General features: G+C 31.3%; 2 protein-coding genes across 8 annotated transcripts in view; both read right to left on the reverse strand.

Annotated features, from left to right (window-relative positions):
* Positions 1-12,315: 12,315 nt before the first annotated feature.
* On the reverse strand, positions 12,316-58,511 carry LOC143079132 (Golgi apparatus protein 1-like). 4 transcript variants are annotated; one of them, XM_076254327.1, is made up of 26 exons: positions 58,070-58,511; positions 54,018-54,050; positions 49,519-49,605; positions 46,192-46,410; positions 45,165-45,413; positions 43,336-43,519; positions 41,497-41,753; positions 38,711-38,832; positions 37,743-37,844; positions 30,654-30,807; positions 29,460-29,606; positions 28,591-28,743; positions 26,726-26,746; positions 23,418-23,528; positions 22,290-22,378; positions 21,588-21,702; positions 20,625-20,717; positions 20,048-20,119; positions 19,106-19,168; positions 18,434-18,554; positions 17,749-17,891; positions 17,370-17,471; positions 16,500-16,667; positions 15,639-15,759; positions 14,921-15,027; positions 12,316-12,676 (listed from the first exon to the last, which is right to left on the reverse strand). In XM_076254327.1, the coding sequence occupies exons 1-26, from the start codon at positions 58,481-58,483 to the stop codon at positions 12,509-12,511; spliced, it is 3,615 nt and encodes a 1,204-aa protein (XP_076110442.1). In that variant the 5' UTR covers positions 58,484-58,511; the 3' UTR covers positions 12,316-12,508. The 4 variants fall into 4 exon arrangements, with proteins under 4 accessions (XP_076110442.1, XP_076110441.1, XP_076110444.1 ...); XM_076254326.1 differs by lacking the exon at positions 30,654-30,807 and adding an exon at positions 32,823-32,982 and having other exon boundaries at positions 58,070-58,510; XM_076254329.1 differs by lacking the exon at positions 26,726-26,746 and having other exon boundaries at positions 58,070-58,510.
* Positions 58,512-69,480: 10,969 nt separating this feature from the next.
* LOC143079133 (repressor of RNA polymerase III transcription MAF1 homolog) overlaps positions 69,481-72,089 on the reverse strand; it is a 12,055-nt gene continuing 9,446 nt past the window's right edge. For all 4 annotated transcript variants that reach the window (XM_076254334.1, XM_076254331.1, XM_076254333.1 and 1 more), the window contains one exon: positions 69,481-71,850. In XM_076254334.1, coding sequence (XP_076110449.1) covers positions 71,829-71,850 — 22 coding nt within the window. In that variant the 3' untranslated portion in view covers positions 69,481-71,828. The remainder of the gene's footprint in view (positions 71,851-72,089) is intronic.

The raw sequence follows: 72,089 nt of genomic DNA on the forward strand, positions 1-72,089 counted from the left end.
CAGATAAAACGGATAATTCTACCATTCTTTAAATTTTTATTGGCATTACTGATATTTTTGCAAACATAGGAAAGCTTGACAAAAATATATGTTTCTCGTTATAAGACATTAATATCAAATATATGCTAGTAAATAGTAAAACAGTATAATTGAAGAGGGCTATTTTAGAAAACAAAAAAGAAGAATATATTTATTTATCCATTAAAACTAATTAAAGGTAGTTTTTTTCTTGATTAAATCTTATATCAAATATGCTAGTCGAAAACTAATGACAGATGGGTATTTTACAAAAAAAAAAGAGTTCATACATGTGTAAAAACACGCCAAAATATGTTATAATATGGAAACTTACCAAGTTTGTGTTCACCGTGACACGACATTAAGTTATGAAAACTTTTCCAACAGAGATGATCGTTTATAATAAGATTTTATATATTTTTATTAGCCGACATAAGTAGAGTTTTAAATAGAGAACTGAAAGGGGCGTGTAATACCCAAACAATTACAAACCCAGATGGAGATTAAGCACTGATTATCCCGTAAAACAGGTAACTGAGTATACTTCATATTGTCGTATTCTGTTGTTCCCATTATAGAATTGTATACCTATTATTCCCCCCTATAATTGTTCCGACAACGATTAATAACGCAGTAATTATAACAATACATAAACAACATGAACCGTTTACATCCTTGGTTAGATCGATTTAATGGCGGATGAGGGTAAGACATCTGTAACACGTGGCAATCATCTTGTTAACTGATTCACCAGTTTAACTAATTAAATTCTAAAGTTTGCATATAAACCTGCTAAATATCATTGCAGGTCATTGATTAATAGATTAATACTCTTTGTGATTCAAACATGCCAGAATTGTTCTGATTTTATATTAAAGGGGCATCAGACAAAAGTACGATTAAAATCAATCACTTCTCATCAACAATAACTGGTTTTTTTTTCTATGATTTTCAAAAGCGTTGTCATCACATATTTTTGTCTCCTAACAGGTGTTCCGCTGGAAATTTAATTATAAACAGTGTTATAATATCTGTTCCTTTTGGAACACATATGTTCTATAACCTTTCTTTCGTAAGGAACGATCGAATACTATACTATTTACCAGTGGAAAAAATATGTCATAATCATTTCGTCCATAATCATGATAATAGACCCAATGATAGAACTCAAATTACTTTTGAAAAATCTTTAGTTCGGTCTTTCTCTGAAATAAATTTTATCAAAACCATCGATTTGTTCATCGCTTACACCATCATGCCACATGAAAAATTGAAAACCCGTCTAAATTAAAAAATTAAACTTGGAGGTAGAATTTTCCGACAGGTTGTCGGCATTCCCATGGAACCAAATGTGCACCTCTCCTGTGCGACATCTTCTTTATTTAGATATAAGTTCTTTCAGACACTTGTAATATGTAAAAAACGACAAGATCATTTAATTTCACACACATGTATACTAGTTTATCATATTATTTCATTAACAATCCAAATGTTTCTGATAGGGTCTCCATATACAGCTTCCTCTACCTCATTTCTCTCAATGTGACTCGGTATTTTTGCATCCATCTTCTGGGCTTTTAGCTGGTGGCGTTTCTGGTGTAGATGGATGAAGACTAGCGATGCGGACACCAGCGTTTTATTGCATTTGTACTATTTCTAGAAAGTGTAAACAGTTTATTGTGCTATGGTAAATTTTTGTATTTTAATCTTTCATTTTTGCGTATGTGCATGTTCTATATGTCCCTTTGTGTTTCTTTGTTATATATTTGTTTGTTTTTATAGTGATTGAGATTATAACACACAATGTTGACTGTTTTACCCCTATTTTGACATTTTTACCTTTTATGTCTGTTAGTTTTGTTTACACATCGTTGTCAATATAAAAGAATTTTATGAGACTGTCGTAAAATTGAGAGGTTTAGCTAGCTAAAAAACCAGGTTTAATCCACCATTTTCTACATAATAAATGTCTGAATCAAGTCAGGAATATAACAGTTGTTATCCAATCTTTTGATGTGTTTGCGCTTTTGATTTTGCCATTTAACAAAGGACTTTCCGTTTGGAATTTTCCTTGGAGTTCGTCACTTTTGTTATTTCACTTTTTTGTAAGTTCAATCAACTGCAAAAAAAAATTCTTTGTATATTTGTCAGATTTGCTATCATCTACAATAAAAATTTTGTAAGCTTCTTGTTTATCATATTTGTATATGTTTTGTTTAAATTTTGCGTCAGTTGTATTGTGTTACTATGATCAATCTGATTAACATGTAGATCTATCGTAACTCGGGTGCTCATTACGAAATCAAATATCTACAAAAATTTGTCAAAGTAAGGTACTATAATTAAATAAAAACTGTCAGACAGGTGTGAAGTTTAACTAGCCATATAAACCAGGTTTTAACCACTATTTGTTTTGGAAAATGCTTGTATCAAGTCATAATATGGTAACTGTTTTCCAATCGTTCAAGTTTGTTGATATATACTAGTAGTCGAACGTTAAATTTTGTTTTTATGCAACATTTATCATTATTGAAGATTTCATGATTTGGAGTTTTGAACAGGCGGAATATATATGAATGGGGACGATTTTTAAGATTAGGAGGTTTGGATCTAGTAACCTCTTGTGGTTTAAATCTTGGAATCAGTTTTGGTGTAGCTAAAGGACATGTGTAGTTTATCTTTGAAATGATCAGGTTTTGTTGTTCTGTTCAGGTGTTTGGTGGAAAATAGTGAAAAAACAGAAATACCGAACTCCGATGACAATTCGAAACGAAAAGTCCTTAATCGAATGACAAAATCAAAAGCTCAACACATCGAACGAATTGATAACAGTTGTCATATTCTTGACTTGATACATGAATTTTTGATGAAGAAAATGATGAATTTAACTTGGGTTTATAGCTAGCTAAACCTCTCACTTGAAACACAGTCGCATAAAATTCCACAGTATTGACAACGATGTCTGAACAAAATAAACAGATCTAATAAGTTAAAATATCACAAATAGGGGTACAGCAGTCAACATTGTGTTATAATCTTAATCACTATAAAAACAAACAAATATGTCGACAAAGAAACGCAATTAGGCATATAGACAAAACACATTAACAAAAATGAAAGACAAGAATACAAAAATTTACCATAGCACAATAGTTAACACAATGACGGGATGTAGAAGTACAGAGGCACTTCATATAGATATCACAAAATATTCCCAAAGACAAATACAAGAATACAATAACACGTTATTAAGATTACAAATAATGTCAGTACCCTGAATCTATACTTCGAGAGATCATCGAGTATTATTTGTGAAGTTAATACGGGATACTTATCAACAAGGTCTTGGTACCTTTCGATGAACTATTTTAGAAAAAGGACGAGACGTTCTTTGGAATACCTCTGGTTCATCAACTTTCTACTCAGACACTGGTGACGTTTTACAAAGTCTGAGTAGCAGCTGCAAGTTCTTGAATACCAAATAAGTTGGGCAATGTATATCCCTTATTGAGGTGAGGTTGGTAATTTACTAATAAGGTGGGGAAATTAAAATTTCAAAATTGAAATCGTCTCGTTTGTCATAGATTCTGGTACTATGATGACCGTGTATGTCAAATTCGAGGTATATATTCCAGTCAAACTAAGTTTGAACCTCAAACTAATTGCAACAGAAAAAGTTTAAGTTCTAATCTATAGCATAAAGCGCCAAATATATACAGAGAAAAAGTGCCATAAAATCTAACTTGAGGAAAACTCAAATTTAATATTTTTAATTCCTCAAGAAAACAAACATTTAAAAGGGAGATAACTCCGCAAAAATAAGTCTTTTTTGTCAGTTTTTGGTTGATTTTCTTAAGATTCATGTTAAATAAGTAACTTTGATGGGATTATAAGTTCGTATTTAACTATATTACATAATCTTCGGCTCATGAAATGTACAAAACCGAAGTGCTATGGGTATTTTGGTTTTTTTTGCACATTTTTCATTAAAGAAATTGAAAAATTATGGCTTTGTGACCATTTTGAAAAAAATAATGTGAATATTTGGTATTGTTTATATCTGTAAATTATATTTGTTCAATATCTAACTTGTTTAAAGAAATTTTAAACCACAAATAGAAGAATACATGCTTAATTAGTTTTATTCAATTTGAGATTCTTTACCTTGACATGCTGCATGAACAATCTAATAAATGGTCAACTTATGAATTATAAAATCTAGGTTGTAGCTTGATAAAAGATATGAAAACACCTTTAGAGTTTTTGTTATACTCTAAAGACGGCTAAAATATCAAGAATCAATAGATATACGTTCTGTTGAATAGAAGCGGCAAAGATATAATTTTGTATTAATTTTAATTGATATTTCTGCCTCTTTTGATGAGTTATCTCCCATATTAATGCAAATCTCCATAGGAATTTTAAAATTATGATTTTTTTAGTTTTTCTCAAGTTAGATTTTATGGAACTTTAACTGTGTTTATTTAGGGTATAATCTCAAGATTAAAACTTAAAAATCTTGTGTTTCAATTACTTCAAGGTTAGGGTCAAATTTATGCTAGATTGACTGGACTAATAATTCTAAAAATTAGGCAGAGGAAGCCGTTTCTGTTGTTTATTTATTTAATTAAATTAATTGATTCGACTATTTATATCCTCTTGTTTTGACAAGTGCCTGAAGGAACTCCGACTCATATAAGATAAGAAAGGGTCGGCAAGGAGAGGCGTACAATTCGTTCCAATAGGGATGCCGACAATTTGTTGAAAAAGTTTTCCTCCATATTCAACAAATATGTTGTCAACAAGAAACTCAAGCATACTGGTCACTTGTTCCTCTGAGTAGACTGTTTTACCTTTATGTTCTATATTAATCAAATATGTCGTATAGTATCCCAAAGTAATGAATTTATAGCGTATGCTACCATTTTTATGTTGAATAGCACTGTGGATTATTTCTTGTAGACGACATTTCAATTTCACATGGGGAATAGTGGTATACGAGGTTGAATAATCAAAGTTTGGATCGTACTAATTTCGGAAGAAAGATCGAGTTTTTAAATTATTCAAAAGTTTCTCAGCATTTATAGAATCCACATATAGTTAATGCCACTACGTGAGTAAACATTTTCACAGTATTTCTGATGTCAGTCTTTAACTGCAGACAGATGTTTTGTTAATATAATGGACAATACTTTCCTCGAACATAGCAGATGAGCCAGCCGTGTACCGTTGTTTAAACGGAATTGTGTGAAGCTTATGTATCCAATACAAACAAGTTTAAAAGTCCTCTGATTTGCTGTTCAATGTAATGTTTATTGAAGCTATGAAGGATTCATGATACGTTATAATCGCATAATTGTCAAAATATATGTTTTTGTACGTGGGATTACCCCAGTGCTCTTTTATTCACAATTACACGACACTCGAAGTAGTAAAATTAAAATTAAAAGACACTTAACATTCCATTACTTTGACAACAATGTGTGAATAAAACATCAAATTCTTTGTGATATTTGTCTAGTAGGTCTTGGAAATTTCCGAGAAATTTCTAGAAATCGAAAGAGACCTTCTTTGACCCCCCATTATTATTTTGCCTATAGATACCAATGACGTCTCTTTTTAATATTGTAAGAGTGTAGATATAGATATTTCATACACGGTTGAAGTAGCAATTTTGCTACTAAAGCACAAACTCAATGACTAAGGATGTAGGACTAAATCATCTCCAAGGAAATGCGAGGTGCCAATTCTACTACGCACGAAAGATTATTGACCCATCAGACCACAGATGTTTCGCCATAAACTGACCTTATCACAAAATAGAGGTGGAAGATACCATAAGCATACTCAAACTCTACAGTCGAAACAAAAATGACTATGCCATGGCCAAGAACGAAAACAGGCCATATATATGTTATATTTGTTATTCTCGTGGGATTTTGTCTATATGTGTTACATTTTAGTGTTATGTCGTTGTTCTCCTCTTATATTTAATGCGTTTCCCTCGGTTTTAGTTTGTTATCCCGATTTTGTTTTTTGTCCATGGATTTATGAGTTTTGAACAGCGGTATACTACTGTTGCCTTTATTTACATACGACAAACAACAGCATATCAAACACACCACAGAAAATTAGAACTGAGCAGCACATACCTTATTAAATACCGGGGTGATCTCAGATGTTTGGAGGGTAAGCAGAACCTGCTCCACATCAGACACACATCGTGTTGCTTACGTTATTACAAATCATGTTATTCGGTAAGTCACAATCGACATAAAGATGACTGGTTTGTGGTTACGACAATTGTCAATATCCATCGTCATTTATGAAACAGAAATACAATAACGTGATGGTGTCCTTAAAACTTTTGATGGAATTATTTCAACTTCACCACTTGGAAAACATGGTTTGTAAGTAGCAATCCTCATTAACGGAAGTCATTGAATGGATCGACTGAAAAAAAACCATATCAACTTCGAGATATACAAAAGTTCTATGGAAAAGATGTGTTCAACATTAAACTTTACTTTTGAATTATGTATTGAGAGGGCATCATCTATATTGCAGAAAGTCAAGTTAAATTAAAATGCTAGCTTCATTTCATTCTGCCAGAGAAGTAAGCTACATATACATAAAGAAACAAGTCGAAAAGAAGAGCACATTTTGTTCCCATGAGAACGTCTCCCAAAAATAGCAAATATGTTGTCAATCAGGAAATTAAGCATCTTGATACTGTCAGTTTCAGAGAAATTGTTGTTTGATGCAGAATGTTATTTTTTTCACAAATAAACTCACCATAGATACCACGCTTGACAATGTGTGTTTGCATCAGACGTAGATGTTTCCCTCCATTAGACAAGATTGCAATTCTTGATAACGAAACAAAGCAAGGCAAATTCCTTCAATTTGTTTAAAAGTTATGAATGCGGAATATTTGTATTAGGGTCGGAAAAGTCAAATAATTTAATACTAATTCAAGAGGACAGAGGCTTACATTGCACATACTCTAAACAGATCTTAGGAAATCTGATTATCTGTATACGTATCTGATTCTTGCCACCTTTGTAGTAGGTAATTTCACAATAACTTGAAAGATTGCTTTTATTGCTAATGACATTTGTGTTGATGTTTCGTTCAGCACTTGGAAAATCCCGACAATATAAATTATATAATATTGTTTGTATGGACACTTATGTAAAAGGTAAAATACCAAAAATACCGAGCTCCAAGGGAAATTCAAAATGGAATGTCCTTTATAAAATGGCAAAATCAAAAGCTCAAACACATCTAACGAATGACAAACAACTGTCATATAAGGCAATTTATGTGGACACTTGTACATTTTTGACTTTGGTGCTAGAAATTATATGTCTCACCCTTTTTTATTCAGCTTCTAGGCCAGACAAAAACAAATTAAAGATAATACATACACCAGTTAGTACTTACCCCTCTGCTTACCCTTCCGGAGCACCTTAGATCACCCCTAGTTTTTTGGTGGGGTTCGTGTTGTTTATTCTTTAGTTTTCTATGTTGTGTCATGTGTGCTGTTGTTTGTTTGTCTTTTTCATTTTTTGCCATGGTGTTGTCAGTTTGTTTTAGATTTATGAGTTTGACTGTCCCTTTGGTATCTTTCGTCCCTCTCTTTTAGTGTTGCAATAGTGTATGATAGTAAAATAATAATAGAACAAACAAGGCAATTGCATTTATTCTTTAACATCACTTACACATAACAAAAGACCAAAATAACACAAATGAGATTACATCAAGACAAATACTCAGTAAGATAAAAACTGTCAAACTAATCGTGTTAAATATTTCATACATAATTTATATACTTAAGAATAAACAAAACAGACCTGTTCATAATAGTATGCATTTTGAATGGTAAAATCTACATTTTCTGGTATAGTTCAAGGTAGTAAAGGATACTCTAATTTTTCTAGGAATATGTTACATTTTACCAATCAACGATGGCATGTATCAATTGTACATATTGTCATGAGGTGGTCTATTGTTAAGGTAACATATAGGATGACGTCAGTAGATTTGAAACTCATTAGCATGCCTCGTTTGTTAATAAATTTATAACTATTCAATTTTTAGTAAATTATCTATAATCTAAGGGTAATATCAAAAAGGACCTCTAGAAATATCAGTCGTTGTTCTTACTGCTCATACAAAAGTAAAATAATAAGCATGAAAAAAACTCAAGAAAAAAGTAATCTAAAACCTTCCCATACAGTTTTAAACTGAAAATATACAAAATACACAGCTTTAACAGAACTAAGTTTTGGCATAACACATATTTGGAAGATTTATCTCTATTACTTACTGGTAATTTATACACATAAAACAGAAAGAGTTATAAAAAGTACAAAATGGGAGTATAGGTTATCTATTGTACATAAATATACTACTATAGGAAGCTTAAACTTGCCAAACAACCTTATTTAACTTACTTTGAAGTTGTCCACATATACTTGTTTGTTATTGAGCATCTGCTTCAACTACTGAAATTGCATCAAATATAGACACTCAATCAACAATAGAACTCCTGTAGAAACTTCAGGAAATGATGAAAATGTATATGCTGTAAAAGTAAAAATTCTTGAGTGAAGAAAGTGAGGGTACCACTCCATTGACATCAAATTCTTAAAGTATCAAGTAAATCTTTTTAGCAAAAAGTTTATGATTAAAATTGATCATAAATTAAATCTAAGATATTCTGAAATGTTTATTACTACATTTTGTACTAGTATTTTTTTTCTGGAAAGATTTTTGAGAAAGTTAATCCCAGGTCTTTTAGCAATAAATAAGGTAATTTGGCAAATATTTATACAAATAAGGTTAGCGATAGACTGAAAACAATCTACTGAATGGTCTTTGTATATAACTGACAAAAATTCATTGATAAAAATCAGTGGAATGGCAGAAAATATGTGCTGCCATCTAGACTATGTTGACATCAGAAATATGAACTTATACTGTAAATTCACGAATTATTGTATGTATTTATTGTTGTGTTTTTGAAAAATGGACATAAATACTAGATTAATTATTGTGATAGTAGGAAAAATGTGCAAACATATATGTGTATCTGATATCAAAATGTGAGTTGTTATTATTGCGAGAATCTCCAAGTTACATTATTCACTAATAAAATCATCACAGCAATTTTTGAATTTACAGTAATCAATATTATAGACCAAAATTATGCAATAACTAAGTTACAGTTAAAAAGGACTGATAAGTTTAGAAATTTCTACATCAATGGGGTTTATATATTTTATTACCACTGTCCCATATAAAAATCTATACAACTCTTTAAGCACTGCAACAGAATTACAATCCATATAATATATAATAAACATGACCTTTCGATAGAAAATAAATCATTTATCCTTCTACATATTGACACAGTAGCTTTTCCTTAATGTTAGGGGTATTTTTACAGGGGTAGAATTTGATAGCAAATACCCTAGAGGAAAATATGTTTAAAAATCTTAATGAATGTTTATATATGAATCCAAGCAGAATTTCTGGATACCAAAAATGTATATTATATCAGTAAAACAGTTTTTCTTTTTAAAGGTGAAAGTATTTACAACAACTCTATAAAAGATTTAGTATATTTATATTCTATAACTAATTGATAACAAAATCTTTATAAACAGTATTTAATAACAAAAATCTTTACAAATGGTATTTAATAATCTCTATGTGTTATAAAATCTCTAAATCCTATCCAATACACATTGAATCAAGAACAGCTTCATTAATCCAATGTTATGAAGAAAAACAAACAATTATATAAACAGGTTAAAACATTGTCAAAGACAAAATTTTAATATAGCAATAAATGAATAGGTTAAAACACATCTATTATGAACCATATACATATAATCAATGAACAAAATACTATTAATAAAGGTAACCGCCTTAAAATATACCAAGTAAATACAATAACTCATCCATTCTGCTACAGGTCACACATACTTACTGTAAATTCAGAAATTATTACAAGGTTTTTATTATTGTGAAAAATGCAATAATTTAAACTCGCATTTTGAAATATTTTATATGAATTAAAAAGGATTTTTTTTCAAAATCCTAAACATTAAAATCGCATAGAAGTCTAAAATGACAAAATTGCAATAATAATAAATGCACGCAATAATTTCTGAATTTACACTATTAGATTTTAGTTATCTCAAACCTTTCACTTCTTCTTCCTTACAATATATACTCCCATCCATCACTCAAACAGCATTAAATAGAGATTTCACATGTTAAACTTTGGTTTTATTCACCACACGCTATGAAAATAAAGTACCTTAAAAATTCTAAAGCAATTTACATAAACAGAATACCTAGTAATCTCTGCTACTACTTGTGACTGGTTTTATAAAGAAGGCAAGTTCCTGTATTTTTTTTCTACACTTATTTTCCAAAGTTTGTTATGGTCTCACAATTACTTTAAATGATATCTCTTAATTGTGTAAGGGCTGTTTCAGAAATAAATATATAAGCCTATTGGCTTGACAATATAAACTGAAAATCTAGCAATTAAAGTAAATCAATGATGTTTCAAAAATGATTAATTTCAGAACATAAAATACCATAACCTTAATATAAGTCCTGAATTCTTTGTCCATACAGACTTTAATCATGATATAAAAAAGTAGTGAAAAAATTACAAAAAATTATGCAACACTCTAAAAATTCAAAATTTGACAAAATAAACAGAATCTGACTAACATTTCTATTTCACAACAACACAAGTATGTCTGAATTTCTACAATACATATATTATGAAGCACTTAAACTATCACAAAACCTTTGAATAAAAGGTTATTTGGTTTTATAACTGTGGTTATAAAGGTTTTGATACATTTTATTTTTTCTCATCCAGAGAAATGCTTGTATTAGTAAATTTTGAGACCTTGACCTATGTGTACTATTCTGGTGGGTTACGGTTATCGAAATTACTAAAGTATAGACTACAATTGGGGGTTCAAAAATAACACCAGTCTGGTGGGTTACAGTAATGGCAAGCACTAGATTATAAAGTATCAGAAATAACACCACTTAAAACCAACTAATTCTTGCCAATGCTAACATCACATTTGTATGGATCACACACATAATACTTCCCATACCACATATCATGAACATCCTTCAAGAGATTCTAAACTTTCATCATTCTCTAGTTATAGACCAATATCATTCCAAAATATCATCCACACATTTTTGGGAAATCAGTTTTCCTAGCAAAACTCTTAGTAATCATCCTATACATTCTTCATTAGTATCAGTACATAGAAATACCAAATATTCACAATGCATCATGTCATACCAAGTATCATTAACATACAACAACTTTTTCGAAACTTATATGGAAAACTCTCTACTAAAAATGTTAATACATGTATTATCTCATACTTCAAAAGATTTAATATCAAAGCAAAGCAATTAGCCTGTTATTAAGATCAGCAAAAGATAATAGAAATAATTCAAAATCTATGAGTGGTGCTTTCGTTAATAATATTTGTTTTAACAATTATTCACATAATTCATATACTTCCATATCAAATTCAGGTCATCCATTTGTTTCTTAAGATAAGTCTTTGTAGCGTTAGCAAAAAGTTATAAGCATAGACTATACAATAAAATAACCAGTCAGCATAATACAATCTGGATATGCTACTCATATAAGACAGACATCATTTTGAAACCAACATACTTTAAGCAAATATAATGGATTACAAATAATTTTTACTTCAGTCAACTGGAAATTTCAATGTATAACTTATAATCCGATTCTGATTTTGTCAAATTTTGTAGTTTATTGGTTTCAAATTAAAATAAAAGAGCACCGTCTTATGCCACAAAAAAATATCATAAACAATATCCCACTAACAAATTAATGCAATACAGAATTTATTTACCCAAGGAAAGACATAAAAAAATAAAATTTAATGAAATTTACATAAAAATACCATGATAATAAATCTATTGGATGTACTGCAATTGAATTGTTATATAATGGAAAGTAGCTAGGTGACAAGATGGAATGTTTTGGCAGAATGAAGGTGATGAAACAATTTCATGAATTGAATTAAAAATAATGAAATAGAAGATTTCATCCAACACAATAATTAAAGCATTTTTATTAAGTATGCAAAGAACAAGGGCAAATATTAAATGTATCCAAGAGCAGATTGGTTAACTTTGTATCAATACAATTTTCAATTCATATAAAAAATATAAAAAAATTGGTTGGTTCTCTTTTTAGTCTTGTGCTTTTCAGAGAACTCCATAAAGTTTGACAGAAATTGCCCTCATCATCAAATTTCAAGTTGAAAAAGAGCTGTAATTTTATATTTGCCTGGTATTTGTTGTCAATGAAGGAAGTGATTAAGCATAGACCCTGCAATTTTTTTTAATTTATTTTCATGGTATTTCTAAATATAGTTTAACAATGGCAACTTTATTTCATTTTATTTTCTTTTGATACACGTTTAGTCACTCGTCCACACGTAATTCCTATTAGAAATATAACACCTATTATTGAACAAATAACTCCAAGGAGATAGGTTTTTGCAGGTGAAGATGTAATTTGTGATACTAATTCATTTACACTTTCAACTGGAGCAACCTAAAATGAAAGAAAATAAATACTTATTAATACACAAATATTGTCTATAAATCAGTATTTGTAATTAAGAAAAAAAATCTGTTTACAATAAATAACAATATTATTTCATACACAGTCAAACAGTTGAAGTCTTCAATCACACACAACAAAATTATTTATTATATTACTTTTTTAATTTAGGTAATACTTGTTCTATTCTGATAGCAGCAAGCATTAAATTTTTTTTTACGGTAAACAATTTTGAATGTTAATTCATACATATGTTAATCCATTACACATGTGCTGATTATAAATATACTGCAATTTATATCATAGTAATGAAGAAACTAGAATAAGATGATTAAGTATTATAGATACATGTGGTTGTAGAATAATTACCAGTAAATCCCAAAAGCAATAGTCAAATTAAAATCTTATTTTAAAGTAATTAACATGACGCTGGATCAGTTAAAAACAAAACCATCAATGATATTGTGGTCAAGTTTTAAAAGAGATATTTAAGCAGTAGTTTCTAGATCATCTGGAAACCAAAGAAAAATCTAATTTTAATGTACCTAATGTGCCCCAACTCATAAAACTGTAAATGTCAGAATCATTAAATTTGAAATGGAGTAGTATTCTAGTTAATGTCCATGATACTATGTTAAAATTTCGGAAGATTTGGTTCAGAGGTATAAAATGTACTTTTATCATCTGATGATGAATGAAATATTAAACCAATTTTCCTTGACAAAAATCTGTAACCGCAACATGAAGCCACTTTTTTGGTCTCCATGATTCATAACACACAATTTTAAAACTGTTGCAAGTAATACTACTACAAAAGTAAACAAGGGGACAATTAAACACGGTTTTATTTTGTTTTACTGATAATTAAATTTCATAGAGAAGAGATGTGTGTAATAACTGATATTTCCAATCACCTATAGTGATAGTAATCTTTACTAAAGGAACAGCAAAATAAAGTTTTCAATCCCATATTTTCCCTAACCATGTGCATACCAGATTTGTTGCTGTTTCTCTAGTAAAGATGAATGGTGTAACTAGGTATTAGTCTACTGAGTAATTACCTAAGAAAGTCAGTTTGAAGCAATGCAAGAAGCATCTTGTACTGCTAATAAACAACTACCCATTTTATGGCTGTATAATGACGGAGTTTACTTATTGCACGTAAGTGTTTAAATATCACATTAAAACATTCCATGTAGGTCTGTATGAATATTAAATTTAAACCTGATCATTGCATTTAGGTCTGTTTGAATATTTCATTAAACCCTCATCATAAAGAGGTTTGATTGTAGTTGTTTTTTTTGGTGTTAACTATGTATTATAGCATTTATATAAAGCTGAGCAAAAGTTTAATAAAAACACTCAAAATACCTTATTATGTTTTCTTAGTGAGCCTGATAGAAAAAATGTTTTACACCTCAAATATGAAAACTGTACACTGTCAAGATTAAAAAATCTTGTTTGAACTCACTCAACCCTTATATTCATGCAAACTGTCGTTACTTTAGTTTCCATCCTTTGAAAATAATGAAGGTCTAACCAAGGTCAACATCCGTTTTTAAAAATTTTTTTAACAACTTTAAAAATTCATCTGGTATTTGATGTGTATTATGATTACAACAGCTACTTGCATGTATAAAAAATCCACTGAATATCTTAATTTCTTATTTGTTTCAATCATTTTTTTCAACATTTTAGTGTTAGAATTTATACAATTGATATTCTTGAGTATATTTTTAATACATAAAATCCAAGATTTCAGCTTTTTAAAACCACCAAATATTAGGCAACATTTAGAGATTGTATGATAACTTTAGGAACTTTATATCAAGTAGGGTATTTTATTGTGTTTTATGACTTACTTTAATAATAACATCATTCCTAGCTTTCCATTAACATATATTAAGGGTTGACAAAATATGAATATCTAGAAAACCTTCTAATTAACAAAAGACATAACTTTCGTGTTTAAAACCTTTTGGTTTTCCGAGAAATCAAGGAAATATTTTGTAATGCCAATATGTCAAAATTTGGTACACAAGTTCAGCAACTTATGAAGTATAAATTATGAAGCAAAATGACAGGTGACAAATCATCAATGATATTTGACAACATTGGGAGGAAAGGCATTTATTAGAAACTAAGCAGAGATCTTAATATGTTGTGCCTGGTTTGGTATTCTGTTGCCTATAAATCGTTTCTTCACATCCCATAATTGTCAATAAAATCACTCACCTGCACTGACATTTCCCATAAATCTTTTCTACGTTTTAACTGTTCATGGCATCTTTTATCCAGTCTATTAGGATGATCTTCATATTCTTGTAAAAGGCATGTCATTTCTAAAAACATTGAAAATGTACAAATTATTATTTTTTAACAGATTAACCAAAAATTCAAAGATAAAACGAAAAATAGTTTCCATATATCAAGAAGCTGTTATTTGTAGTTTCCAAGAAAAACACAAATGACCGACAGTCAGGAGAATTTATTATATTAAACCCCTCCTTCCTCCCTTAGAGATAAATAAATTTATAAATATAGGCAGATTTAACACAATTTCTTATGACAATGTCCTTCAATTAAGTGGCATGAAATTTTTTTCTACAAATTTATGACAAGGTTCATATAACTATAATATATTAATCCCTATAACCACAAAAAAGAAAAGAAAAAAAAAGGTCAAACTCAGAAATATTTGGATCTAATGGTTCAAAAATTGAGTGACCGATTTTTACTTTTGATAAAAAAATAAACTAGAGACGCCAAGGATACTGTGTCACTCCCCTGATATTTTGGTTTACATTTATGCATGAAATAGTGCAACCATTATACTTTTGCTTTTGTTTCAAAGATTTAAGCCAAAAAAACTGCATTTTACCCTTTTATTCTATTTGTAGCCATGTCGGCCATGTTGGTTTGCAAGGTGAGCTAAAACAATAAGAGTACTTACTTCTACCTTCACCAGACTCTACATCTGTACAGAATTTATGTAAATCTTTCTGACAAGCAGTATGTAAAATAGGGTCAATGTTTATATCTATCTCAGATTCCTGGATAATTCTCGCAATTTGCTGTAAAACAAAATTGTAGCATCTCCAGTTTACGTCAAAAATATGCTAAGAAATATTAAGATGACAGAAACACAACTGCAAAACCGAAACAAAATCATGCTATCAACATAAGGACACAAAAAAGACTGGTGACTAAACAATTCGTCAAGTTTTAATTTGCTCCAATTGGGAATATACTTCAGAGACTATTTAAGAGACTAGTTTAGGTTTCTGCAGAAAAAATACCTTAGTCCAAAAAGTCAAATTTATTTTTGTTCTTTCATCTTTTCAACTGTGAGAAGGTCCTTCCATTGCATTTGTAATAATGAGTTGATAAACTGTGTACTATGTGTAATTTACGGTATATTATTTTTTCAACTACAGCCAGAAGATAATTTTAAGTGGAACTTGGAGGCAGATATTGTTATTGTTAAATAATCTATGTAGGACAAGCAAGTTAAAAACGGTAAAAAGTTGCTGCAATATGCAGATGTATTCTCAAAAATATTAACAAATCTAGGCTTTGTTGGCCAAATCTTTTTTTTAACAATATAAGTGATTTAAACGTCCAGTTGATTTTAACAGAGTTATCTCCCTGTAGTGTTATGTATCAACTTAATACTTTTCTTAAGAAAAAGGTCAGCGGATTTAACAAAATATTTGGGAGAAGATGAGAATCTGAGAAGCTACAATATCCTTAATTCCATTTACACAGAACATAATTCTCACCTGTTTACATTTACACAGAACATAATTCTCACCTGTTTACACTCTGTACTTTTTATTAATCGCTCTTTAAATTTGTTCATCAAACATTGTTGTACTTCTCCTTTGCTGTCGTCTTGAGACATTTGGAGAACACTATTAGAATCTCTATCTCCAGCCCCTTGTAATGCCCTCTGATGCTCAGGATCACAGTGTTGTTTTATCTAAAATTATCACAACACTTATTACAGCTACAAAACAATAATCTTACGGGATGGCATGTTCCATAACAGCTATGACAAACATTACTCCCAAAAACCCTTTGTAACTCTTAAACTACAAATGAAAAATCTAAAAAATTTGCAGATTTGCATAATCCCAATCATATTTTCTTATTTTTTCGAAAAAATATTCTATACTGTTTACATCTATAATCTAGACTGATATACATGTAGGAATATAGGAAAACCATATAATTCATATTTGTCACTATTTTAAGAAATTTTCCTTTGATCTTACTGACTGATAATTTCCTTTCTCAGCCCAGTAGAGTGATATGAAAAAATATCGCTAAATACTAGGGGCACACATGCCCATGTAAATGACATTAACAACATCTTTATAAGTAAATCAACAATAAACAGATTATCATTGGTTATCTCAACTCGATTGCTTTTCTCACTTTCACTGTACTAGAAAATCAACCTCGTTGAGATGACAAACAATAATCTATAAATTTCATCTAAGTAAGATATAACTTGAACAGAATTGATATTATGACACAGTAGCTTATTAAATGTTTCCATGGATCAAGGACAATATGTGTTGAGAATAACTGATCAGTTGTTAAATTCTTAAGTACTACTTTTAATTTGTTTCATTCTGACACATCCTTCAAAATTTAAAAGTTTTGATATACAATTTACCTCCCTCTCACAAGCATTAGCCAAGGCAACATCCTCCATATAATTCATTGCTGATTCTTTAATCACATCTCTTATTACATCTGTACATCTACCAGATAAATTCTGAAATAGATAAAAATCAATTTACTGTGGATTCATTAATATTTGGTGGATACCAATTTTGGTGTGGGTTCGTGGGTGCAAGTGAACCACGAATTCAAATGTTCAATGAAATTAAAAAAATTCTATAGGCTCTGTATGCAGAGATTGGCAAAATCATGAAATCTTATATTGACAAAAATGCATTTTTTCCTTAATCTACAAAAAATTAATACATCCAGGCACATTATTTAGATTACCAAAAACCTCAGAATAAATTTCTAATTTAAGCTATTCCTACCTTTTTAACAAATTGTCTTCTTAAACATAAAATAACCTGACCACTCATTTCTTGGTCTGGTGAAGCTCTCTCTATGATGTCAGTACAGAACTTTCTGATATCCATACTGCACTCCTTCCTTAAAGTAGGATTTAGTCTATAATCTAAAATACAAATACCAAATTTTATTAAACTAGTGTTTCTTTTTCATATATTACATGTGAGAATGTACTTTAAAAAATATTGGTATACATGCCGTTTAAGAGCATTAACTCCAATAATGAGTTGACTGACAGTTTCAGCACTACAGTTTTAGTGATCTTTAGTGTTTCTTGTCTTGTTGATCCTATTAAAGTGTCAAACTTTCTATTAAAGTTTTCAAGATAGTGGGTATAAATTCTTAATATTGGTAAAAAAAAAAAAATTTAAGAGCAATAACCCCAATAAGGGGTTGACTGAAGAGATAATATTCAAAAAAGCTTGGCAAGCGGCTCGCTCTGACACATTTACAATCTAAATTCCCTAAAGATGACTATCGCCAAGTTTAGATAAAATTTGGATCTGTAGTTTCAGAGAAGATATTTGTTAACATTTATAATGGATTAGGAAAATAAAGATATATACCAAATGATAAAGAAAAGGGCACTTGGCTCTTTGAACCAGGTGAGCTAATAAAAAATAGTTGGTCTAAGTATAAAATGGATACCTCTATTTTTTGTAATTTGTCTTCTGACCAGTATCTCTCTACAGTTTGCATCAAAGTTAGGATCATGTTTATGACCGACTAAACATGTGACTATATCTGAATCCCCATCGGTACAGTATTGCTGTCAATATAACAAAACAATTGATTCTAATCAGATAATAAATGTAGGAATGGTGCAAAATGGCATTGTAAACCCTCTTACAAAACATATACATGTACCTACTCCAAACATAGCAAAAATTCTTATTTATTTCTGTCCCTTAAGGTATTCATTAGTCCCACTATGCTTTTGTTATTTGGTGATGTTTTTTTTTTTTCATTTTCAGTGCATCTTCGTCTAATATCTAACATCTAAAAGTTACATTTTTAGTACTTGGGACTGCAATTAATTTCTGAAAGTTTTACCATACTACTAATTTACAGATCTATAATTACATTAGATGTATGTTTACGTTAATCCTTAATCAATTGCATTACACATGAAAATTTATCATTCATGATGACACAAGGTTCCACTTACTGTTTGATCAAAATGCACTTCTGGTGAGTTTATAGTCCAAGTAAAGGGAAACAACCCTAACTTGATTATTGGTTTTCAGCTTACATTAATCTGAAATCATCACTTTGTGTAACACTTAAATCAGGGAAAGTACAAATGAAAATTTTCAATACCTTTATCATCCCCTTACAAACATGGTGCAGTTTATAATCAGCATCCAATTTTACTTCTTCTTTCTGAAAACAAACAAACAAGCAAATATATTATCAATTAAAAAAATCAAACTTATCAAAATTTACCAATCTAATTGTATATTTTTATTGGTCGTGGATATGAGTTCTCAATTACATCTTAATCAATCAATTTGGCTAGTTTAAATTTCATAATCATTTTTCAAAAAGTTTCTGTTGACAAAATATAGAGTTATCTCCCTTTATTGTTATGTACCACCTTAATCAGAATGTGGACACCTTCTATTGTTTACCATGCGAACTAGAGAAGTGAACACTGATGCCCCTGCCTACAGCAACAGAAAGATCATGACTTTGTTTGGTGATCTTAAAACATTCAACTACATTTTTTTCTTCAAAAAGTGATATTTTATTTATTAACTAGAAACCAAGGCATTTTTAATTTTCCAACAATCAAGAACTATAACTCTATAAGAGTATAAGTGAAAATTACAAAATCAAATTTAATCTGTCTTAAGGGGTCCAAAACATTTATTAAAATTTCAATTAATTTCAAACAGTGGTTACATATTTACCATCAGGAAACTAAATGTGTGAGAGACCTATGCATGGACAGACAGAAATGAGGATTCCTAGGAACCCTTGACTGTCATACATAATTTACCATGAAATATCAAACAGGTAAGTGAGGTTACTTTTACTTCCACTTTAATATCAAGGTTAAACTGAAATCATAAGGACTGAGTTATCTTGCCTATCAGTAATGTTTGGGATCATGTTCAAATATATTAAGGCCTAGTTTATTGAAATACTAAACTATATGTCTTTTCCTTTGTTCAAATATAGTCCATTTGCATATCATTTTTATATCCTCCTTTTTACAAATAAGCAGAAGCCTCTCCTTCTAATCTATGTTATACTTACTTCTCTTTTAAACAGAATTTTATGGCATTTCTTTGACAGCTTTTGTTGATGTGCTTTCAAACATTCAATGACCTAGGCAAAAATAAAGCATAGTTTACAACACGTGTCATATTGTTTAAAGTTAAGAACTTGGGTCTTATACTAGGCAGTGTCCAGATTCACAAAAGAAAATTTTATCTGGCCAATGACCTCTGCAATTTAAATTGTAACGGTTCCTATCATTTTCTCATCTTGGCCTTGACCTTGCAAATAAAAATTGAACTTGATTTGTTACAACCTGCAGTAATACTTTATAAGGAAGAATAATGTATCACATATGCACTTTTAGGGCCTTCAGCTGTTATCTGTTCTTTGGTTGAGTTATTTTCTCTTTGACATATTCCCCATTTCCAATCTCAATTTTATAAGATATAATAAGTGCATAGACGACCTGGACCTTTCTGTTGCAATTAAGAGTAGAGAAGAATGTTTTTATCACTTATAAGCAAAGCTTGGACACAGTATCTGTATTTTGATCAGATCGATAGAATTCCAATCAGCAAACTTTAGTGTATAGATATATTTGTGGATGTCTTACCTTAGCATTTCCATGTTTAACCTTGGAGCAGAAATTCTGAACATCTTCAGTACATGCTTTATCTAATTTGTCATCTAATTTGATATCTTCACCCTGAAAATAATAAGTCTTATTGTTTATAAATGTCAACTGTTTATAATCCAACAAGCTATGTCAAAATAGACATGTTTCACTTACCAAAATTTGCTTATAAAAAAGTAAAGCGCATATCTCTAGAACAGTAAAAGAGAAGCCACTGAAAATCACACTTGATCTATGTTTCGTAGTACAAAGCACTGTGTACAAAATTCATAACAGTTAGTTAAGCAAAACTTCAGCTAAAGAATTGAAGCAAAAATTCAGCATTTTTTTTTTCCATTTGTAAAGGGGCATAACTGTAGAACGGTAAAATTGATGCCACCAAAATTCATACTTGATCTGTGATTTGTAGTAATAAGCATTGTGTATAAGATTTATAATGTTGTTTGAGGCAACTAGAGATGGAGATTGGAAACCAATTTTTGGAGAGACGGACAAGGGTAAAATTTAATGCCACTATGGCAAGGGCAGAAAAATCATGGGTTACAAATTAAACTAGATACCAATAGAAACACAACACATTATATTCCAAGCCCCATTTGATCTCTTTTTGAATATGAACAGTGTAAAAGTGTTCCTTTAATGCTTTTCTTTAAATATTTTACAGGTTACTAAAACAGTTTTGTCTCAAATAAACTTTATTCAGTTCAGAAACTTCCTTTTAGTCCTATAAGTTCAAAATATAAATTTAATAAATATGAAGCACAGCATTAAGTTCAAATGCACCCTTATTGTGGTTAGAAAAGCCTCTCAAGATTTATCTTTTTAATATACATAGTTGAAGGCCACCTATTGTTTCTGGTACTGTTGATACATTATTGTTTGTTGGATTTGTTGTCAAAGAGATGATGATTAACAGACACATGGAATACAAGAATGACCTACCCTCTGCATAGATTCAAATCTAAGTTGTCTCCTACAATTCTTATCAATTCTGTGCTCTGATTCAAGAAGTGTATCATTTCGTATATGTTCACTTAAACAGGTTACAACATCACCTCTGAAAAACACAATCACAACAATTTTTTAATGTACTAAATGTATTCATTAAAAGGATTTTTATTAAGTGGCGAGCGCAAGTCCACCTCTTGGTGTAGAATATTCCCACTCCATTAAAGATCCAATGGTGGCCTTTGACTGTTATCTGCTCTTTGGTCGGGTTGTAGTCTCTTCGACATAGATGTGTTTTCCCACTTTCCATTTTCAATTTCATTCATTGAAATACAACACCAGCTTATTTAAATTGAGAGGTTTTGTCGTCTGATCTTTAAAAGTGACAGGAATGGTAAATCAAGACTTGAAAAGAGATTTTTTACTCATGCAAAATATGGGACAGGATAACAGCTGTATTAATTTTTCAGTTCAAAAGAAAAATGTAACTGACCAAAATTGATACTTTTCATAATAAAACAAAAGCATAGTGATGACCAAGCAATACACTCTGAAGTAACTGCATTATGACAAAATCAATGATGAAAAGTATCAATTTAGGTAGCTAACATTATATAGGATCAAAAATGATATATGAAACAGTCATTTATCTAAACATAATCAATATTCTTCACATATACATAGATGATCACTTACTTTCTTTTTACGTTGGGACAGAACTGCTTCACAGACTTTTTACATGCTTCTTTAAATTTATGTGAGAATTCATAATTCTTCATAGAGATCTGAAATAAAAGATTTACTTTAAAGACATTTTTGTTTCACTTACATAGTTTTTATTGTAAAATTGGGTGATAGAGAGACAAGTCAGCATTTGCAAAATCAATTAATTCTATTTTATAAATGTTCCTTAATCTTATTGACTGATAATTTCTTTTCTCAGCACAGTAGAGAGATATGCAAAATAATCGCTAGAAACTAAGGGTGCACCTGCCGTTGACAATGAAATTTACAACATTGTCATAGGTAAAATGAACAGATTATCATTAATCATCTTAACTAGATTGTTTTTCCTAAGTGAGAAAATCAATCTCATTGAGATGATCAATGATAATCACAATATATGAGGCCAAATAAAAATATATGTGTGGTTCCAGTTACATACTTTTAAAAAATAGGGTCGGTAGGTCGGCAAATTTTTTATTATTTTTTTTATTTTTATTTTTGAATGTCAAAATCCGGAAAAAAATCGTGTGTTTACCGAAATTGTTTTCGGTATAATACACGCCCCAACCGGAAGTCCACCATTTTTACATGTGTTTGGTTGTAAAATAAACAGTCATAATACGTTTTTATTTAGTTAATTTTGTTGCATTCTGTTATGAATTGTTGCATTTTAGCCATAACAGATACTTGTGATGGAAATTCAGATGACAGAAATCTATATGAATTTAATTATTTTAATTCACAATCCTCAAATTTGATCGTTTGAAAATTTATTTTTCAGAAATGAAAAAAAAAGTTCTAGGGTCGGAGGGTTTTAACTAGGGTCGGTCGGGTTACTGGAACCACACATATATTTTTATTTGGCCTGACACTCAACTCAGTGACAGTAAAATGTTTTATGATACATGCCTTTATTCGTGTGATTAATGAACAAATAGCAAAAATGTGAGATCAATTATTGCAATTTCAAGAAATGCTGCATAAAATTCTATCAAAATTTAAAATGTGAGTTTTAATTTTTTGGCAATTTTGTCTTGTTACAATCAATCTACACATGAATTAAAACATAGCAAAAATTTCAAGATTTTCAGAACTTACCAGTTGATGATGTTCTATTCCTGCATAACATTTGGGATCCATTTTCTGGTGATGTTTATGTTGTATCAAACATTGCATAACCACATCTTCATCTTCTTCTTCTTCCAACTCCTACAAATATATAAATATGGCGCATTCCATTATTCATGTAATATATAAATATGGCGCATTCCATTATTCATGTAATATATAAATATGGCGCATTCAATTATTCATGTAATATATAAACATGGCGCATCCCATTATTCATGTAATATATAATTATTCATGTAATAAATAAATATGTCACCTTCCATTATTCATGTAATATATAAATATGGTGCGTTCCATTATTCATGTAATATTTAAATATGGCATATTCCATTATTCATGTAATATATAAATATGGTGCGTTCCATTATTCATGTAATACTTAAATATGATATCTTCCATTACTCATGTAGCAATAAAATTCATCTAGCCAACGTTTGGCCCTTTGGTATATGGGTCAACATCTTTAATTGTTTTTACATAGGCAGCAATGGTAACGTTTTTCCTGTTGCTCAGTCCATATCGTAAACTTGGATATGTAGGATAGCTTGTTTGGAAGCTGTGACATTTTCACATATGTGGTTAAATTTTGAGGGTACGAAGTGAGATTACTTTTTCCGTAAATTAGCATACCCTGAACATCCTTTCGTCATACGACTCCTTGTGGTAAAATATCCCCTTTTTAACACAATAAGTTCTTTGAAAATTTAATACTTTGAACACATTTAATAGCTCCATAGTTTTTACACATTTATTCTATGTTCCTCTACTTTCCTAATCACCACAAATGGTTAAGCTCAGTCAATTGTAAAAAATAGAAACATGTCCAATATCACTACACATAAATTTTTTCTTTAATGACTTTTGAGTTCCTCATTTCGAGGCGCATTAGGGATGTTGTCCCATATGATCATAAATTACATTATACATAGCAACAACTGGTCAATTGTCAATAAGTTAGAATGAAATTCAAAACAGTGTGGCTGTGGCCATTGATTGACACATTAAATTCATCCATTGACTGGGACAATTTAGTGAACGTTTGTATGTAACGACCACTGCTCACTATGTACTTTTTAAAGACACTTAAACTATGGGGTCACCAAAGGTTCTCAACATCTTAATAAAGTAATTCGAAAAACTAATCAGAAATAACACGATGTTTTGATTTATATTAATTATATAAATCAAAACATAAAGGTTATTCCTGATTAATTTTTTGAATTATTTTATAATTAAAGAAACCTTTGGTGACCCCCCAGTTTAAATGTCTATCGTAGGTACGTCGTGAACAGTGGTCGTTACAGACAAACGTTCACGTAAATTGTCCCAGTCAATGGATGAATTTCATGTGTCAATCAATGGCCACAGCCACACTGTTTTGAATTTCATTCTATGGTCCTCAAAAGAAGGAAAGATATATTACATTATACAACATATACCTAGCACAAATTTATTTGTTCACAATATAACAATAATTGCCCGTTTGGTTCTAACTAGCCAGTATGTTTAGAAAATCAGTGACTATGGAAAAATTTTGTTTCTGAATCAAAGCATTAATTCAATTGTAATTTAAGATAAAACAAACCAAAGCTATTGAACTACTTAAATTCTAAATCTTTTTCAATAGTTAAATCAAAAATAAAATTTAAATCATAATCAAGTAAAAACTAAATTTTGTTGAAAACTATTTTAAATTTGATCATTATGATAAAAAGATGTTAATGAAGATATGTATGTATAAAATATACTGTGGATGCATTTTAATTCGTTGAATACCAATCTTAAAGGATTTGGAGGGTACACATGGTACAGCTAAACCACAAATTTAAATGTTTAACGGATAACAAAGGAGTAGGTCTGGTAAGGGTTGATTTTGGCCTCAAATTTCAGGTTCATCTGACGAAAGATTTCAGACACTTTTTAAACACTGAAGTGTCTATTTCAGTTGATTCAATGTGAAAGATTTAAACTAATTAAGTCATTTAAAACGTCCCAATTGAAGCTTAAATTGGAAAAATCTATCAAATATGCCCAAAAATGTCACTTTTCAGATGATTTTTGTCAAAAATGAAAATGGCCGCATCCGTGTTCATCCTCAACCTTTATATATGTTATGTATTATCATCAAATACAACTTACATTTCAATATTATGAATGAACACAGATGCGGCCACTTTCATTTAAGACGGAAACTGTCTAAACTTTAACTAAAATGCTCAAATTATGACGATTTCAGTAATTTAGCATGACTAAATGATGCTAGTACCCGATATATGTGCATTGTATTGTCAAAAACAGCCCATATTTATATAGCAGAAGCCTTCTACTTCAAATAAATAGCTAAAAGTTTACATTTTAACCATTTTTTAAAACTGCTGTATTTTGAAGCCAAAAAGGGGTTTTACTGAACCTACTCCTTTGCTGTATGATTATATGCAAACTTTTGGAAATCCACAAAAATCAAATATCCATGAAAATGCAAGTTTCCTCAATTCATGAAAATTAGTAACCAGCAATATAAATAAATCCACAGTATTAGGTATAAACAAGAAGGATAAAAATATATATGAAAATTTAATTCTATGACTACCTTAAATACAAAATTTTATCTACAATAACACTGTGCACAAAGGACTAATCAAATAAAGGCTGAGGCAAAAAATATATAGAACAACCATAAAGGGCTTGAACTGTGAGCCTTAGCATTTTCATTACTGGAGTAAAAGTATTATTGCGAACCAAATGAAACTTTTCCAGTCACCTCTATTTAGACTTTTTTGTCAGTTCTATTGTACCATTGAATAAATGCAATAGCTATGGTTATCTTTGTAGCTAATTCACAACCAACCACATTCACAATCAAGAGTGATGGATTTCTCTTAGAAGAAATTTAGAGGTCCCAGTGAATAAACTTCACAGAGATCAAAAGATTGTGCATTTATTCAATGGGACAATAGAACTGTCAAAAGTTTAAACATATTGACCAATAGGAGATGACAATGTGGAAATGTTTCATTTGGTTAGCAATTTTATGGCGGATAAATTCATTCCCTACTGGAAATATTTCAAGAAGAAAAGAAAGCATGAAAACTGTAAATATGGGGTTTTCTGTATTCTTTTGTTGTTTCTGATTATTTTCAAAAAGATGCAGATAAATATATCATGCAATTTGTGTAGAATTTTGATGTTTCTTTTCCATGAATTAGTTAATAATACTTCCATGTTAAAAGTTTTCAAGTGATTAAATATGTTTTGTTAATATTGGTGTAATTTACCTTGAATAATTTGCCTTGGACCTAAAGCAATTAATTTTCCCAAAAGTTAAAAAGATAAATGATATTAAGGCCACACCAATTTAATTTCTTGTTCTACGGATTTTTGGACTTCAAAATTTGGGGCGAGCGAGCGATTTGAAAATTTAAATAAAAAAATATTTAATTTGCAAATTTTTTAGGCGAAGCTTGAAAAGTAGAGGCGAGCGATTATAATTTTTTTTTGTAAACCTAAAATAGTAGGTTTTGACAATATTAAAGCTTGATTTATCACTTGTACTTTGACATTTCTTTAATTTGAAGTATTTTTTCCCTGTTCACCAAGAAATAATTAAATCTGTGGTCTATGTATGACATGCATGTGTGACTGACAATGAGACAATTCTCCATCCAAGTCATAATCAGTTTGGGGACAACCCCTTAATGTTATAAATATCCCTTTTACATGTTTTATGAGGGATCAATATAAGTTATAATATATTTGTTTGTACAAAAGGGCTCATATTTTCTCAAAGAACTATATATATATCTGGTATTAAATGCTCAAAACATGTCCAAGAATTTTGTAATATTCCTGGACTTTAACCATGTTAACACATTTACTTAAACAGTTTAATATTATTCAAAATAAGTGGACCCCTCTTTTAGCAATGTTTAGAAAAAGTTGTTTAAGATATGATGTAACTCTCCTCTTTTTGAGTACAAAATTCTAAGTTTTCAAAGGTTTTGTATAGAAGAACTATACAAATCCTTGGTATTTCTATTTTCTTTTCTACATCAGTAAAATGACCCCTTTTCCATGTTGTCTGAGGGAGGGTTGTTCTCAACCTGATATAAATAACAAACACAGGTCAAAGTACGGCCTTTTACACAGGGCTTTGATACAGACCAAACAGCAAGCTATAAAGGACCCAAAATTATTAGCGTACACAATTCGAACAGGAAAACCAACGATCTAATTTATATATCCATGTATATCCAAACGGGAAAATACCAATGAACAACATAATTACCAAACGATAACTGCTGAACGACAGGCCCCTCAATCAATCAGGACAGGTGCATAAACATGCAGAGGCTATGGATACTTTTGTTTCGCCAGCATACAATATAATTGCAGTTGAAGGCAAATCCTTCAGAAGTTCTTTGTACTTTATTCTAACAACGTACATGTTTTGATATGGAATATAAGTAAGGGGGAAAGTAACCAACTTTTTGTTCTTTACTCCGGTATTTCCACTGATATAGATTTATATCGGAGATACAAATCCTTGATCGGAGCACTCCCGCTTTGGATAAGTAGGTTTCATGCTGAAACAAATATTCTCACAAATATTTACAAAGTGTGCTGGGGTGCTTTTATGTTTAAAATCGTTATATATACAGGTTAGACTGTGATTTTAAAAACAAATGTTGATATCTTTTTATAATGTTTACAAAAAAACGGTGCGGGAAATGGACATGATTACATTTCCGGATGCGGGAAGCGGGAAAATAAAAAAAATAAAAAAATTCTGTTTTGAAAAAAATAGGTGCGGGCGGGTCCGTCGAACAAGGAATCAAATTGGTGTGGCCTAATGCTAAAATTCCATCACAATTATGAATGAATACATAGATATGGCTTATATGTTATAAGACTTGTGAAGTTGTAAAACTACCATTTGTCTTTTAGCCTAGAGTTATCTAGTAAACATTTGGGTCTTGCTTAGAAATAGGATTTTGGTGTAAATGTTTCTTCAGTCAGTTAAATTTACTACTTAACTACGATGGATTGGTTTTGAACATCTATAAATACATATTCATTGCTATGATCAAGTTCTAAAAATAATAGTTTCAAATGTATACTTTTCATCAAGAAGATTCCTCACCTCTGAACAGAAGAGCTTGAGCATTGGTGTACAAGATTTGACTAAGACCACATCAAGGTCAAGGTAAGTATCCTCGTCTTCTGTTATATTACCAACAACATTAGCACATGCCTCTGTTAACTCATCGTAGTTGTCTTGTAAACAGGAGAGTTCCTGAAATCATAGTACAAACATATGTCAGTCTAGAGAAAAAAAACACTTGCCAAATTGCCAAAAGCAATCATAGTTTATTTACCACAATTACACATTAAATTGACCAATGAAATTTGTGAGTAGAAATTCTATTTTTCTCAATTTTTTGCTGAAATCATAAAGCAGTTTAAACAATTAGAAAATAAGATATAAAATGTTGCTGTCTAAATGTGATGGACTCTTGTAATATAAAAGGAAGGACTTTAGGTATCCATCCAAGACACAAAATCAGTATGTGCACACAAAAAATAAGAAAAAAAAGGAAATAATCAGTACTTTTATTGCTGTTCTTCATCTCAGTATTACATGTGAAGAAGACAGTTCTGATTGAGCCTAGTTTTTGCTTGATGGTTCAATTTTTTCTTGGGTTTTAATTTCCAAAAGTCTGCATATCTGATGAGATTTTTCCCCAAAACATCTGGTACTAAATGAAATCAATATCATTCATTTAAATACATATACAGTGTAACCTGCCCAATACAACACCTGAGTATTCCAACATCCTGCTTTATCCGACACATTTTCATGGTTCATAAAATGCCTATCCTTGCAGAAAAACCTGAGTATTCTGACAACCTGCTAAATCTGACTTTTTTTCTGGTTCCCCAGTGAGTCGGAATTAGGAAGGTTACACTGTATATACAAATCAGGAGAAAATCTACAACAGCCAAACTTACATCTCCTTTGCCTATGTCTTTTTCCTGGTCTGAACACAACCGACCTAGATCTGAGACACAATTTTCCTCTATTTCTGGGTCAAGTTCTATTTTCCTAGCTCTATTCCTCATCACTCTCTTCATCTCATGTTTACATGCTCGGGAAAGCTACAATAAAACAAAGATTCCAATTCACAAACAGACTTTCATAATACATTCAATTGTATGCTCTTGGTTTTTATGAGAAATCAAAAAGTGTAGCTTACTTTATTTTAAAAGGTTTATAAATCAGCATTAAATTAAACTCTAATCAAACATTATATTGTGTATGTCATAAAATATCCAACTAACAAAACTACTGATCATGCTGATCCAAAGAACACTTGACATTTCAAATAATTACACTAAAAAAGCAGAAAAATTTGAGAAGGAGTTTAAATTCTCAATCGATTCCCTATATAGTTATCATACTATTTTTTATCTTGAGTTTTATAGATTTCCCATTTTTCTATATAGATTTCCCACTTTTCTATTAGAAGATTTGTCACAGAGTTCCCATTCTTTATTCATTTTAGTTTCAGTAATGGAGGCTAGACTTATACATTTGCATTGATATGTAACTTGCATCATAATATATATAAATACTACAATGGATATAGTCTGCACAATTTTCACCCATTAAAAAATAGCACAGAATGGGAACACTGATTTCCCCAATCTAAGGAGAGAAGGTTTTAGCCTAATTCAACACCATACATATAAACCATTCTTATCAAATTACAACAAATTATGTATTTGTAGGCTTTAGATTCTGTTTAGAATGTTTAAAAGACAACTCTTGATTAATTTGTTGAAATTTGGATCGTGTTACGAGTAACTGAATCATTTTCTCAAGTTCAAAGTACTTGTTAAAAAATATTATTTCTATAAAAAAAAATGTACTAAAAACAAAAAGTCTTTAAGATATTGACAAGGAAAGTATTATGTGGTCAATACTCCTAAACCATTTTTTTTTTATATTAAAAATTAAATTGAGATTTTTTAAAACAATTCTTGTTATTTCTCCATGAAAATTGATTAACTACATCTGATAGACCAAAAATTTTAAAAAAAATATCTCTGACAAGAATTTTTTAACCATGACATCCCTCAAACCACATATATGTCAATTTAGTTTTGTAATAAGCTACTCTATTTTTCCCCCGTCATTCAAACCTGTTGTTGTTGGTCTCTCAAGTGCCGATATAAGCAGGACATGACGTTCTGTCCGGTCGTGTCATTTTTGGATGTTTTCTCTTGCCATTTTCCTTTATAGCCACAGTAATTCTTAGCATATTTCCGACATTTCTGGTACAGCTGATTGTCTAATCTAATTAGGCAAAATAATTTATATTTTCAAATTGTTAACTTTACCTTCCTCACCTAAAATAAATTTATCTAAAAATACATAACCATTAGGTATAGTAGCTATAAATAGTAAGAATACCTGCAAGTTACCTTTACTACATTTCATTCTGTATTTCATAGCAAAGCTCAGTAAATTGATATCTTAGTCCTGGGTTTTACAAATTATGCATTTGTAAGACTTTTAATATTTTTCTTTACATTTGAAATTAAAATTTGACAAATTTAAGTTTCCCGTAAATACAGCTCTGCTCAGAATGATTTTGTCAATTTTATCTGTTAAAACTTGCAGGTATTCTTGTCCCATTCCTGATTGGCTAAATGTACAATTATACCAAAAGCACATGCTTACTTATGCTACATAACCATCATGCTGTTATTTTGCCCAATGCTGTCACAATTATTACCTAAGACCAAATATTTTACAGGTTAGAATGCAGAAACTGCATCAGATACATCCAGATACCAAAACTGCATAAAATGTCAAAAATTTAAAGTGGGGAAAAAAGAGTTCCATATTGCAACCTCACAGAATAAACTGTCATTGTGTTTTTTCTTGAAGTGGGATTTGTCCTATGGAACTCTAGACTTAGGAAATATTGGTAAACCTTCTTCCCTTTTCTTGGTTAGACTTTTACTGTAACTAGGACTATCTATATAAGTAGGTTTAAAAGGTTTGAACAAGTTAGACATGTACACAGGTTTCTCATGCTTGTAAAAACAGTGAAAAGACAAGGCAATGCTTAGACATTTTCTTCAACCAATCCAAAGAAGTTATGTTGGTAACAAACAAAGATATCAATACAAAATACAATCATGCAACATTTTCAGACTGATAGAGTTTTGGTATCTTAATTCAATGGACAGATTAATAACTAATCAATGCACCATTTCATAATCAAAAGGAATAAGAATAACTTCTTAGTAAGTACGCCAAAATGAAAATGATGATAATAAACGTGTTGAATTTCCATTCAGACCTTTTTCACCAATTAAACCATTTTTTTTATTTTACCCATGATAAAGTCCTTTATAAAAATATAAAATAATTATTCCTTTTACTTACAAGCTAGTTTGAAACTTGTCTTAAATCAATGCACTGTAAGCACTATGGGACATATTAATGAATTTTGTAAAAAAATTGTTGAATTTTACCACTTTTGGAGTCAATTTTCCATAATTTTTTAGTCTGAAAATCATTCACACATTTTAAAACTGTTTTGTGTCTGTTGTTAAATGTCTAAGCATTGCAATTATTTTACTTATAATCTTAAAAACAAACACCCAATAGACAAGATATCATGCATATTCACAGAGAAAAGGAGGTAGATTTGTGAAGGATTAACATTTACAAGCTAAAGAAATCATGCACTGAGAAACTAGCACAAAGCATGCAAAGAAATATCAGTGTCTTAGTATAAAGTACAGTTGTAAAACTTATGAGGTAAAGATAAAGTATTAATACCATTGCCAAATGGCTTAGTAAATATTAACCTTGCAATTGTCTAACTTTTTGAATTGTTTTAATAAAACTAAATTTTAAAACCAAAATTACAAATGTAAGCATGAAGTTATCAAAACTAATCTGTTCATTTAGATACTGTAAATTCAGATATTATTGCGATGGTTTTATTATTGCAAAAAATGCCACAAGGTAATAATCGCAATAATTTAAACTCGCATTTTGAATTTTGTTTGTTTGAATTAAACAATATTTTTTTTCAATATCTAAAAGGTAAAATTCACATTTATGTCTAAAATGACAAAATCGCAATAATAAATGTCACAATAATTTCTTAATTTACTAAAGTTTTGGTTTATAATCTTTACTGTGAAAACTAGTTCAATAATACCCTCTACTGTTATCTAGATTTGATTGATTTGTGATGTACAGTTTTTGATGTACTATATATTTATATACACTGATATTCTCTGCGGACAGAACACGAGGAGGAAGTGGTTATGAACTTTGAGTCTCACCTGGTTATTAGGGTCTTCAGATTTCATGTGTCTATATAGACAGGGTAAAACTAATCCCCAGTTGTCAACATTAGTGGATTTCTGATCATTCCAATGAGGAGAAGCTTTGCAATGGGTCTTGGCATTTTCATGACAGTGTTTGAAAAGGTTAGCATCTAATCTGTAATAAAAGGGCTTTCAGGTTTCTCTAATAAGCAAGATATACATTACAACTTTTGCTAGTACCAGAGTTTGCAAGATGTGCTTGCAGCATTGCATAAAGCTAAATTTGTGGGTAGACTTTATTTGTGTTTAAATATCTAGATAGATGTGTCATCATTAAAATAAAACAAAATTTAAACTGACATTTCTGACTCGATTTCAATTTTGAATTTAATCATAGATTTCACTCTGAATTGAATGTGGACTATCAGGGAGTAATAATACCATTATTCTCTGATACAAAGCATTGTAATACTAAAAGAAATGACCATTATTAATACATATGAAGTTAATTCCAGAAAAAGGCAAATTCTGAGCAAAATTTCAAATTTTCAAAATGATATTTTGTTATTTTTTTCTTTATTCCAAAAGGTCATTCATACTGGCCTAACAGGATTCAAGATATATTTGCAACTAAAGACTAAGGTTCATGAAATTTTATTTCATTTAGTCAGTATAGTGTTTCAGAATTTGCCATTTAGAGATCTGCATCTAGGGCAACTTAACATTGGAATAAACATGATAAAAGAAGCAAAAAAAAAGCATATCCAAAGAAAAAATGTTTCCTTCAAAGCTTGTTGCAGCTCACTACTTTAAGGATCTATTTGAAATGAATGTGTATAAAAATTCTAAAATAAATAATGATAATGTTTTTATGATTTGAATGCACCTCATATTAATAGAGCTGTATTGGGGGGATTCAAACCAAGCTTTATAAATAGCACATTAATTTCAATTTAAAAACTGAATGGGTAACGGTCTTCAAATGCCTATATATTTCGTTTGAAATAGCCATTACCAGGGCTAGAATGCCAATGTTGTGCAGTATGTAATTGTAATGAAGCTGATATATGTGTATAAGACATACCTAGTTTTAGAAAATAATTGATTTCATTAATTCTACAATTTGAAATGTCTTATATTGGAATACTTTCAATGGATAAAACTGACTGACTTGTTTATATGCTACATATGCTATTAATTAATTCAAATTAGGCCATTATAACTTACTGTGGATTCAATTATTTTTGTTTGAACAAATTTTCTTAGATTGAAAAAATTGTGTTGACTTGAATACTGTAAAAGCAGAAATTTTCGTGGAGGATTTAATTTTGCTTATTTCCTGGAAAGAATATATCCATGAAATAAAAAAAACCAACAAAATTTAACCTGCATATAACATCACTTCTATTTACTGAAAACCTTGAAATTAAATCCCCATGAAATCTTAGAAAGAGACAAACCCACGAAATTTAAACGCACCAAAAATAAATGTTTCTACAGTAGTTGTAGCATGTGCATAGTGCATTCAAGAATATAGAAAATTTGTACATCTATGAACATTGAAAATTTGTAACCAATGACAAATAATGAATCCAAAGTATTACCTAGATTTGCATCTTAATTTTTTAATGACAGAATAAAAGTATGTAGTTTTGTTAAAATGACAATCTAGGAATATTTATAAAGGTCTTATTAACCCACTGCAATAAATAATCAACTGTATGCATATTGGTATATCTAAGATGTTCTTTCAGGTACATATATAAATGAAAAAAATATCTAAATAAACAAGCAAAATGATGCTTTATTGCGAAATAAGAGCAAAACGTTTTTTTTTTTATATTTCTCTGTTCATTTTAACTATGCAGGCTTTTAGCCATTATCAAATTGCATTAGTTAATTATATACCTATATGCAAATCAGTCTGAGAAATCCAATATGACAGCAATATCAAAGTCATGGATTTCACAGGCTGCTACAGCAGGGTTGAGTTCAATATCGTAGCAGCTATGTAGCTGCTATCAATATCTATGTAACAACTAGTATATAGCTACACGTTCAATAGTCAAAATCTACGTAACCGCTACGATATTAACGCAACCCAGATATTTTATACCCTGTTGTAGATAATTAAGATTATGTGCATTTTATTAATTATAAGTGTTTAACATGTGTACATGTCAAGTTCAGAAGGTTTTAACAGCTGAGAAATTTGCATAAATTTGCATTTTTGGCATTAGGTGTTGAATTTGCCAGATAACTTGATGAATTAGATAATTACAAAAACCTTGTGAATTTCAAGCATGATTAAATACAAATTACAACCCTTCAATTTGTAAATTATCTTTGAAGGACATTATCTTGTTATAAATCAAACTGTAACAGCCAACACTAATAATTAAAAATATTTTGATTTAATAACCATTTCTATTTAATTCTGTAATATGACATTCTAATGATCTTGTATATATATGTCATAACCAAAACTTTTATAAGTATAACACATGAATATAATATATCAATATAAATCAGTATTAATCAATAAAATATTTTTTAAATTAAAATAAATGTTTAAGCCACACTTTTTACAGTTCAGCTCTGTATCATACAACATGGATTGCTTTTTCTTTGATAGTATGTTAACATAACAGTCACTTTTTAGCTCACCTGACCCAAAGGGCCAAGTGAGCTTTTCTCATCACTTTGCGTCCGGTGTCCGTCGTCTGGCGTTAGCTTTTACAAAAATCTTCTCCTCTGAAACTACTGGGCCAAATCAAACCAAACTTGGCCACAATCATCATTTGGGTATCTAATTTAAAAAATGTGTGGCGTGACCCGGTCAACCAACCAAGATGGCCGCCACGGCTAAAAATAGAACATAGGGGTAAAATGCAGTTTTTGGCTTATAACTCAAAAACCAAAGCATTTAGAGCAAATCTGACATGGGGGTAAAAATGTTTATCAGGTCAAGATCTATCTGCCCTGAAATTTTCAGATGAATCGGTCAATCGGTTGTTGGGTTGCTGCCCCTGAATTGGTAATTTTGAGGAAATTTTGCTGTTTTTGGTAATTATCTTGAATATTATTATAGATAGAGATAAACTGTAAACAGCAATAATGTTCAGCAAAGTAAGATCTACAAATAAATCAACATGACCAAAATGGTCAGTTGACCCTTTTAGGAGTTATTGCCCTTTATAGTCAATTTTTAACCATTTTTCGTAAATTAAAGTAATCTTTTACAAAAATCTTCTCCTCTGAAACTACTGGGCCAAATTAATCCAAACTTGGCCATAATCATCTTTGGGGTATCTAGTTTAAAAAATGTGTGGCGTGACTTAGTCAACCAACCAAGATGGCCGCCACGGCTAAAAATAGAACATAGGGCTAAAATGCAGTTTTTGGCTTATAACTCAAAAACCAAAGCATTTTGAGGAAATCTGAAATGGGGTAAAAATGTTTATCAGGTCAAGATCTATCTGCCCTGAAATTTTCAGATGAATCGGTCAATTGGTTGTTGGGTTGCTGCCCCTGAATTGGTAATTTTGAGGAAATTTTGCTGTTTTTGGTTATTATCTTGAATATTATTATAGATAGAGATAAACTGTAAACATCAATAATGTTCAGCAAAGTTAGATTTACAAATAAGTCAACATGACCGAAATGGTCAGTTGACCCCTTTAGGAGTTATTGCCCTTTATAGTCAATTTTTAACCATTTTTCATAAATCTAAGTAATCTTTTACAAAATCTCCACTGAAACTACTAGGCCACAATCATCTTTGGGGTATCTAGTTTGAAAAATGTGTCCGATGACCTGGCCATTCAACCAAGATGGCCGCCACGGCTAAAAATAGAACATAGGGGTAAAATGCAGTTTTTGGCTTATAACTATGAAACCAAAGCATTTAGAGCAAATCTGACATGAAGTTAAATTGTTAATCAAGTCAATATTTATCTGCCCTGAATTTTTCAGATAAATTGGACAACTGGTTGTTGGGTTGCTGCACTCCAATTGGTAATTTTTAAAGAAATTTTGTCGTTTTTGGTTATCTTGAATACTATTATAGATAGCGATAAACTGTAAACAGCAATAATGTTCAGCAAAGTAAGATCTACAAATAAGTCAACATGACCTAAATGGTCAATTGACCCCTTAAGGAGTTATTGCCCTTTATTGTCAATTTTTAACAATTTTCATTAATTTGGGAAATTTATGTAAATTTTTACCAAATATAGTTCTCTGTTACTAATGGGCAAAGTTCATTATAGATATAATTGTAAGAAGCAAAATCGTTCAGTAAAGTAAGAACTTCAAACACATCACCATCACCAAAATACAATTTTGTCATGAATCCATTTGTGTCCTTTGTTTGATATGCACATAGACCAAGGTGAGCGACACAGGCTCTTTAGAGCCTCTAGTTCTTTTTTTCATAGGTTCAATTAAAGAGGAACTTTATGAATTTTTATAAAACCTTTATACCATTACTTTCTAAATACTATTGTTAAGAACCATTTTTCAAAGTTAATGAGTTGACCAAAATCTCCACAACACTATCATTTTATAAAACAACCAAAATTTTATGTGTAGGTCTTTTTGAAGAAGATGTTTTGATTTGTAACATTAATCATGAAGATGTCTTTGTTTTGTTCTATCTTGAAAGTTTCATTGACAGAAATTAAAGACTGTCATACAAGGTTTGTTGTAGTAAGATTTATAATACTTTCATGCTTTTTCTCTCATTCTATTGGTTGATTGATTGATTATTGGTGTATAAACGCCACTTTTAAATGTCAATTTTGTGCTATTTCTTTAGTCAATTTTTATGGGTGGAGGAAGCTGCAGTGCCTCAGAGAAAACCATGGACTCATTTCTGTTGGTCCTGGTTCATTGATTGTTTTATTCATGGAACCTATACAACAAGGATCTTACCTCCAATCTCTCATAACAAAGTATTGTATCTCCATCAGTCTTTCTTCACATTCGTCTGTCATAACATCATCATCTATCTTTTCCATCAGACAATTCAATATTCTGTAAAGTAAAATCTATCTTTCAATTTCCATCAGATATTTTTTAATATTCTGATAAACGAAATTCATCTCTTCCATCAGACAATTTAATATCCTTAAATTAAAATCTATCTTATCTATCAAACAATTTAATATTCTGTAAAATTAAATCTATCTTTTTCATCAAACAATTCAATATTCTACAGAATTAAATACATTCTTTGTACACATTTTGAGACAATGATATTTTTATATGTAGTGGGTCTCATTGGGGTCTAAGCGTTACGCTGGATTGTCGATTTTTTTAAGCGTGACACGTGAAAGTCAAATTAATGTGTCATGAAAACGGAAAATGAAGTCCAGCGGGACACAGGAAATTACAAAAAAATGATAATTGCTTATACACATAGTGTAAGCGGGATACCGGAATTTGACAAAACAGTAAGCGGGATCTGGGATCAGAACCCCCCACTGAGACCACTTATGTACACATGCTATTTCATATCTGATATTAGTCTTAGTTAGGTTTTTTTAGTTAAACCAAATGCAGTGAAAATGCAGGCAGTGGCAGATCCATTGGGCAGGGTCTGTAATTGACACTCCCCCCCTTTATTTTTGTATTTTGGACTATCAGTGCATTTGAATGGAACACCCCTTTTGAAAATGGCTGGATGGCAAAACTTTGATGCAGTACAAATATTCTTCATGGGACAAAGACAAAACAATTATTATAAGTCATTTCAGGTGGGGATTTTTTTGGGGGCATCTCATTTGCATTTTAAAAATCTCAGTTCTTTGATAAGCTTTTATTACAGTATTACATCCTCCTCAAAATAAGTGGATATCTTAGTTTTTATTGTGTTGAAAGTAAAGTACTCTGAAACAAACCTGGCATCTCCTGCCTGAATGTTTCTACATGCTGTTTGTACAACTGGCATGCAAGCTTTCATGAGAACTTTGTCCATCTGGAAGTTACTGCCAACATCAGCTTCTAATAATAAATCTTCTACCTGTTAAAAACAATGTGTGAACTTGCTTATTATCAATATATATATATTTAATATATGTTAATTTCACGGAAAACTTATGAGGATTTTTTTAACAAAAAAAATATTCACAGCACTCTTTTAAAGATGGTTTATACTGAAGAAATAATTTCACTCAGCCAAAAAATGGGGAATGTGTCCATGGGATAAAGATGATTCTCCATCTTACATATATCATATAAAGTTGTAAAGAAACATAACTGAAGAAATGTAAAATTGATGATACCCAAATTTTTACTTAATCTGTGTTTTGTGGTAATGAGCATTGGTATAAGTTTCAGAACATTTAGTTGAGGCAAACTCAAGTTAAGAGAACAGAAACAAAACAAGAGGCTCTCAAGAGCCTGAATCGCTCACCTTAATTCTTTTGGTTAAATCTCTCATCAATGATTATTTTGGCTTTTCAATTTATTTAAATGTTTTTTGGATCGTCCTATTTTCTTCAAAAGCCAAAAAAAATAATCATTTTCTCCTATGTTCTATTTTAGCCATAGGAGCTATGTTTCTTGACATACAAGGAAATAAAATATAAAATTTACACTAGATACTCTGAAACTCATTTAGCCTAAGTTTGGCTGAAATTGATACAGCAGTTTCAAAGGAGAAGATTTTTTAAAGTAAGTCAACATGATGAACAAATTGTGAAAAAAGTCTTTAAAGGGCAATAACTCCTTAAGGGGTCAATTGACAATTTTGGTCAAATTGACTTAATTGAAGATCTTACTTTGCTGAACATTATTGCTGTTTACAGTTTATTTCTATCTATAATTATATTCAAGATAATAAACAAAAACAGCAAAATTTCCTTAAAATTATCAATTCAGGGGCAGCAACCCAACAACAGGTTGTCTGATTCATCTGAAAATTTCAGGGCAGATAGATCTTGACCTGATAAACAATATTATCCCATGTCAGATTTGCTCTAAATGCTTTGGTTTTTGAGTTATAAGCCAAAAACTGCATTTGACCCCTATGTTCTATTTTTAGCAATGGCGACCATGTTTGTTGATAGATCATAACTTCGGATACAATTTACAAACTAAATACCCTAAGGAACATTCAGTTAAAGTTTGGAAGTATTTGGCCCAGTAGTTTCAGAGGAGAAGATTTTTGTAAAAGATTACTAAGATTTACGAAAAATGGTTAAAAATTGACTATAAAGGGCAATAACTCCTAAAGGGGTCAACTGACCATTTCCGTCATGCTGACTTATTTGTAAATCTTACTTTGCTGAACATTATTGCTGTTTACAGTTTATCTCTATCTATAATAATATTCAAGATAATAACCAAAAACAGCAAAATTTCTTTAAAATTACCAATTCAGGGGCAGTAACCCAACAACAGGTTGTCTGATTCATCTGAAAATTTCAGGGCAGATAGATCTTGACCTGATAAACAATATTATCCCATGTCAGATTTGCTCTAAATGCTTTGGTTTTTGAGTTATAAGCCAAAAACTGCATTTGACCCCTATGTTCTATTTTTAGCAATGGCGACCATGTTTGTTGATAGATCACAACTTCTGATACAATTTACAAACTAGATACTCTAAGGAATATTCAGTTAAAGTTTGGAAGTATTTGGCCCAGTAGTTTCAGAGGAGAAGATTTTTGTAAAAGATTACTTTAATTTACGAAAAATGGTTAAAAATTGACTATAAAGGGCAATAACTCCTAAAGGGGTCAACTGACCATTTCCGTCATGTTAACTTATTTGTAAATCTTACTTTGCTGAACATTATTCCTGTTTACAGTTTATCTCTATCTATAATAATATTCAAGATAATAACCAAAAACAGCAAAATTTCCTTAAAATTACCAATTCAGGGGCAGCAACCCAACAACAGGTTGTCTGATTCATCTGAAAATTTCAGGGCAGATAGATCTTGACCTGATAAACAATATTACCCCATGTCAGATTTGCTCTAAATGCTTTGGTTTTTGAGTTATTAGCCAAAAACTGCATTTGACCCCAATGTTCTATTTTTAGCAATGGCGACCATGTTTGTTGATAGATCATAACTTCGGATACAATTTACAAACTAAATACCCTAAGGAACATTCAATTAAAGTTTGGAAGTATTTGGCCCAGTAGTTTCAGAGGAGAAGATTCTTGAAATAGTTTACGACGACAGACGACGGACGACAGACGACGGACGACGACGGACGCCAAGTGATGGCATAAGCTCACTTGTCCCTTCGGGACAGGTGAGCTAAAAATCAGCATTTTTTCAATTTGTAAATGGGCATTACTCTAGTTCAGTTACAGTGAAGCCACCAAAATTCAAACTTGATCTGTGTTTTGTGGTGATAAGCATATTGCAGTTTCATAATATTTGGTTGAGACCAACTAAATTTAGAGAAGGGAAACCAACATTGGGGCATAAAAATCAGAAGCACATCTCAGTGGGATAGCATACTGTGGATTCATCATTACTCTGTGGATACCAATTTTGTGGATTTCGTTGGTACAGGTGAACCCCTTGAATTGAATGTTAAAACAAATTTTGTATAGGTTCCTATGCAGATTATAGTAAAACCAAAAACATTTTTAAGATTCGCTAAATCCACAAAAAATAAATGAATCCACAGTAAATTATAATGACTGCTATGATCCTCCAACTTACAGCACGCTGACATTGTGCAGACATAGGCACTCTATTATCAGGGGCCTTCTTCCTAGATTTAGTCCGTGCAACATCCATTAAACAATGGACTATCGTGCCTTCCTCCAACTTGTCACTGTTACCATTGTTTTCTTTTATACAAGCTTGAATTTCATGCTCACACATAGCAATAAGTTCTGGGTTAATCTTATAATCACTCAATAATGACTGTCTCACTTCATTCATCTCTGCTAAACATTCAGGTGTAATTTTTTCATCTGGAAATGAAATCAGTACAAAATAAGTCATACTGAATTTTGCAAAACTTGTTATTGATTCATTAAGAAAATGCTTTGTTTGTTCAACAGATTAAAGTTCAGTTGGGTTTAATCAACTTCCCTATAAATCACAAAGAGTAGTTAAAATTTGAATATTTTGGCATATAGTTTGAGTTAATATGTTACAAATCTAAGATGCAAAATGCTACATTAAATCAGTTTCATTTAAATCTAATGTAGCATTCAAATTTTGTTTATCAATATATATTTCCTAATGTAATCTAACTATATACTTCTTTCTCTAAATATTGTTTGTTAGATCCAAAATACCTATACGTATGTGAGATTCCACTAGCAGTTCTAGGGTCAGGTATTTTATATTTATCTTCAAAAATTGTAAACAGCTCTGTGGAATCATGCATGTCATTTGTGATTGCAGCTATCAGTGTAAAAGTGTTATGTTGATAAAGACCAAGATAAGTAAATTACAGAGAGATAAAAACATTCTGATATCTTTTCAGCTTAGACATGGGATTTTTATTTTAATCAGATTGGACTTACAAATGTTTATCATATTTCAAGCTATGTTTTACTTCCCTTTCTCAATACCATCTGGTTGTCTGCATGTTGATATTTTACAATATCAATATGCAGATATTCTGATAATCGATTTATCAGGCTGTTTTTGTGTCTTTTGGAAGTGTTTTCTTAGTTTCACCAGCAACCGGAAGTTGACTTGATTAGTTCGGGTCAAACTTAACAATATTGGTTCAAACATTATGACATCACTGATAAGTCTGGGTCAAAGTTATTAAGGCTAGGTCAACGTGTTTGACATCACAAAGCCGTGATATGCAATTTTACAGTTGAACATAGTGATATAGACAGTTGGACAACCAATAAAAGTTAATATTAAAACAGTACAAACTCTATGTAGGGATAACTGGGATTGATATTTTTTCCTTTTCCGACAGTTCAACCTTAGTGCAAAGGACAAAATTACCAAATAACCTGTGTGATCAAAGTCATCAAACTACTTACAGGCAGAAACTTCTTTAATAGTTTGACCTTCATCTTATTTTTTTCCACAGTATCCTCCAGAAACCCTTGACCTTTATCTTTCATAATTTCACAACCACCTCCTACCTTTGAACTGTGACTTAACTTTTTTCATAGCCTCCTCCAACCTTTGACCTTGGTCTGTCTTTTTTTTTTTATCTTACCTTGTTTCATAGCATCCTACAGACAACCTTTGCCCTTATCTTACCTTGTTTCATGGCATCCTACAGACAACCTTTGACCTTTATCTTACCTTGTTTCATGGCATCCTCCAGACAACCTTTGACCTTTATCTTACCTTGTTTCATGGCATGCTCCAGACAACCTTTGACCTTTATCTTACCTTGTTTCATGGCATCCTCCAAACAAACTTTGACCTTTATCTTACCTCGTTTCATGACATCCTCCAGACAACCTTTGACCTCTATCTTACCTTGTTTCATAACATCCTCCAGACAACCTTTGACCCTTATCTTACCTTGTTTCATAGCATCCTCCAGACAACCTTTGACCATTATCTTACCTTCTTTCATAGCATTCTCCAGACAGATCAGTACAGTTGCCCTCTTGGTATCAGGATCCTTACTTTGACCATGTTGAAAACATTTAAACTGCTTTATATCATTGTGGCAGGCAACATAGAACTTTTTTTCTACTTTAACATCTTCAGCGATTTCTCTCTGTCTTCTTTGTAACTTTTCTTTACACTGAAATTGGCAATTTCTTAATTTGTCTTGTTGTTATATTTAAAGGTTACCTGTAAAAGGTTTTGCACCACAGATACAAACTGTTACCAACTTAACATTTTCTGGGAAGTAAGACTAGTTACTACTACTTATAAACCTAACAACTAAATGATAATATTTCGATTTAATAGGGACATTGATGTCAGAGTCTGCTATCGTGTATGTCATAAGAACCAAACACATCTCCATCCATGCCATTAATTTAAAAACATCTTCTTAGGGTAAATTTGAACTTCGAATGTGTTTATATCACTTGAAATCAACAAATTACACTGAAGAGAAGAAAAAGAGTTCTTTTAAAATGAACTAGTATTCTATATCAAGCCATGTTATGGTTTGTCTGAAAAGTCTTTCAGGACATCATAAAGCCATGTTCTCATGTCCTGATGTGGGGAGGGGCAGGGTGGGTCGGAGGATCCTGATCCCGAAATCCCAGGGTCCTGAATTGGAAGGAATATAAATCTTGACATCCCGAAATTCAAAAAAAGAATTCTGGGATCCCGAAATCATGAGCTTAAAAAAACCCGATCCTGACGTCCCAACAAAAAAATCCTGCTCCCCCTCTAATATGTGTATCTTCTTGTCATGCAGTAAAAAAACAGAAATAGAGTCAAAATAAGATTATTATCTTTTAAAGTTTTTGTATAATGAATGGTAAATATGACCATAATGACCTTCTGTCTTTGAATAATGGGTACACACAAATTTTGAATATTTGTACTAATCATATATAAACTAAATTTTGCTTAAACATGGATAACTTCTACATGCACAAGTACTTTTAATGCTCATACACTGCATATATGAACATGAAAATTATCATTTAATATCCATTAATTTACATGTAACAGCTGATGGTTATGTCTTAACTTCATGTAAATAATATTGTTGTTTTTTTTTTAATTTTTATTTCCTAGTGTATAATATATGCTTGTTTCTTAATCTTTCACAGTAAATTATGCTTAGAATTTAACAAATAATAATAGAACAAATATATCAATGATAATCATAAAGACCATCAAGTCCAAACAGGTTTCATCTCTATGAATGTCAGCGAAAACATTGCATTTCCTACTTTTTGTTAAATCAATTAGATAATTACCAAGTAGATAATTTCAGTTAAGTAATTTTTGTATTCAAACAACACAAGTAATGGCAGTAACTGAATGCAGTCAATTATTTGGCATTTACAGGACCGAATTGATGATTCTTCAAATTTTTCTAAGGAATATATTTCCAAGTTTACAAAAATCAACAAGACCATTTATATTTTTCAGGACATGTCCTGTTGGTCCTGCCCTTATTTTGAGGACTGTGAGTCAGAGTTGACACTCTTCTGTGACATTATTGTGCAGCACTCACTGTATTGTGAACTATATCAAGAGCAAATTAGTCATGTTTCATATAATATGTATTTACTAAATAAAATCAAACGACCTAGAATTTTACTTCTTGACCAATATTGTAACATTGATCTTTTTCCTCCATACCAATGGGACTGTTGTCAAATTATTTCATAAATGAATTTAAAGCATTTATATGAAGATAACATCAGTTTATAGTTTTTCAATTGATAATTAATTTCAGTAAATTCAGACTTAAATACCTGTATTGGCATGGCTGGGTCCATCTTATTTTTAAACAAACATTCGTAAACTCTTCCGTTGCCTGCTGGTGTCTTTGGACAGAAATGTTCCCTGGCATCCCGACATGCATAATATAAAGGTCTATCCATGTGATAGTCATCTGACTGTAGTTCAGCCACTCGTAGAAGCTGATGTTTACAATGTTGTGATAGTTTAGTTATGTTCCTCACCAGACATTCAAGTACAGCTCCTTGTCTGTGTACAGAGTCCTATTAATTATATTTATTTTATCAATTATAATGTTATACTGATTGTTTACTGGAAGGAAACAATATGTATTCATTTACATTAAAATTAGACAAATAAAATATATAAAACATACAGAAATTAGAAGAAACTAAACAAGAATTCATCATGAACTAGATTTTAACTAGATTTTCTATCCCAGGAATAGATTATTTTAGCTGTTAATGGCAAAACCATTTTGAAATTTAGATCCTCAATGCTCATCAACTTTGAAAAAAAAATTAAGCCTTGTTTCTTTCATGAGTTTATCAATACTGCCATTAATTTTGAAGTTTGCTGATCTGATTTCTTGCCCATAACAAACAATTGTCTTACAATTGTCATCAATTTTTTTTATCATAATTGTAATTATAATATTCTGGTTTGGACCATAATTGGGGAAAAATTGTGCCATATGGTGTCAAGTTCAAATAAAATGTAATGCCATATAACAAACTTTCTTGGAGAACGAATTCCTGCTACTACAGTAAATACTATAAGATTTTTATCAATCTGATCAAACCAATGCTCTCGGCATCATCAATGTCCACAAGTTGTGAAACAAAACCATATCTAATCTATAAACAATTATGAAATTTAATTTTTACATCTTTTTACAAGTAACAAATAAAAACTTTTTGTTCACTGATATGTTTTATATTTGTTTGTGAAATAGTGTGTCTTTTTGTCACGTTAGATCTATAATTCCATGTTCATCATATTCTTCTATAATTCCTTTTCCTCATATTTTTTAAGTTTTACCTCTTTTTCTACAGTTTCTAATCTACCACATGTAAACCTCTGGATATCATCGTGACATGCATCAGCGAACTTGTATATCAACGTGTAGTCGCTGAAGACAATTTTGGACATTTTTTCTAGGTATCTTCTACATTCTTTGACTTTAACCAACTGGTAATTGTCAACCAGACATGGAATTATCTGTCCACTACCCTTTTGCAATTGATTGCACTCGTCCATCTGAAAATATACAAAATCATAGATTCTAATTTTACCAATTACTGCTGAAAATATACAAAATCATAGATTCTAATTTCAACAACTACTGTGGAAATATACAAAATCATAGATTCTAATTTTACCAATTACTGCTGAAAATATACAAAATCATAGATTCTGATTTCACCAACTACTGTGGAAATATACAAAATCATAAATTCTAATTTCACCAACTACTGTGGATATATACAAAATCGTAGATTTTAATTTCACCAACTACTGTGGAAATATACAAAATCATAGATTCCAATTTCACCAACTACTGTGGAAATATACAAAATCATAGATTCCAATTTCACCAACTACTGTGGAAATATACAAAATCATAGATTCTAATTTCACCAACTACTGTGGAAATATACAAAATCATAGATTCCAATTTCACCAACTACTGTGGAAATATACAAAATCATAGATTCTAATTTCACCAACTACTGTGGAAATATACAAAATCATAGATTCTAATTTCACAAACTTACTGCTGAAATACACAAGATCATAGATTCATGTTACAAATGTGTTAGCAGGATTATATGGTGGAATGGATAATGAACTTACAGATTCAAACTGCCATCTAAAGTGCAATCAAGTTGATTTCATGAAATTTATTCTTGGTTGTGAATTTTTATTCCTGACGTAAACCTTTGATATAAATTTCATAAATGTCTTGCAAGAATTGTACACTTGAGATTGCTTACAATGTCATTTTCTATAGAATAAACATTTCTATGGGACATAACTCTTGTAAAAATAATTCATCAGTGCTGATTTAAGAACACATTTGAAACATTGCTGATATAAACCTAATACATCAATTTCATATATTTCTTGAAAAAAAATGTACACTTGAGAGTGCTACCAACTTTTTTATATGGATTTTAAATTTCTAAGGGACAGAACTCCTGCAATTATAGTTGATTTGTCAGGCATTGGTGGTGTTTACCTTGGATATAAATTTTAGAAATATCTGGCAATGATTGTACACTTAAGAGCACTTTAACAATGCAATTTTCTAATGAATTTTTATTTCTAAGGAAAATAACTCCTGTGAAATATAATTGATCAGTGCTGATTTTCAAATTTGTTTAAAACCTTCAATCTTCAATATAAATTTCATAACAATTCTACACGAAATAGAGCCTATAGAGTGCTTACAATGCAATTTTCCAAATACTTTAAAATTTCAATGATCTTAATTCATTTTTAAATGGTTGTTATAACTGATTTTCAAATCTGTACAAGACATTACTAATATAAAACTTTCATATTAACTTCATAAAAATCTGTAATGTATTGTATATGTGAGAGCGCTTAGAATATATGATTAACAGACAGACAGACACCCAGTATTATCATGTCATAAGTCAGTCAGATGGACCACATCGTCATATTTTATATGTACACTTAAAAATCATTCAATATAAATGACCAATGTTTATAATATCTGATGAACAGACTTGACCACTAAAATTGAACTTTGACCAATGAACCCTGCCAGATGGACATGTGGACATGTACACGTACATTACAATCTTTCCAGGTATGATCAATACATAGTTGGTCAATAAAAGAACAGTCATTCAAACAAATTTATACCACCTGCTGTTCAATTCTAGGAAACAAATTTATTGATTAAATGTAGTTGTCACTGACTTTACATATATGCTCTTAAACATTTTCCTGTATGTGGTTTTAACTCATGTAAAATTGTATTTAATTTGTTTTTATCCCACAATTTAACATTTACAATTTATAATATCATTTCAAGATGTTGCCAATTTTTCATAAAAAGAAACAATAAATGACCACGACTTAGACTAAATTTTACCTTGGTTTACATCATCTGATAAAGCCAAATGAGTGGAAAGAATAATTTTTCTTCATTTAGGGGTAGCAAATCTCCAATCACAAATCACTGGAAAACGTAATTAGTGAAAAGATAAGAACACAGGAGACTGCTTATGTATTTTCATTGTGTTCCCCCCACCCCCTAATTGTGAATAGAATTAACGGATTGCTGTTTACCATCCAGAGTACTTGCATATTCAGGAAGAGAGCGTGATAACAGGATATGAATATGAACCCTCAGTTGTACTACATCATGTACTACTAAACACAAGTGTTATAAAAATAAGAAGATGTGGTTTGATTGCCTATATTAGATAACTAGTGTTATAAAAATAAGATGTGGTTTGATTGCCAATATTAGATAACTCTCTTGCCTGACATCAAATAAAATAAGTGTTTACAACTATAGGTAGCTGTACAGCCTTCAACAATGAACAAAACACAAACTGCATAGTCAGCTATAAAAGCACCCTAAATGACATACAAGAAAGCAAACAGCCTAACTACATCACAAGGTAACAGTACATCACATTATTGTTTCTTCAAGTGAGAGAAATATAGATTCCTACACTGCAACAAGTGTATTACGATATTTCTTCACTCGAGACAGTTAAATTTTATTATTTAAAGCGCGAGGCTTGACGAGCACTTTAAATAACTAAAATTTAACTGTCGAGAATGGAGAAATATCGTAATACACGAGTTATAGTGTCGGAATCTGTTTCTCTAATATGATTTTTATCCTTCTTTTTCAAAGATTTCAGAAACTTGTGTTCTTTTACGCGACATCATCAGGCATTGCCGCCTATTTTTATGGCGTCACAATAGGAAAATTCAGAAGAAAACAAAGCATTTAGACGTCATAATCAATTTCGACTAATTATTTGCCGAGAACAGATTTTTCACTAGTGAGGAGAAATATTTTTCTCACACCGGTCAGGAAATGTGAAAATAGCACAAAAATTAGAGAACATCATTTTTATAATGTAAAGTAAAGTAAAAGCATAATGATAACTTCTTTTGTTTCTTCCTAAGAAGATCCTGTATGAAGTCAGCCTCATAAGAATAAGGGAACAAGTCGGCAAGAAAAGGAGCACAGTTAGTTTCCATTGGAATGCCGGTAGTTTGTTGAAAAAAACCATCCACCAAACATAACAAATATATTACTTATTCAATCCTAATGTTTTGTAGTTATTTATAATTTTGATAATATATTTTTACCTGAGGCAAATCTTCCTTACAAACATCATTTGCAACCATTTCAAATCTGTCATCTTTAGTCAAATTTTTCTTATAATTCCAAAGAAGCTGAAACGAAATGTAAAATAAATTGAAAGAATACAAATTATATATAAACTAATAAATATTTGTGAACTTATATAATGTATGTTATCATACATGTCCCTTTCTTAAATTAAAAAAAGTTGAGTCTACTTAAATGAATTGTGCCACTGTCACCTGAAATCTCTCTCATGCACATGTTTTGGTCCAGAAAACTCCATAAATTAAATATTTAAAAAAAAAATCTAATAATAGATGCACAATTGCATCTCCACTAGAACATGTAGAATACTCTGTGTAGGTAAGGTTGAATTCAATAAAGTAGTTTTTAAGGATTTTTGATCTTCCATGTTTTGGTATGGGAAATTCCAAAATCAGAGATCGGTAATTAAAATAGTAGGGTCACAACTTAATGTCCAGGGTCTAATCTTATGAATTTTGTTTTATAAATAGATAAATACTTAACAGAATGTTTTATACTATTCTGTATTTCTATTTTAATTTTCAGTTTATATGGCTATACATCCTACAAACAACAAAATTTCTAATTGCACAAGGTCAAGACTTCTTTCGACTTTTAATGATATTTATGCACTTAATATATTTAGAGGTGTACTGATTGATATCTTTCATTGTCATGTGATTTATTTACAGGTATCCACTTTGATTGTCATGCTGTGGAATGTTTTTCTTTTACATTGTACCTCTATCATGTCTATATACAATGTACATTAATATATCCGTACATGTATTTAATTTCTTACATGATTACGTTTTGTTTGCTTTGTGCATCCTTTATACACATTTCTTTTCTATTGGTTTTCTCCCCCTGATACATGTGTATGAATATTTAATTCTATTTCAGAGATGTGTTCATACAAATATACTATCACAGTATCAAATTTGTAAAGAACAAGGTAAAATCAAAGAGCTGAATAGCTCTGAGGGGAAAGACGGCCCTTGTTTCTATTTTATTATGTTTTTGGAAAGGGGGGGGGATATCTTTTGATAGTTTACATATGAAGAATGAAAAAGAGAACCGCTAGAACATGTAGAAAGGTTGACAATATTGAAATCAATTGTTGTTTATGTAATTTCATTTCCTTAGTTTAGGATTCAATTTGGACCAGGGCCTAAAATAAGATATTGTTTGTTTCCCCAATCCCGACCGACCCTGCAAAATCAGTGCTACTCATAAAATTTTATTGTCAAAACTAAGTCAAATATTTTTTTTATTCATTTCCAATTTCCTGGCTTGCCAGATTGTACGATATTGTTCAAGCTGTTTCGGAAAAGTAAAATTATTTCCCTACCTACCTACCAACACCTGGCTTGGCAGGGTCGGGATTGGGAAAACAAACAATATATTAATTTAGGCCCAATGGAAGTGATCTGCATCTTCTAAATCTAAACATTTGATTTAAGTTGATAGCTAATTATCTAAAACTCAACTGAATTCTGTCATTTCACAACAACTACAATATTTTTTGAAATCCTGATTGTGTACCACTGAACTGCAGGCTAGGGCCATTTTCCATTTTTTGTGACAGTACTCTTGGATTTTAAAGTTTTTTCTTTAGAAAGTGTGGACTGAAAAATCTATTCAGTTTTAAATTTCCATTGTTAAAGTTCTTAGTTACAACTCTCATCACAGGGAAACAGGTACTAATAAAAAAAAACAATATGAGTGATGTAAACTGTGTGAAGCTTGTTTCCAAATCATAATTTTGAAATATTTGTAAATATAAATATGTTAAAACTATAAAAATGCAATTTTTTTTTTTTTTTTTTTAACATTACAATGATTATGTAGGTACACAAAAATTTAGTTTTAATAGAAGACAACTAATCCAATGAAATGTCACATTTGAAGTGTTTAAATACTTTAACTTTTATTTTAGTGGATAATTACTCATCAATTGAGGTGCTCCTGAATTGGAGGAAGATTCTCAGAATTTTTACAGAAACAAGTGGTCTCACTAATTAACAACAAAAAGAATTTTAGCGACAAGAAGCGACAAGAAGAATATGTTTTTCTTGTCGCTAAATAGTCTTCTTGACGCTTCTTGTCGCTTTTTGACGCTTCTTGTCTCTAATTAGTGAGACCCGAAAAAAGTAATAAAATCGTTTCTTTCCCCTGTGTCATGTAACCCCACGATCTTTGTTTATTTTGAAAGTTGTTGACCTACAAATTAAAGTATTGCATGTTGATGTTTAAATCATCTACAGTAAACAATATTATGTTTAGATTTAACAAATACACATTTGTGATTAGTGCACGATCTCTAAGAATGATTTAAATAACCAGTGAACTGGTGAAGGATATCCCTGCTTCTTCCAAGAATGACGTCACTATAAAATACAATGTAGGTTGGATATATTTAGAATATCTCGTCATACTAATTTTTCCGGATTGTTAAATAAACGTAAATAGTGTAAAGGAGAGTTCAAGATACGATAATTTCGTGAGAAACAGAAGGGAAATGTGTAAAAAAGTGTTTAAAGTCGAACTATTCATTTCTGGGTCTCCTTCTCTTTTATCTAAGTAAGATTTGTTGGGGGTTTTCCCACACTTTAACATGTATAAAAACAAAATGAATGATGTGAGGGAGTGTCACTCTGGTCAACCCCATAGGGGATTGACGGCTTGAAGCCGTCTTTCCCCAAAAACTCTTCTCAATTTAACAAACAGTTTTTTTGTTTTTTTTTATATTGCATATGACAACATTTAATTTGATGTCAACAATTAATAATAAATTTGACACTTATAATGTATCAACGTAAATAAAAGTTAAGGAAAAGAAAGGGATTTTTTTTTACTTAATAAATGATATCTATAATTATCTCTAAACCAGGATTTGGTTCAAAAACAATGTAGTTATTTCTGGAGTATAAATTAATATTTCAATTGTAAATTTTCAATTTTGTATTCCATATTTGTAATCTACATTTATTTAGTGTTATCCTTTACTATGCATTTTCTCTTAATTTTTGGGATACCTGTTCTTTCAGGTCATATGGTTTAAAGTGTTGTTTTTAGCAAATTAGTATACAAATATGTCCAGCTTTTACTACAAAAATGTTTTAAAAAGAACAGCTCTAAAGATAAAACACAAAGACAGGCCCAATTCTGCAAGAAATTACTATGCTTCACAGCAAAAAGGCCAAGATACATTAAATGGACTATTTCACTGATTTTGGTAAATCTTTGTAAACAACATTTGTCTCATTGGATTTTAACTATAAAACAAATACATTTCACTCTAAACAAAGTATTCCTTTAAATATAAGTCATTTGTAAGTAAACAATTGTATTGAAAACAAAATAATTGGCTAAATATATTCTCAAATTTGACTTTAATTCATCAAATCTCCAATTGTTTAGTATCCATAGATTTTTCTTCCAAAATAATATTTTATTAACATTTATGATATAAACATAAATTTCTAACCGACATCAATGACATATGATCATGATGAAAGATGCCAAAAAATAGGAAAAGGTCCTTTGAAGGTTAACAGCTTGAGAAATACCTGCCATATCATATGGGAAAACTATTTCCATTATGAAAAACAATCCCTTATCTGAGTAATTATTTGAGAGTGTTTCAATCTTAATTTACTTAGCCAAGTCATTTTAAATAAAATAGCACAAATTTGTAGAAAATTTTTGATGAACCATATTTATTTATTTTTGTGTTTCCAAGAAAAAATTAGCCTTGAAAACTGACAAGTTTTCCAAGTTATCATAGGGTTGTAACTTCTTGGTAAATCAAATTCAGACTGTTCATAGTTTGGAAAATCAGCTGCATTTTTCATGAACATCAGCCATTTCAAGCATAAAATGTGAATCAAATAAATTTATGGTGAATGTGTCCATATGGGACACAAATGATGCACAAGGGACATAACTCAGGAAAAGTGAAATTGACGCTACCTAAAATCAGTACATGATCTGAGTTTTGAGGTAATAAGCATACTAAGTGTATAAGTTTCACAACAGATGGTTAAGTTAGAGAACGGAAATGAAAAATTCAGCAATTTTTCTTTTGATAATAGCATATATAACTCTAAAAGTGACACTGTCAAAATTCACAAACTTGTTAGAGAATCAACAACAGCAAAGGCATAAACAAATGTTTTCAACGCTAGAAAAGTATCCCTCATTTAAGGGATAGCTTCTCATAAGGAGAACTATTCCCCATTTGATGAATTCTCCCTAACCGAAAAAAGGGAATGATTTGATAAAAGATACGAACTAATTTAACTCAGACCATATACATGATATAGATTTAAACAGTATATATATCAACATTGAAATCTGTGGTTGCTTTTAAATTTCTGTACATAAACACTTCAAGTAAAGATAAATTTTGCCATAATATTGTACCTTAGCAACTATCCAGAATAGTAGGTCTTACTCCAAAATTAATACTTACATGTTGGCAATCTATAGACACTTCATCTGCAATCTGAAATAAACATCATAAGTTATTAATAAAATGCATTGCAATCAACTCTTCAATATTTATACATTGTCAGCCAATGTGCAATCTTTTTTGTCTTTATAAAAAACAGAAGTGCACATGCAGAAATGTTTTTGCATGTCAAGTTGGTCATGTAAACATATTCATAATAAGTGAGTATTTCACATACATGTACATGTCAAACATGCACTGAAACATTAAAATGAGGTCCAGGACAAAGAAAATATAACAGACAAAATTTTGTTACATAAAGGTGTCAGCTTAGAAGGTAGTAAGTATTCAGGTCTTCTACCTTCTGAAATATAAAGCATTATGCAAATATTTTACTTTGTTGTCGTTGTTGCCTGATTGTAATATTTCCCTTTAATCACAATCTACTGTACAACCAAAACAGACAAGACAAAAACTAATGTCTCAATTTTACCACAGACACCAAGTAGGAAAATCAAGTATTTTTCAGAATCTTAAAGTCAATGAAAGTGGTGGAATATAACAGAAGATGTCATAATATTATTTTAAGAAACAAAAGTCCAAATGTTAGGGACAATTCTCAATTCAATGGAATTCACATGGACCACTGTGGATTTGAATTGACAGCTATAATTAATGTCCCTAAGATTTTTAAATCCCTGAAAAGGATTTAAAAAGCCATACATAATTAAACTATCCTCTATATAACTTTTCAACATGGTCAAAAATAATCAGATATTATGTGTTCAAACTTCTTTGAATAAACAAAATACAATGAAATGAAAAGACCTAAAATTAAGAAGAGTCGAGGACTCATTATTGTGTGAGTTCATATAATATGTTCATTGTGTTAAGTTGACAGTTAGATTAAATACTAGAAATGAATTATATCCATATTATTTTAAAAGCTTAGCTATTAGTACCATCATGACCATATAGACATAAATAATAGTCGTTTCTTATTTTATTTAGAATTAGATAAAGTCCATCTGTATTAAACATATCAGAATAGATTTTTGTTCTTGCCACTGGCCTTCTTCAATCTCTTTATTAAAAAAAAAATGATAAAGGGCTAGGCTCGTGGCCAAAACATCTTAAAATCAAACTCAAGGTGATGGTAAACGTAAAACTGGTAATAAAAGGGACCATGATTTGCCATCAGAGGGCAGTGAATTTATTGAATCACTGCGTTCGTAAATGAAGTCTGTTACATAATCTTTAGCCAAAATTTCTGTGTAACATTAAAGTGTTAACTATTAACATGATTAAACTTCCAATTGTACCCATAAACTGGGATCAGAATATATAATGGAAAATGAATCTGATAGGTTTTGCGATATAAAATTGAAATAATTCAAAACTTTACTGTGAGATTTATGGCCTTTTGAGACGTCTTCAAAAGGTGTCTTACTAAAAAAACTTCATGAACAGCTAAAATATTACCACACAATTCCAAATTCTCAACATATACATAAAATGAACAATAAACATGATAAAAGTGTGACTTTATTAAGACTTAGTAATATGGAGAATGGAAATGGGGAATGTGCCAAAGAGACAACAACCCGACCATAGAGCAGACAACAGCAGGAGGTCACCAACAGGTCTTCAATGCAATGAGAAATTAGTGTTTACAATGGTTTGTTTAATTCATTTACTGGGCAGGGTCGTAAATTACATAGAGGCATGTAGGCAGTTGCCTCCTATTGCGGGCTCACTGACAAAAAAAATAATAAATGGAGAAAAAAAAACACTGAAAAGAAAAAAAATGGTTAAGATCATGCATAATTTTTATAGCACTGGTTGTTAGTTAAAACAACAAGGTGGTTAATCATAATTTCATGCAGGTGTGTTTAATATATGGATCTGAACGGTCGGTACTCAACTCAACTCCTTTGCACACATAAAATTTTCCCACCAAATACTATTGCATCTGCATACACAGAAGTGACAATGTTGGCAATATTGAATGCATACCTGTAGAAGTGCTAAAAAGATGGGATTCGTCCAGTCAGAAAAAAATCACCTTAGCATTTGACAAAGCCAGAATAAAACTTTTTGATGTATACAAACATTGTTACATTTTAATAATTTGAACTTGATAGATATAATTATGAGTTATTGAGTATGCATTTTCATTTTAAGGTTTGAAAATTGTGTTTTTGAAACGAAGTCAAAATTAATTCTATTTGGACAGCCAAATAAGCCTGATAAACCACAAAAAATGACCAACTTCAGGGGGCTTTCATTTTAAGTCTGCAAAATTTTCCCTAAACTTAAGTAAAAGAGTCATAAAGCAGGATAAAGCGAAAACAAATCTTACTGTACCGGGACACGTAATCTAACTCTCAAGACTGGTTTATAACTATATTTAATATATTCCAGGCGCATCTTTATTGAAATGTAACAAAAAATACAAGTTGTGTATTCTAAAGAGGTACATTGCATACAAGGAAAAGGCCTGAAATAATATCCTTTTCTGCAGGGAATGGGTCCAAATATTTTATGCCGCGCTCCGCTCAGCGATAATACAGGGCAGGCAATTTCCGGCCCTGCTGGGAGTGCCAATTTTTTTTTCATTTCCCCTTACACATTCTGTACCCGTCTGTGATGAAACTAATGCAATTATGGCTATTTGAAGTGAAATATTACAAGTTAGATACACTAGCATCACTTTGTATGTTTTATTGATAATGATATAAACCTTATCATGCTTACAATTGGCTACATGTATTTGGAAATCTGAACTGCTTGACCTAAGAATCTGCACCTCTTGAACTATTAACGTCAAACAACAATCACTTTTCCATTGTGGCGTCATATATATCCTCATGTTACATGTAGGTCAAACTTTTATGGACCTTTGTGATGTCCAGTAATGGCAGACAAATATGAGGTGTATAATGAATCCATGACAAATCGCCCCACTGGCAAATCGCCCCACACCTAATCGCCCCACTTTTTCACAAACTCGCCCCACTTTCTAAAAAAACGCCCCACTCTTGTTTACCAACTCGCCCCACTTATGAAAAGGGTAAACTCCCATTGCAAATACTGAAATAGTGATAACATGCTCCCCGTATGAAAAGAGTTAAAATCCCTCTGAAATACGGTCTGTCAACTGGCCCCACTCATGACAAATAGATAAACCACTTATAAAAAAGATGCAATCCCGTTGTATATCTTTGTCCCTGTCCACATCAATACCTTTGAACACCAAAGTGAAGTGCTATAAAATCAAATTGCTGTTAAAAACTCTGTTTTTGCAATAAAGTTATATATAAATGTTAATCACGCATCAATAGTATGATTATGATACATTGTACAATTAACAGGTTTCTTTTCAATTGTTGTACAAATAACTAATCTTACAAGTATAAAGTTGTTCTCCAATAATGATACGAAAATGTATTTGCAATTATATTTTAAGAATGTAAAATTTTTTAAATAAATTTCGTTTTTTTTTGTATTCTGTGTAGATTACAAAAATCAAAATAAGTTTTCATTTAAGTGCGGCTAGTTTGTAGACCTGAAAATTACATATATAGAAGTAGATTTTTCCTTTTTTCAATAAGTGGGGCGAGTTGACAGGGGAAACATTAACTGGATTTAACCCTTTTCACAAGTGAGGCGATTTTTTTAAAATGTGGGGCGAGTTGGTGAAAAAGTGGGGCGATTTGGTGTGGGGCGTTTTGCCAGTGGGACGATTTGTCCTGCTTCCGTGTATAATTATATAATTATTATCAGAGATTATAAAGGTACATTTGTAATGTTTTTTACAGGTTGGGTTTGTGTATCGTGTCATTTTTTCACTATGACCAACTGATAAAATGGGCTACACTGTCTGTCAATACGTGTTTCTGCAATAAATAGCAATAATTTAATAATGCCTAACCATGATCAACATCATGTGTATATAATTTGCCATTGAGCAAAAGGACATGGAACACACTAACAGATGATACCAGGCAGAATTTGTAATATTAAAACTAAAAGTGTTATAGCCTGTGTGTAAATTGCCAACTATCGTGTACCTTTTCATCACTTTGTAGACAGTCAATGACTTCGAAGTTGTTATCAGCTATTTTGGGGTTGCAGAATTTCTTGATGTCTTCTCTACACTGTGGTTGTTCTGACAGTTTGAACTGTGGAAACTTTTTAGGTCTGCCTTTCGGTACCTGGCCCTCCTGTACGTGTCCATCGCCGTTTTTTCCAAATCCTAAAGGTCTCTGCTGTCCCAAGATTTCTTTATTCACTCCAACCTGGGGCTGGGGAACACCGGGTAATTTCGCACCAGGTTGTCCAAGCACGGGGTTGAATCTAGGGTTTAATCGTTCGGCATTCTGTGCAGGATTTACGTGTTGGTTGTTTAGATCCTGACAATAGACAAGGGCAATGAAAACACTAAATAATAAAAACAGAAGTACACGTCGACTTGTGTTCTCCATTTTGACCGAATCACTACTAATAAATATCATTGCACACTATTTACCTGCCTTTCAATTTTTTGCGGCTGTGTTACAAAAATGTACTAGGAAAAAGATCGACAGTAGATGTTTAATTAAGACATTTGCTATACTATTTAATTGGAAAGTGGTAATTCAACATATGACTAGTACAATAACTAAGGAATCTATTGTGGTGTAATAGTTTCCGTTTTGAAGACTGGTTTCCTTTTTTATATCGACATAATTTCCAGTATAAAAACTATACAAGTGTTAGCTTTTCAAAACACTTGTCTGAATTTGCACTGGGTTCTTTATAAAACGGTACCAATGTCTGTCAAGGGTTCTCTTCTTCTTCTCTATGCCATCAAGGCAATACCGAAGAAAACATGTTGTGCATGCGTGATTGATAAAAAAAAATACAAATTCATAAAAATATTTAATGACAGTTTTAGCCTAACGGTACCCAAATTGCACCTAATACCCAAAGTTGCACCTATTTAGCAAATATAGCAGCGGAAATCTTACAAGACTAAACAATTTGTATTTTTATGATTTGATACTATGCATGTCTTTCAACATATGTAAACATATCTAGATATACACAAAATGTCCACAAAATAAACACATAATGAAAACTTTTGTCTGAAGCATAAATAAACGTAGGTAAAAGAAAATTGTCAAAATAGGAGATTGTACATGACTATATTAAAAATCATACGTTTTGTGTACATGTTTTGGTTTGAATTTGTTTATTTAAAGCTATAGACAGAACAGTTGATGTTAGCTGATCTCTAAAGCTGTAGGGTGTTTCCATAATAGTTTGAGATATATGAATACGAAAACGAAAGTTACAATCTTTCACATTTGATTAACATGTCATGTAAACAGACAGGTTCCAATTTATTAACTATATTATAAGTTTCAATTGCTATTGATCTTTGTCTTTTAATATGCAGCCAGTGAAGGCATCTTAGCCTTTTCAAGCAACTGTTGATATGAGTTTGGATAGTCTTCGTGACGTACAAAAACCTTAGTGCTCTTCTTGTATTTTTTCTCTCGATTTTTTGGGAATTTGTCTCGGAACAGAAATGCCATGCCAAAGAGCAGAAATTAAAATTGAAATTTGATAAAAATAAATGTACAGAAAATAGTTAGCTTACTTAGCTTGTTCAAATAAGTTCCATTTTTTATAAATAAGAATATATCATATAAAATACTCGAGTTGTAGTTTATGGCAACCATAATGTGTTTTTATTTCCCTGTAAATGCTGTCATCGACAAAGTGTCTAAGCTTGCTGTGTTGTAATTATTCAGGTAGGTCGTTTATGTTAATGAGGAACAGAATTGGGGTACGCTAGATGTTACATTTAATGAGCTCGAAGAAGTCTGTTTGTGTTTTGTAATGTAGAAATGCCTGAATCCAATTTAGTGTGTTATTTTGAATACCATAGAAGTTGAGCTTGTAAAGGAGGCGACGATGTGAGACCTCGTCAAACACTTTTGTCAAACACTTTAGCACAGTCCATTATGATCAAGTCAGGGCCGTAACTACACTGAGGCAAATGAGGCAAATGCCTCATATAAAAAATTTAAAAAAAAAGAAAAAAAATGAAACAAAAGGTTGTTTTCATATCAAATTGTTTTCACGTAAAGCGATTGCAAGAAGCTTGTTCTCTTCACTCTCTGGTGTATCCCCTGGATGTTTTTCGTTATCCATGTTTCTATTTTCCAAGGTGAAGATGGTCCCTTGTGTGGACTTAACCAGTACTAGTATTTAAAGTATAATACTGCAATGTCACTATATTTAAATCTAGTCATAAACAAATCACCAAAGTCTAATCACAATACAAGACAAGAACAGACAGACAGATACGGTATTAATAATTATGAGAATTATGATTTTTGTTTTATCCTACATATCGGTCTTTTAATTTTTTTCTCTAATACCTAAAGGTCTTAAATTACAATGAATCTTTGTTTTTGCTTTGGGACCTGATTGTCGAAAAAAATATCTAAAACTGAATTAATTAAGCCGTTTCAATGCAAGAAAGAGCCTTGGAAACGCTCAGAATGCACGATTTTGCGTTATTTGTCTCAGAGCTTATTAGTTATATAAACATAGACAAAAACAATCTGGAATTGCAGCGTTAAGGCCCCCAGACCCCTCGCGAATATATTTTGCCTCGCTATTAAAAGGGCTAGATACGGCCCTGCAAGTCAGTTTGTGTGTTGCTATCGGTCATTTGGGACAGTTCTTTCTAGATTTAATTTAATACTTTTTTTTGGGGGGGGGGGGACTTTATAATTTAACGTCAACTGGGACCCAAGACTTACAAAGATATTAACACACAAAATAAAGCTAGAACACATGCATCAATTAATTTTGACTAAAATGTTATTTTCTTGTTCGGTTCGTTTGACTCAAGTCTTTCGTTTTCTATGTTGTGTTTCGTGTTTTGTGTACTGGTGTTTGTCTGTTTGTCTGTTTTGGCCAGGTTGTTGTCAGTTTTTTTGTTTTTGTTTATGAGTTTGAATGTTCCTGTGCTCTACTTTTTTCAGTATAGATAAGTTATATTTATGTTGTTTATATTATATGATGACATCATGTATGCTCACGTTCAATTTGTATTGTTATATATATTGTATTGTGGAGAAGACTTTATAAGTATGTTTTACTTGTGTCTGATCCTTTTTCGCTTTGAGCAAATAAAATATGTTTAAACTAAAAAAAAATGTTCCTGTGGTATCTTTTGTCTCTGTTGTAAGGTTATAGTCGTATATTATAAGTCTTATCTAAAAATCATGGTATTTTAATGATAATATTTATCCATGTATTTATGCCACCCCTATCCGTTACCATGCTTAGCTATTTTCCTTTCCTTGATTATGGTGCTCCAGTGGCGGATGCAGGTATTTTCGAAAGGGGGGTGCTAGCCCAGGGCAAAGGGGGGGTGCAGGGGGGGGTGCAAACATATGTCCCGATTCAAATGCATTGATCGGCCAAAATAAAGGGGGGTGCGGACCCCCGGAACCCCCCCTCTGGATCCGCCACTGGTGCTCAGTTGTCCTTGTTTCAACGTTAGGAGTGTGCATATCTTGGTTGACTAAATAAGTCATTAATATTTGCAATGGACATAGCTTTTGCATAACTAAGATACGTTTAAAGCAACATTAGGATATTTTGAAATCTCTTAAAGATGATGTAATAACATAAAAAATGTATACAACGGAAAAGGTCAGCAATACAAGATCTGCCTTATATGGGGATTTTGTTCACATATCGACTGGTTTTTGCCTACCATCTTGATAACTGTATACAGACATAAGTTCATCAGTTATTGATAATTTATGACAAAGAGTTGTTTTTGGATGTTAGGGTTGTTCTTGGATGTAAATGTTTGTTCTTGTATGTAAAGGGTTGTTCCTGGATGTGAAGGGTTGTTCTTGTGTGTTAAGGGTTGTTCCTGGATGTAAAGGTTGCTCTTGGATGTAAGGGTTGTTCCTTGATGTAAAGAGTTGCTCTTGGATGTAAGGGTTGTTCTTGGATGTTAGGGTTGTTCTTGGATGTAAAGGTTGTTCTTGGATGTAAAGGGTTGTTCCTGTATATTAAGGGTTGTTCCTGGATGTAAAGGTTGCTCTTGGATGTAAAGGGTTGTTCCTGTATATTAAGGGTTGTTCTTGGAAGTAAAGGTTGTTCTTGGATGTAAAGAGTTGTTCCTGTATATTAAGGGTTGTTCCTGGATGTAAAGGTTGCTCTTGGATGTAAAGGTTGCTCTTGGATGTAAAGGGTTGTTCCTGTATATTAAGGGTTGTTCTTGGAAGTAAAGGTTGTTCCTTGATGTAAAGGGTTGCTCTTGGATGTAAAGGGTTGTTCCTGTATATTAAGGATTGTTCTTGGAAGTAAAGGTTGTTCCTTGATGTAAAGGGTTGCTCTTGGATGTAAAGGGTTGTTCTTGGATGTTAGGGTTGTTCTTGGATGTTAGGGTTATTTTTAGATGTTAGGGTTGTTCTTAGATGTTAGGGTTGTTCTTAAATGTAAGGATTGTTCTTGGATGTTAGGGTTGTTCTTGGATGTATTAGTTGTTCTTGGATGTTAGGGTTGTTCTTGGATGTAAGGGTTGTTCCTTGATGTAAAGGGTTGTTCTTGGATGTTAGGGTTGTTCTTAGATGTTAGGGTTATTCTTAGATGTTAGGGTTGTTTTTTGGATGTTAGGGTTGTTCTTGGATGTTAGGGTTGTTCTTGGATGTGAGGGTTATTCTTAGATGTTAGGGTTGTTTTTGGATGTTAGGGTTGTTCTTGGATGTAAGGGTTATTCTTAGATGTTAGGGTTGTTTTTGGATGTTAGGGTTGTTCTTGGATGTTAGGGTAGTTCTTGGATGTAAGGGTAGTTCTTGGATGTAAGGGTAGTTCTTGGATGTTAGGGTTGTTCTTGGATGTTAGGGTTATTCTTAGATGTTAGGGTTGTTCTTGGATGTAAGGGTTGTTCTTGTATGTTAGGGTTGTTCTTGGATGTTAGGGTTATTCTTAGATGTTAGGGTTGTTTTTGGATGTTAGGGTTGTTCTTGGATGTTAGGGTTGTTCTTAGATGTTAGGGTTATTCTTAGATGTTAGGGTTGTTTTTTGGATGTTAGGGTTGTTCTTGGATGTTAGGGTTGTTCTTGGATGTGAGGGTTATTCTTAGATGTTAGGGTTGTTTTTGGATGTTAGGGTTGTTCTTGGATGTAAGGGTTATTCTTAGATGTTAGGGTTGTTTTTGGATGTTAGGGTTGTTCTTGGATGTTAGGGTAGTTCTTGGATGTAAGGGTAGTTCTTGGATGTAAGGGTAGTTCTTGGATGTTAGGGTTGTTCTTGGATGTTAGGGTTATTCTTAGATGTTAGGGTTGTTCTTGGATGTAAGGGTTGTTCTTGTATGTTAGGGTTGTTCTTGGATGTTAGGGTTATTCTTAGATGTTAGGGGTAGTTCTTGGATGTAAGGGTTGTTCTTGGATGTTAGGGTTGTTCTTAGATGTTAGGGTTATTCTTAGATGTTAGGGTTATTCTTAGATGTTAGGGTTATTCTTAGATGTTAGGGTTATTCTTAGATGTTGGGAATATTCTTAAATGTTAGGGTTGTTTTTGGATGTTAGGGTTGTTCTTGGATGTAAAGGGTAGTTCTTGGATGTAAAAAGTAGAAATCACAAAAATACTGAACTTAGAGGAAAATCAATTCGGGAACTCCATAATCAGATGGCAAAAACAAATAACAAAACGCATTAAAAACGAATGGACAAGAACTGTCATATTCCTGACTTGGTACAGGCATTTTCAAATGTAGAAAATTGTGGATTAAACCTGGTTCTAAAGCGCTAATCCTCTCACTTTAATGACAGTCTCTTCAAATTCCGTTATATTTACATTGATGCGTTAAATAAACAGACACAATAAATAAAATAGTAAAAATATGGGTACATCAGTCATCATCGTATAACAATTGGATGTAAAGGTGTAAAGGGTAGTTCGTGGATGTAAATGTTTGTTTTTGGATGTTAGGTTGTTCTTGTATGTTAAGGGTTGCACTTTGATGTAAAGGGTTGTTCTTGGATGTAAAGGATTGTTCTTGGATTTTAGGGTTGTTCTTGGATGTAAATGATTGTTCTTGGATGTTATGGTTGTTCTTGGATGTAAAGGGTAGTTATTGGATGTAAAGGGTAGTTCTTGGATGTAAGGGTTGTTCTTGGATGTAAAGGGTAGTTCTTGGATGTAAGGGTTGTTCTTGGATGTTAGGGTTATTCTTAGATGTTAGGGTTGTTCCTTGATGTAAAGGGTTGTTATTGGATGTTAGGGTTGTTCTTGGATGTAAAGGGTTGTTCTTGGATGTTAGGGTTATTCTTAGATGTTAGGGTTGTTCCTTGATGTAAAGGGTTGTTATTGGATGTTAGGGTTGTTCTTGTATGTTAAAGGTTGTTCTTGGATGTAAAGGGTAGTTCTTGGATGTTAGGGTTGTTCTTCAATGTTAAGGGTTCTTCTTCAATGTGAAGGGCTGTTTTTGGATGTGAAGGGTTGTTTTTGGATGTTAATGGTTGTTCTTGGATGTTAGGGTGGTTCTTGAATGTTAGTGGTTGTTCTTGGAAATAGAAGGGTTGCTCTTGGATGTTAGGGTGGTTCTTGAATGTTAGGGTTGTTCTTGGATGTAAGGGTGGTTCTTGAATGTTAGTGGTTGTTCTTTGATGTAAAGGGCTGTTCTTGGATGTAAAGGGTAGTTCTTGGATATAAGGGTTGTTCTTTGAAAGTTAAGGGTTGTTCTTGGATATCAGGATTGTTCTTGGATCGTAAGGCTGTTCTTTGATGTTGATGGTTGTTTTTCAATGTTTTTTCGTGCATTCATATTATTTCATGGATGGAACAGTCATATTGTTGTTATTTTCTATGAATGTGTATTTGTACATATCAATATTAGGTCCATCAGGGTATACATCAATGAGACAGCACCAAAACAACAAAAAGAAACAAAACACAGGTCAAAATATAGACTTCAAAATAGACAGGTGTTATTAGAATATGACAAACTATAAATCCTTTGAGTCTAAATGAGTTGAAATGATTCCAATAGAAAGCATCAAAGAACTGGCGTCAGCATCTTTTCTCTTAACAACCAGATATTGAGACATTATAGTTTATACCCATCTAAGAGGTTGTTGTCCTCGCTACCAGGGGCGTGTCCAGGATATTTGAAAGGGGGGGGGCGTAGAATAAATTTTTTTGGACCTTTTTTGGCTTAAAAACATAAAATAATAGAGAATTGGACTAATGTAACGGTTCCTGACTTGGAGCATGTATATTTTATAGTTAAAGTGTCAGGGTGTGACATTTTTTATGCCGAGTTTTCTCCATTAATTGTCTATGGTATATTAAAATGAATGTATGGATCTTAACAGCAGTAGACCAATAACGAGAAATTCCAAACTCAAGGGTATAAGGAGTAACTTAACATTTCAATACCTAAGCCAGGATTTTATGAACGAGAGGTGTGATTACGGTTGAGGGTCCATGGGGAAGCTCAGAAGCTCCTGAATTTCAACAATTTAGCATCAAATTATGAAGTAATCCCTCTATCTTTGATTAAGTTCGGGTTTCGTTGAACGACACACATGATACAAGACAAATAAACACTGAAGAATAAAGTTCTTTCGTTCTGAGTATTGCTTTAATGTGGAAATATACATATTTCTAGTATACATGTACCTTGACGCAAAACCTAAAATGAACACAGAAAAATACTGACGGACTCTCATTTTCAATTACTAGAGTGGATTCATAAGAACCATTTTACGTGGATTTCTCATGGCGTAATCGTCAATAATTTTATCAAAATCAAGTTTAATGTCTCTGTGAATATATAAAAGAAGCAGAGCATTTAGGCGATCCTCCTTCATGGTGCTTCTCAAATCATTCTTGATCAACTTAAGGGATGAGTTAGCTCTTTCGGTGGAGCTTGACGTGACGCTCGTCAAAGCAAGTAAGAAGAGAACTTTCATGATGTTTGGAAATAAAGTCGAGCATGCCCTTACATCAGTTAAGGTTGATGTTATTGACTCTGGTTTGTCCGATTGATTTTCCCAAAACGACTTCCAGTCTCTTCTCTTGCCTGAATGTTTCAGGCGAAGGCATATCAGTTTTGTAATAATCATAAACATCCTTCTCCATCTCTTCGGAGATGAGGTGAACTCGGAAAGGCAAAATTGACAAGGCACGAACAACAGAGACAGCCTCTTGACCAAAACGCATATCAAGTTGCTGAATTAGCTCATCAAGATAAGGTAAGTAGAGCAGATGACCCATCAAATTGGGGAATCAGTATAAAAAGAAATCAGAGTATGTGTTTAATTAATGAATATGATAAATTGCCATCATTCAATACAATACTAGCAGATTATAACGATAGTTTTTTTTTTTTTTTTTTTTTTTTTTTTTTTAAAGGGTAGTACGCCCATTACGCCCTTACCTGGACCCGCCCCTGGCTACTCCTCTGTATCCACACAACAGAATCTCATGAAACTTTGTAGTTAATTAGGGTATACTATGCAGATATGCATATCCACAAAAAATCTTTATTAGTTCACTTTTGTAGCAGTTATTATTCTTTAGACTTAGAATCTGGATATAGTTTGTTCGAACAGTGACAATGTATGGGTATTAGAGAGCGTGCTGACAGAGGCTTTTTAATATTTCAGGTATCCTGGCAGAAAGTACACAGGTTTACCTTTCTCAGATTATGGCTGTGAAAGTTCTGTTTTTGTACACATCAAATCCTAACTTAATAGAAGAACATTTATTACTTGTAAATACAGGTAAAACAATCTAGATGTTCCTATTTAGTCACGAAAACCTAACTGTCAATCTCCATAAGACCAATATATACATGCAGGTATGTTTTACTTCTTCCTGTCTTTGAGCCTGGGAAACTTGCATCACCCGTTCATCTTTGATCAATCAAAGATTGTGATAACATGACAAAAACGTATTAATACTGAAAGTTGTCAAGAAAGAATTTAAGACAGTTTGTAAGTCAAAATAAAACAATTTATTATACATAAAACAGTGTATCTAGAAAACTGTAAAATCAACAACATGAATGGATTTTTTTTTGTGAAGATAAGTAAAATTACATATAACTAAACTAACCAGATGCTCCGCAGGGCGTAGCTTTATACGACCGCAGAGGTTGAACCCTGAACGGTTAGGGCAAGTATGGACCCAACATTCAAGCTGGATTCAGCTCTAAATTTGGATTGTGATTAAATAGTTGACACAGCATAGGTTTCTGACACAGAATGAATGTGTTCTAATGAACTTAAATTTTTTGTTTCTCTTAGAGCAATTCACTATGCTGTTGAATATTAATCCTCTCAAAAAAATGTTTGAAGAAATTTTCTTTTTTATTTATGAAATTTCAAATGAGAAAAATTGAACCCAATTTTTTTAATCACATCCCCCTTTCCCTTATTCCAAAACTAATCTCAATTAAAATTTCTAATGGAGTTTGCAACAATAACTACTCATTTAAATACATCATAAAATATTAAGATGTAAAAAAACTGCTTGTTATCACTGAATGGTAAAGATTATTTTAATTTATCAGTTGGTAGTAAAGAGTGAATATACATTGTATATTGTATATAACAAAGATTTAAGTTGATTCTGGACAAAGAAAGATAACTCCAATTAAAAAAAAATCTTGCTATTGCACAATATTTTGCAATTAGATATTTCTTGCTTACTATTCTGGACAAAGAAAGATAACTCTAATTAAAAAAAAATTTGATATTTCACAATATTGTGCAATTAGACCAACTTGAAAACTGGGCCAATAATCAAGAATCTAAGTACATTTTTAGATTCAGCATATCAAAGAACCTAACTGATTCATTTTTTGTCAAAATCAAACTGAGTTTAATTTTGGACCCTTTGGACCTTAATGTAGACCAATTTGAAAACGGGACCAAAAGTTAAGAATCTACATACACAGTCATGACAGTTAGATTCAGCATATCAAAGAACCCCAATTATTCAATTTTGATGAAATCAAACAAAAGTTTAATTTTGGACCCTTTGGGCCCCTTATTATGTTGGGACCAAAACTCCCAAAATCAAACCCAACCTTTCTTTTATGGTCATAAACCTTGTGTTTAAATTTCATAGATTTCTATTTACTTATACTAACGTTATGGTGCGAAAACCAAGAAAAATGCTTATTTGGGTCCCTTTTTGGCCCCTAATTCCTAAACTGTTGGGACCTAAACTCCCAAAATCAATACCAACCTTCCTTTTGTAGTCATTAACATTGTGTTTAAATTTCATTGATTTCTATTTACTTAAACTAATGTTATTGTGCGAAAACCAAGAATAATGCTTATTTGGGCCCTTTTTTGGCCCCTAATTCCTAAACTGTTGAGACCAAAACTCCCAAAATCAATCCCAACCGTTCTTTTGTGGTCATAAACCTTGTGTCAAAATTTCATAGATTTCTATTAACTTAAACTAAAGTTATAGTGCGAAAACCAAGAAAATGCTTATTTGGGCCCTTTTTGGCCCCTAATTCCTAAAATGTTGGGACCAAAACTCCCAAAATCAATACCAACCTTCCTTTTGTGGTCATAAACCTTGTGTTAAAATTTCATAGATTTCCATTCACTTTTACTAAAGTTAGAGTGCGAAAACTAAAAGTATTCGGACGCCGGACGACGACGACGACGACGACGACGACGACGACGCCGACGCCAACGTGATAGCAATATACGACGAAAATTTTTTCAAAATTTGCGGTCGTATAAAAATCTCATATCCAAGACTTAACATACTGTTATAACATCTAAATTTATGTACAATATAAAACAAATACAAATATGTACAATAATGGAAAGTTCTTTTAAGGCCATGCTCAATTTATATAGCTAGAAAACAGACTTCTATAACTTATTATGATCTGATTAGGTTAGAGAATATTTGTTAACATAGTTATCTGCCTGGCATTATAGAATGAAGCTGTCCTCATGAAGAATCAATATGGTCTTTAAAAGCCTTCCCAATACAATAGTAACATTCCAGTATACAGAAGTTTAAAAAAAAAATCATTATATATTTTCTGAAAATTAGGAGATAACTGTATTGTATTTTAAGAACCAAAAGACATCAATAGGTGATTTGATGGTCACAAATTAAGTTTACTGGCAACACATTAACAGAGCCATTAAACAAGTATTTGCGACCGTCAAATCACCAACTGATGCAGTCTAATATTAAAATACAATGTTGTCATCTCTATTCGAATGAAACTAACAGAAAACAATGTTAGACATACATTTAAAATCTGTCATAAGTCGTCTGCGCTTGCATGTAAGTATTTAAAGTATCAATTGTGAATTGAAGCCATGTAAATTGGTGATGTTATCAAATCAAAATGAAACTAACGAATGGGGAGAAAGTAGCATCAATACTGAGAACTTGGACTTTTTTCCCCAATGAAAATAAATAGACAAAACAAGCTTATCACAGTTCAGTTGTAAAGGGTTTTTGTATTTCCATTTGAAAGTTTGGTAAAAATTGTTCCACCCATTTTACAAGATACTTCAAACAAATTGTGCAGAATGTCTAAAAAACACCATATAAGTCATGACCATATGTAGATTAAAAATAATGCAAGACAATAGACAAAAAAAAGAATAAAATAATAAACACTAAAACATTTATTTTTTTACATTTATAAGATTATGGAAAAAAAAGAAAGGCAGCCTTGCCAAAAAAAATGCATCTTTTACATACCACACCATCTGGGTATAAGGCTAAACAAAGTAACTCAATAAAGCCTTGCTTTTGAACCTCCTTTGAATAATGGAATAAACATAAACAAAGGGGGTTCAAAAGGAAAAATTGCCAAAAAAAGATACATCCTTAACACCATCTGGGTAAAAGGCTTAACAAAGCAACTCAATATATATACAGCAAAAGTATTTTAAAAACAAAATAAACATCAAATGATAATGAATGTATTTACCTAGAGTTTACAATACAGAATCCTTGTTTTATTTTACTTCTCTACATAGTAAACTATAGAACTTTCAATTCAATGTGAACTCTTACTATTATGAATGAAATACATATTGCCATCGATTATGCATAAGTGCACTACATCACATTATTGTGTGTCTTCTATCTTAACACTGCTTCACATATTTTTTCAAGTTGCATAAACAACCTCAATACATCTTGTCAAAATGTCTGACATTTCTAAATATTTTAAATACATAAACATGTGCTTAAAATAAGTTCAACCAAAACGGCACACTAGTATCTTATAAGGCATATGGCCTTCACATTCTTCAAACAGAAATAGAATTAGTGTCCACACTTCTCACATCTGACCAGACACATTTCCTGAATATTCCTCATATGTAGTTAAAACTTCTGCATTTATCATGAGGTACTAAAACATATTAAGCTTTAACAGAGTATGTTTAACCTCAATGGCAACATTATCTTCTAAGGCAAACGGGCAATCCAAGTCAATAAAGATTGGAGCCAACACATCTGCCATGAGCAGGGTTTAAACCCACAAACTCAGTGTTGACTATCTCACTTAATTTGTGTTATATTATAATATATATCACAAATATTTTTGATGCAATAGCATTAAAACAATATGTAATGTACATCAAACTTATAAAAGAAATAATATTTCTATTATTTTGAAAACTGATTTACACAGGAAAAATGTTTTCTTTTGAAATATTAATGAAATATATTTCAAAGAATGTAACATAAAATTTTCTACAAAGTACATTTTTTTACATAACATTTTAAAAACATTCCTGTTAAAACCATTATAAATGATTGTGATTTTAAAGAATGTATGCATAATTAAATTGATTAATTGCTGATTTTTAAGAGAAATGCTGAATAGGTAACACTTCAACTAGAGTTAATAAAGTAAAACTGTTTTGTGAAAAAAAAGACTCTATATCTATCAATCCTATATCACAAAACTATTAACACCAGTATCTAGATTCAAATTACAAATGTGATACATTAAATACATTTACATGTGTGCTAGTATAAAGTATGTCAAAATTGGTTTCAATTTTCCTCACTTATCTTAGACAAAACATACTTTTTTTAATAATCCAGTAAGGGGAGATAATTTAGATCTATTAACTCCCTTTGAATCCATTTCTGCATTATGCATTTAGTGTTGTCCAGATACCTAATTCTATTTCATTCGTTTGATAATTGTAATGAATTATACATTTTATCATTTCCCAAAACTTGATTATTCTTATAAATTTAGAAAAAATCAGATAATCCAAATGAAGAAATATTATGAGTTTTTATTAATGAGAATAATGCTGCTAAGTGAGTATTGCAGTATTAAGAACTCACATTTTTTTTTATATCTGCAGCATATCTTACAAAAAGTCTAAGGTGAAAATTATAAGTCATGAAAATTTCAGTTTAACCTACAATCATTTTTTGTCATCAGTTTTTTTCAGTTGGTCATGTAAAAATTGCAATAATAATTGTTAGCAAAAATTTCCATTTCATTGCTTTTGTTACATGGTGTATCTGTCTTCTTTAGACTGACATAAAACAAACAAAATATAAAAAACTGAAAAAAGGAATTAAATAATTAAAATACAACATAACTTTGATAATAATAATAATAAGCACTAGATGTAAAAATAGAAATATTGAAACATCTATGTACATTAACAATCGATGATAATTCATGATGTTACAGGTAGAAGCCTCCTCCGATCATGCATCAACTAGATACAGCGGCTTGGTTTATGCGTCTTTTCTGTATATTAATTCTTAGTCCATATTCATCTCAGACCTGAAATTATAATATTAACAGTAATAAAAATAGGTCAAAAACTCAAATGAAATAATTATTCATTAAAACATGATATGCCAATTATCAGAACCATATCTGTAAATGCAGATCAATATTGTGAAGATAGAGGGACTTTTTTTAGGGCACAGGACACAGAGATTCTAAAGGACTTTTTTTAGGGCACAGGACACAGAGATTCTAAAGGACTTTTTTTAGGGCACAGGACACAGAGATTCTAA

This window comes from Mytilus galloprovincialis, chromosome 6 (assembly GCF_965363235.1).
Source record: "Mytilus galloprovincialis chromosome 6, xbMytGall1.hap1.1, whole genome shotgun sequence".
Taxonomy (NCBI): domain Eukaryota; kingdom Metazoa; phylum Mollusca; class Bivalvia; order Mytilida; family Mytilidae; genus Mytilus; species Mytilus galloprovincialis.

What these genes read in the sequence shown, in the direction of transcription:
- LOC143079132 (XM_076254326.1), bottom strand. Translation starts at nt 58,483, where the DNA reads ATGGAGAACACAAGTCGACGTGTACTTCTGTTTTTATTATTTAGTGTT. An exon ending in ACAAATTACAAAAAATAGAG is followed by an intron (nt 17,892 to 18,433) that starts GTATCCATTTTA and finishes TTTGTATTTTAG; the next exon opens with ATTATAGACTAAATCCTACT. An exon ending in GAAGACAATTTGTTAAAAAG is followed by an intron (nt 17,472 to 17,748) that starts GTAGGAATAGCT and finishes TATCTATTTCAG; the next exon opens with AATTTATCTGGTAGATGTAC.